At 43.3% G+C, this 72,089-nt stretch overlaps 1 protein-coding gene across 17 annotated transcripts; it reads right to left on the reverse strand.

Moving 5' to 3' along the window:
- Positions 1 to 2,097: 2,097 nt before the first annotated feature.
- Positions 2,098 to 31,748, reverse strand: tle3b (TLE family member 3, transcriptional corepressor b). Of its 17 annotated transcripts, none has more exons than XM_069705651.1 (23): positions 31,270 to 31,748; positions 30,464 to 30,700; positions 29,727 to 29,827; positions 29,424 to 29,487; positions 27,515 to 27,559; positions 21,212 to 21,274; positions 20,619 to 20,693; positions 17,679 to 17,714; positions 16,428 to 16,448; positions 15,037 to 15,242; positions 14,338 to 14,395; positions 11,268 to 11,390; positions 10,431 to 10,481; positions 9,862 to 10,017; positions 8,535 to 8,670; positions 7,975 to 8,147; positions 7,251 to 7,327; positions 6,890 to 7,139; positions 5,706 to 5,953; positions 5,350 to 5,497; positions 5,021 to 5,171; positions 3,337 to 3,413; positions 2,098 to 2,430 (listed from the first exon to the last, which is right to left on the reverse strand). In XM_069705651.1, the coding sequence occupies exons 2-23, from the start codon at positions 30,485 to 30,487 to the stop codon at positions 2,323 to 2,325; spliced, it is 2,391 nt and encodes a 796-aa protein (XP_069561752.1). In that variant the 5' UTR covers positions 30,488 to 30,700; positions 31,270 to 31,748; the 3' UTR covers positions 2,098 to 2,322. The 17 variants fall into 17 exon arrangements, with proteins under 17 accessions (XP_069561752.1, XP_069561751.1, XP_069561746.1 ...); XM_069705650.1 differs by having other exon boundaries at positions 17,679 to 17,717; XM_069705645.1 differs by having other exon boundaries at positions 20,589 to 20,693.
- Between the last annotated feature and the right edge of the window lie 40,341 nt (positions 31,749 to 72,089).

The following is a 72,089-nucleotide window of genomic DNA, read 5'->3' on the forward strand; positions in this document are numbered from 1 at the left end:
CGACACACCAGATCTCGGCGTTGACAGTCTGACCCCGGAGGGAAGAATTCACGGTGCACAACCCTGCAAATGTCAAAGGAAACCAACCCAGTTGCACCATTTGCCTGAAGCCTTCTTCATTGTTGGACAGTGAAGTTCTGCCCCGCATGACATCATCACCATCAGACAGGGTTACACAGGGTCATCTTCAGTTTCTCGAGTCTGGGATTTATGTGAAGGTATCTGGACAAAATATGCCAATGTATGCATTCCTAGCTCAGCAAAAGTACTTTGAAACAACTTCAATTTTTTTTTTGGGGGGGGGGATTATTCTTATTCAGTTAACGGTTTTTCTTTCTGTAAATTAATTTCCCAACATCCTGGTCTAAATGTTGTTACGTAGCTTTCTCCACAGACAGAATATTATAACTGATTGTTATTATTTTTTTTTATTTTTTTTTTTATCCCATAGAAGTAGCCAGAAGTAAATCAAATAATAATAATTAAAAAAAAATCATGGAATCTGCTTATAAAACTTCCACCTGTATTTTTTTTTTCATTTTCAGAAATATATTAATTCACTTGATGAGCGATAATAAGGTAATAAACTGTCCCACAAAAATTCAAGTGTGTAAAAACCAAAAAAAAAAGTAAAAGCCTTCTGCTTTTTTTTTTTTTGATTATTTTTTTTTGGAGAACTTAAAAATTCTATGAAGTGACAACAAATCTCCAGAAAGTCACTGGTCTTTGTCAGGAAATAACCTGCAGTCTAGAAACCACAACACAAGATAGCCAACGTAGCTGTTGTTAAAACACCAGGTCGGGATGGTTCCAGCTTTAAAAAAAAAAACAAAAAACAAATTGAACATTTTTGTGATGTGCTTCTCACATCGTGTATGTCAGCACGCAGCATCAGATGAAACATCAGTCAGGTCCAACACCAGGACATTCTAGAAAAACAGTTTTATTGATTTATTAACAACTGTACATTTCTTTTCAGTGCTGACAGCATTTGCTACATACTTTGGTGTGATTCCGAAGGACTGGTGCGTTTCGCCCCCTTTTTCCATTTTCTCGTAGGGAAACGCCGAGAGGAGCGCAGTGTACGAACCAGAATTATTCACCGTCGCCTCAAAAGACGTGATTTGAGCATTTCCGTTTACATTTAAGCGTCATTCCCGCCTTCCTCACGAGCTCTTTCAGGCACTGAACACTAGTGTGAAGATCTGAGCAGTGAATCGGGTCAAATGTCTGTCCGCCTCCCGTCAAACATATTCCAGGAACATCGATAAGATACAAAGGGCAGAGCGATTCCAACAGCACAGATTGGACTGTTTGAGTCTGTAGCCAACAAATCAATGGAGCAATTCAACATCCATATTACGTCAAAAGCACTTTGTTATTCAGTTCGTGCCCGTTGCAGTGCTTCTGCTGCCAACTGAGGTCCAAGGATTCGGCTAAACTGAAACGTTCCCGATCTCCTGTAATCTAACAAGGTAAAACAAACAGGGAGAAAGATAGCACAGACAGACCAGTACACTTAGTACACTTTTAAAAAGGTTGTTTTTATATATAGGAATTAAATTTACATCCATTTCTTTTCCTGAACCGTGGCATCCCCGCTCGATCCCACAGCGGTCCGAACCAGCCGAGGCTCCGTGTTACAGATCAGACCACGTTCTCATGGTCCGGTAAGAGCACTGTGACAAAAGGCCATTTTTAAAATTTCCACAAATTGTCCCGAGTCTCGTGCTCCTCTGTTTTTTGAGTTTTGAAAAGATCAGCTCGCAGAATGTGCTTTAGGAAAATCAAAGAGTAAAATTGTTAAAAAGTTCTAATCTACGTTCTGATCTCCCACTCGAATATCATGGTCGTAAGAGAGAGTGGGCCAAAAAAAAAAAAAAAAAAAAGAATCATCACAAGTACACCCAGGACATGAAAATATATATATTTTTATAATATATATAAAATGTCTTATTTAATCCGATATGTACACTTTGCACAAGACGCCGCCTGGGGAACGAGTTCCTCAGAAATGAAGCGCCGCTTCACCGGGTTACACCCAAATACCCCCCCTCCCCCCCCCCCAAAAAAAGAGGTCACAAAAATGATGCAACCAAAAAAAAAAATAAACCCTCCACAACAAAAGGACAAAAAAAAAAAAAAATCCTTTCCAGTACAAGCATCCTGAGGCCGTCAGCGCCTCTTGATTTCCACGAAGAAAAAAAAAAGTTAGAGAAAAGTGTAACTCTCCTCGACCTGTCGTAGTCCACAGATGGTTGTTCGGGGAGAAGCAGTCCGAGTCTCAGTAGAAGTGCTGAAGCCGAGCGGGAGCCTCTCCTCTTAGTAGATGACCTCGTACACGGTGGCCTTCTTGTCACCGGATCCTGTCACGATGTATTTGTCGTCTGCCGAGATGTCGCAGCTCAGGACGGAGGACGACTCCTTGGACTGCGGGAGCAAACATGAAGACAGGTCACCACTGAATGTCCCCTTCAGGTTAGAACGAGTTGGTTTGTCATTAAACTGAACAGTTTCTGCCGCGTTAAAACGGAGGTAAAGAGCGTCTGTAACTCAGGGTTATTACTTCATAAATCACGTCTCACATCTTTAACAGCCTCAGCAGTGGAGCGGTTGATGTTGTTGTGAGCATGAAACTGGAGCTCAGACTGTAAACTGAGCATGCTAAGAAAAATAAACATTCAAATAAATGTTAGAAAACCTAACGATTCGGGTAAATATTTTCTCCATTTTTTTTTTTTTTGGGGGGGGGGGGGTGTTTTCAGCCTTTGTTTGTTTCAAACCCCAAAAGATATTCTGTTTACGATCGTAGAAAAACAAAGAAACGGGAGGCTGCAACTGGAGAATGCATGACATTTACAAACTTCAATAAGGTTAAAAAATTATTATTCCTGTTGTGCCATTCAGCCCTGTTTGAGAATGTGTTGTTGGATGACTAAAAAACAAAAACAAAATGTTTCCATGACGATGCTTTTATCTTTACACATCTCCCTGGTCTGATCGACCTGCAGAGTCAGGAGTTTCGTCGCAGCTCAGTCAAATCAAAACACCGGTAATCTGCATCTCGCAAAACAGGAGTTAGTGTCTCCTTCCTGCCTGCAGCTGCTTAGTTCACATGATTACACCTGAGCGAGCTCCGAAAAGCCAGGAAATGGAAGTGAGATCATTGTGTCGCATATAATTATGACGGTGTTGTATTAGACTCGGGAGAATAATGACAAACACAAGTGTATTTTATTATATAAAAGGAAAGCATCTCATGCTCAGGTTATGCAAATGGAAAAAGTTGTTTGGCTCCTTCCAGTGTGATTGTGTGTTTGTGCGTCTCCTGGTTACCTGGAATATGCTGGCGCCGTAAGGAGTCCTCCATGCGTTCAGCAGGTTGTCCTTCCCTGTGCTCACAAACCATTTACCTGCAAACACAGAAAACACGTCCGACCTCACAACGTGCGACTCCGCAACAACCTCGTCGACGGCCGTTAAGGCCCGATGGAGGAGAATACCATTACATCAACAATCCTAAAATGCACATAACGAAGGAGCCTCACACCACTTCGTCTCAGATAATTATTCAAATCACCCTCTGATTAATTACCCAACTGACTAGTCGGCTAATGATTTAATTAGTGACAGCAAGAGCTCTGAAGCAGCGAGCGCCATTTGAATGAAGCCGTTCTGTGGTGGCGGAGATACGAGACACTGCTGTGGGGGATCTTCCGAGGCCAAATGAATACTGACATTTCTGGTGGTGGTGGTGGTGGTGGGGTGGGGTGGTGGGTGGGTGGGGGGGGGTGAGGCGATTGTAAAAGCTCATTTGTCTCAGCCTTTAACTTGAGACCAGCTGCTCCTACAGGCACCACGATCTCAACTAAACAGCTCTGACAAATCTCACAGCTCCCTTGTTAATGCACGCCGCCTTTACTATGTGAACAGGAGACTGATTCAGTCTGTGCTTTAAATACTTACTGCGAGTCTTACAAATAAGCTGCACTCGTTAGTTCAGATAAAAATGTTCCAGAGCAAAAATAGCATTCTGAATCATTTCTGCAGCCTTAGAAATGGTCGTTTCCTCGTCTGTTAGCGGAGTGCATTTTAGCCATCGCGGCCCACCGGCAGCAGAAGCTGCCAAACACTGACGCTACAGCGAGACTGCAGAAATCTGGCCATCAGACAGCGAGCGTGGATGTGATTTCTAGCCTGAGTCCCTGTCAGGACCAGAGTAAAAGAACCGGGAAAAAAAAATCCATGTTCAGCACATTTAGCAGCAGAGCAGTCGTCAGGAGTCCAAATTGTCCCGACAGAAACCCACAAACCTACAAAACTACAGACGAGCCACAGACCGACTCTAAAAACTCCGCATTTTATTTATATAACTGCTCAGTTGTGCCAATTTTCTTGCTCCTTTATCATATCTGCTGTTTCAAAGCTGCTTTCAGGTTTTTAATTCCAGTGAATGATACTAAAAAATGTGGAGGTAAATAAATATATGAAGACCATATACATATATATACATATATATGAACACCAGACTTTATCTCCTTATTGATAAGCATGTTTAAGAAAGTGGCTACAAAAACCATTAGAATAACTTTACATACTGTTAATCTAATTAATGGTTACATTAAGACTGAGAAAGTCTTTTTTAATAAACTGTCTCTGTGGCATCTTTCATCCTCCTCTCTGTCTTCCTCCTTCAGCTGCTAATATGCTCTACAGCTACTGATGGTAGAAGCTGAGTAGGGGCCGGTCCGCCTCAGTCTCAAAGTCTACTAAAATGCAACTTGGATATAATAAATCGTAATAAATCATCCTCCGACGACCATAAATAAAAACATCAAATTTAATGGCAGAGTTGCTGCAGGCCAGCCTACCGGACGGCGGTATCCCTAACAAGGCAAAGACAGAACATTTTATCCACTGAAAATGAAACTTTGTCATCCCCCTCTCTTGCTATGGAGACGTGTCTTCATTGTCCGTAGGTCTGTTTGAGTTTACACATTAAAGTGAGCCCGTAACTCACCACAGTAGGCGAACTTGAGCGAGAGCACGCAGCTCTCGTGCAGGTGCAGCTGGTACTTGTCCGGCTTGGTGTGGTGAAGCACCTCCACGTTACTGCTCTCCATCCCCACAGCCAGCCATTCACCGGTGGGACAGTAGCCCAACGAGAAGATCTGCAACACGAAGGCAACGACCGTTTTACAACCGCGAGTCACCCGAAGGACGCCCGAGGGCGTTCATCTGTGTGACACTAACTCATGAAGCACGATCATTAAGTCATAAAAAAGTAGCTGCTGCATCTGGAGTGAAAGAGATGAATGGAGGGATTCGCTTTCTGCTTTCTCTCTTGACCTGTGAGGTAAAGTCGTGTTGCTGGAGCTGCCGTCCCTCCCTCAGATCCCAAGAGCGGACAGTGTTGTCGAGCCCTCCGGTCCACAGCTTGGTCCCGTCGTGGGAGATGTCGATGCAGCTGGCTCCGTCTGTGTGGCCCTGGAACTGCCTGGATCGACACAACACACCAAACTTCTGGTGAGCAACAGAAGAGGAAAAAGCCTCCCACCTCCGGCTATAAGGCTTGTTGTGTTGGTTTAAAAAAAAAAAAAAAAAAAAAGTGCTTTGTATTAACGAATGCTTTTAGAAAACATCCGTCAGTGCGCCTAAAGTTCCCCATACTGTTAAAAGCGCATCCCCGGGGCCGAAGCACTGACCTGACGAGGGTCTGGTTATGGAGGTCCCACACGGCGATGTTTCCATCGGAGCAGCAGGAGAAGCAGACCTTGGCATCGGGGCTGATGGCCAGAGCGTAGCAGGCTGGAGCGGAGGAAGTGAGCTCGGCTTTGATGCGGGGCGTCTGTGAGGCCAGGTCCCAGATGGTCAGCGTGCTGGCCTCGCCACCCACTATTAGGGTGCGGCCATCAGGCAGCAGCTTGCAGGAGCGGATGTAATTGTCCCTGTTCTGGAGTGGAAACAAAGGCGGGGTCTGGTCACAGTCTTGATGACTGGATGTAATTTGTGTGTAATTGTTTGTAAACATGAAACATCGACGCGAACGGGACGATTGGAGCATCAGAAGAAACTCGGTTGGAATTCTGTCGAGTGACAAAGATCATCAATGTGCTTCAGTGTCTTCATTTTAAGACCTTCTCTACTTAAACCCCAAGAGGAGCTTTCCTTTGACAAGTGAAGTTTTTCGACCGAGACCGAGTCTCATATTACAGTGAAGATGTGGGTGTCAGCTTTAACAAGAGCTGCAGAGAGAGAGAGAGAGAGCAGCGAGGGGCTGCAGCTGCTGGCCAGGCTCCAAGAGAGCAGGAAGACAGAGATCAATAGCACTGTGGAAGCTCTTGGTCGAATTAAAACAGCACCCTGATGTCTTTATAAGACCCAATTGCACTCTGGACGCACCTTAAGGGTGTTGGAGGCCGTATGAGCCATGAGCATGAAGCCACAGTATCAAAATGAGAAACGGGAGGCAGTTGCGAGGAAGTAATGAGCTGGGTAATGGCAGACAGGGTTGGCCAATCAGAACATCATTACTCAGCGGGCTTCTTTTTTTTTTTTTCTCCCTCTCTGAGGATTATTTCAGCACAGCAGTGAGACACTTTGCTGAATTATTCACATCTCTGTCTGTTGGGATCTGAGGGAAAGCTACAATGGGATGTGGAGTCAGGCTACATTTGATGCTCAAGAAAAACTGCTAATGAAGGAGACCAATCACGGAGACCTCGTGAAACACGGGTACATATGTCTCTGCTCTGCTTGGAAGCCTTGAAACATTTACAGTAATGAAACACCTGTAAATCACCCGAGCGGAAACATTTCACGTTTTTCCTCTTCTGATGATTTGTAACAAACAACAACAACAACAACAACAACAGCAGCAGCTAGTTACCAGGCAGTCCAGTTGGGACACTGGGCTCTTGCTGCCTGGTTGGCTGATGTCCCAGATTTTGACACAACCCTTGCCACCGGTGTAGACGTGACGTGTGGGGTTGCTGATGGTGACGGCGCACACCACCTCCCCGTGGCTCAGAGTGTTGATCTGGCGAGCGTGGCGCGGGATGCCCGGGCCTATCAGTGCATCTGGAGGGAAGGGCACGGGCTGCATCTGACCATCTGCACTTACGTGAAAAGAATAAGCTCTGCAGAGGACAGAGGGAGGGGAAACACGGTCAGCCCCGAGCCGAGAAGTCGATGCGATCTGTTGTTAGTTAAAACACAAACACTCATTGAATCGAAACACGAATACGCACGGTTTTCCTCCAGAAATGGAAGTGAGGCTGGCTGGCAGACCGGGAGCTCTCATGTGAGGGTGAGGGTCAAACCCCGCCTGCGTGAGCAGAAAGACGCAACAGTTAACAAACAACCCACAAAGATAAATTAGACTAAGCTAATATTCAAATTGCAGCCTAGGCCCGTCTTTAGGTGCTTTACGCCTGGAGGAACCCTCGTACCGTCGTTTCCAGGCAAATCCCTTGAAAGGCACAGATTGAGCTTCATTGCATACAGAGAAGCTTTACACAAGTCTACAACATCCCACTTGCTAATGCTAATGAAAGCCTGGGAGATTTTCAAACATGGAGATGCATTTTGGGGGCCAGCCTTTTTTTTTTTTTTTTTTTTCTCTTAAAGCCTTTAGAATGCTAACTAACTAACATCAAAGTAAAGGAGCAGGGTTGTTTTTGTACTTTCTCATTATGAGCACACAACAAGCTGCAGCCAGCCAAGCAGAAATATTCAGACCGAGTTATGGAAATACACGATGAATGCTTAAGTTTCCCCGTCATCTCGCAAACAGACTTCATCACCTACAGCGGCGGAGGATAATTCATACAGAGGCTGGTGAGGGCTCGTTGTATCAAACTGGTGGATGTGGAATAATTAATGGGTTTAAGTGTAGGATATCATTAATCATTCACATGTGGGATGACTCCCCGTTTTGACTGATAAATTCTGTATAGAAGCTGGAATAGTTACAATTGGTGAGCGTCCATAGGCGGCAGCAGCTGCAGCGCTCATCTGTGGTGAAATGAGACCTGGATAGACGCCCGGGCTGGTCAGGGATCCGTTCATCTCATGATGGCCCATCATGGCGAACGGGCTGGCATAAGATCCCGCAATGGACAGAGGTGTACGCAGGGCTGGGGCAGCTGAAGGAGAGACAATACTTCTTTACTTCATTTAGTCATGACAACCAGAGCAGGGCTGCAGTTATTTTTTTTTATTAGAAAGTACACTAATTAAGCTTGTGGTGACACTGTTTCGTTAACTATTATTTCCATAGCAAAAATGAACTTTCAATCTCAAGATTAATTATTGTTAATGTCTTGATTAATTAGCCGTTCCATTAAATTTCATACGATAGTATAAAATGCACATCACAATTTCTGAAAGCCCAAATTGATGTCTTCAGCATGTTTATTCTGTCAAAAACCTACAAATATTTATCATCACGTGACACAGAAAAGTAGCACCAGAGAATGTTTGCTATTTTTACTTGGACTTGAACAAATAAAAGAATAGCTGCTGGTTATTACCTAATGCCTCCATGCCGGGTGGTTTGCCCATCGTTAGAGGTCGTAGTCCCGGAGTGGTGCTGGTTCCTGGTGTCGGCGCCTCGTTCCTCGGTGTGGGAGTGTTGGACTTCAGGCTCGGTGTGGACGACTTGTCATTCTAAAACAGAGACACTCTTTAACCTCGGGCTGCTTTGCATCCTCTTAGTGAAAGTACCAAGTTCAATTACACACACACACACACACACACACACACGAAACAGTGTCTAAACCAGAGTTCAAATCCCCAAGTGAGTCAAAAAATACCCCCACCGGCAGGGAAATCCAGAGTGACAATCTGAGTGGACGACTCGAGGTAATCCAATCTAACACTGACACTTCATTATAGCCGTGTGTTCGTGTGTGTGTGTGTGTGTGTGTGTGTGTGTGTGTGTGTGTGTGTGTGTGTGTGTGTGTGTGTGTGTGTGTGTTCGTGTGTGTGTTCGTGTTTGTGTGTTTGTTCGTGTGTGTGTGTCTGTTCGTGTGTGTGCGTGTGTGTGCGTTCGTGTGTGTGTCTGTTTGTGTGTGTGTGTGTGTGTGTGTGTGTGTGTGTGTGTGTGTGTGTGTGTGTGTGTGTGTGTGTGTGTGTGTGTGTGTGTGTGTGTGTGTGTGTGTGTGTGTGTGTTCGTGTGGAGGGCCATAAACCTTTGCTTAGAAGTCAGGCTTGTTAGGAGTGGCTAGACAGGCAAGATGGTGGCCCAAACACTTCTCTCATAATTAATCCATCTCCTGACTTCACAGATCGAGTTAAGAGAGGTGGAGGTTTAGCCTAGTGACACACACTAATGAGGGACGGAGAGAAGCTGGGTGTCATTATAGGTGGAGGGAAATGATGTGGATTATACATCCATCCTAATCCTAAGTGAAATGGTTTATGTAAAACTAACATTGCAGCCTAGTTAGTGAGCGCTTCAGTATTAAGAGAAAAAGGGGCGACGGAAAGGGAAAAGATTAGATGAAGTAAAAAAAAAAAAAAAGATGAGACAGCAGTTCCCTGGCTGCCGTGTCTCTGGGTTATTTACAGCCTCAGGCAGAGGGAGAAATGACCATTTATTGGGTAAGCCATTAAGAAGATTGAGAGGACTGAGCCATAGGGTTTGATTTCCTGAGAGTGCATCCACCCTCTGCCCCCTCAAGCCTCACATAGCAGCTAACTGCTAAGCCTGCGTATTAGTCTTTCACACAGACACCCACTTCACTTGACAAACGCCCTTTAGTCTGTCAGTTCAGGCTTCACCCCCCCCCTCCCCGTCACTGTAACCTCCTTATTTCATCCTCTCTCCAGCCTTGCAGTGCGTCCCCACACACTCACATGGGCGTGGTCCTTTGCTTTGGAGGACGGCGTGCTGCCCGAGGAGGCGACGGAGGCGGGGCTGTTGGGGGCAGCATCCTTCTTCAGGCCTCGTGATTTATCCAGGCCGTTTTCTGGAGGAGAGTGAGCGGGGCTGACTCGAGGGGTGGCCGGATCCTACAGAGTTAAACGAGACAGACAGACAGACAGCAAGACTGAGCAAACAGACCCGAGGAAAGCCACTGGCATGTACATGTAGGTCAAACAAACTGGAGCCTCATGAGCAAACACAGATAAATATACTCATGCATGCCCGTACTCTCCCTCACACACATGCACGCACTTTTCATTCACCTGTCACACCCTTTTCTCTTTGTATTCTTTGTCTTACTTTCTGCATGAATGGCGAAGGAGATACAGAAAGTAAACACACACTCGCAGCACACACAACCAATATTATGACAGCCTTTTTGGCAACATCGTGAAAGGTGTTGAGGCTTCAACAGACAAAAGAGGGCTGTGTTTAGTTTCTGTGCGGCCGTCACACTGAAGAATGTGGCCGAGCAGCTCAGTTTTAAACTCAGTCTTACCTCATTAGAAACATCAACCACCAAGTCGTCACTCTTGTCTCCGTCACTGTCCTGAAATAAAGGAGGAACAGGTTTAGTTTACCACTGACAGAGGTGACATTATAGTCAACATAAACCAGTACAGTCCAGGTTTTTGACCATATCACACCACATGTATGGACTACAATTAAATCAACTGTGGGAACTGGTTATCATTTGCTCCATGTAAATAGCAACTGGAACTATGTAAGCATGTATTTTACAGGTCCATTAATTCTTAATGATTACAATTTATTGAATGTTTCTTGCAAAGAAATGTGTAACTTTGCATTTACAAATAAAATAGAGACTTATTTTGGCTAGTTGTTGATATACATTTCCCCGATAGCTATATTTTGTATTTACTGTATTGTAGTCTCATTTGGATCCTAGATAAACTGCATGCATTTCTGCATATTCAGTTGATGTACTGTGCACTGATTAAAAAAATTCAAGGATAAATTATCTTTGCATTTAATGGGAATTGATTAACTGGAGTGTCGCAGGTGAGCACTGTCTCTATTTCACCTAAAATGTGGGGACAACTTTCCCGGACACTGGACACAAAACTGTGGTGGGTACAAAGTGAACCGAAAGATTTTAAACCGGTTGTTAATCATTTCCGGACACATTTGGGTTGGTTACATTAACTGGTGTTCTGCAGAGTAACATTTTTCAAGAGTGGCCTGATCTAGTCAACACTGAGTTAATCAAAGTTCAAATTAAGCTCAGGTCCACACCAACAGCAAGAGTAGGAGGGCCGTAAACTGATAAATGTGAACGCTAGAAATAAAGAGACCCATAACCGCAAACACTTACATATCTGCTCATGCTGTCTTTGTCATCCACTTTGCGTTTCTTGGAGTCGAGGCTGTAGTCTGAAGAGCCGCGGTGCTTCTCGCTCGCTGCCCGCAGGCTGTCTGACGGTGACACAGAGTTATTCTGCCAAAAACAACATGCAGACAGTCCACATCATTCTCCAGTTCCCCCCAGAGTCTGCTATACATTTGACTCTTAGCATCCTCCATCTGTCAATCAATATATTGTACGATATACAGAACCATGTAGGGCTATGCTTCAACTCCTATGATTATTACTTCCATTTGCATCGTGTCGAATTGTGGCTTCAGCAAATATAATGTAAACATTGAGTTCAAGTTGCTCCATCGTCACCCATCTTGACATGACATGAAACAACAAACCTTATGTAACTCTTGCAAATAAAAAAGAATTGTCTGTTGGGTCGGGTGAATGATGTAAAGTAAACTCTGTTCTGACAGAATATGCCCTTCAGTCAAGTGAGTATTTTGGGGATTAAATGCAGCTTGTGACAAACCTTCAGAAACTAGAAGAGCCAGAAACTACCAAATGATGCATTTACATCCAGACATGACTCTGGAGCCTTTTCCTTTTGTCAGAACAGTGACAATATTGACTGTAAAGCTCAATGCACAATGCTCCTGGACTGATTTGGGATAGAACGGGCAGAAGAGGATTCTGGGACAGGCTTAGCCCTGCTGCTGCAGCCAAAGCAACGGAGCAAGGAGGAAACAGACGAGGCAGCTGAGCAAACCCACAAAACCCCACTGGAAGACAAACGCACTAACTGGCAAACACAGGGATTTATAAAGCAGACTGAGTAGAGGTGGAAAGAAAATGTGAAACACACACACACACACACACACACACACACACACACACACACACACACACACACACACACACACACACACACACACACACACACACACACACACGCATGCACCCACATATGTAATCCTCTTGTAGATCTCAGTATGGCCTGGTCAGAGACACGCTTTGAACAAGATTAACTATTAAACCAAAAACGGGTTGGATTCCTGACACTTTCTGTCTGTGACTCGCAAGTAAACGCAAATAAAAACAAAAGTCACAAGAATCTCACAATAATTAACTAAAACCCATGTTAATGAATGCTGCTCGTTTGTGTGCGTGTGTGTTTGTGTGCTGTGGCAGGTCAGTGACCAAACAGTAGAAAAAGTCAGACGGCAAAGTTCATGAAAATCAACCACATAAAAAAAAAGAAAAAAAAAGAGGAAGGAAAGAAAGAAAGAGGCCATTGAGGGAACCTGGACATGAGAGCAATGTGAAGAGACAAAGAGAGTGTTGCCAGCAGAGAAAAGAGCCATGAAAGAGGCAGAGTGAGAAAATGAGGGGAAAAAAGAAGAAGAAAGACAAGAGAGCAAAACAGGAAAGGAACTTGGCAAGCAATGAGAGCGTAGCAGTGTGGCAATGAGTTCTCCCCACTAGTGGGAATGCCCTGACAGGCTGGCACTCTCTCAGAAGCTGCAAACGGGGCTTTTGTACTCTGGGCACTGGTGTGGTGGGGTGGCACTGCCAAACAGGCTGAAGAAGGGGAGGGGGGGGACACACACACACACACACACACACTATCAGGAAACTCAAAAAAAAAATCCCAGAAAGACATAGTGAAAGAGGAAGGAGTAAGATGTCTGACATTTTGGCTGCCAGCGATGGGAGAGAAAGAAGAGCAGTATAGAAAAGGGATGACACTAAAAAAAAGACCTCCTGAGCAGAGACTGGAGACTCACTAGAAAAAAACACTGTGGTTGAGCAGTTAATGGCACACACTTACACCACCCCCTTCACAAAGTGCCCCTTCCTTGGCCACCACACAAAGAGTCCGCTTTTTCCTGACTTGTTTTAGCTAGCCCTGCAGCTTTCTGCCTCCTCCTCACGTCAAAATATGGAAATTTGTTCAGTGTCCCTGTTGTGGAAAATAGTTTTAGTCTGGCTTGGATTGAAGATGCTGTGTGACAGACAAAAATCTCCTACAGTATTACAGCCTGTCTGTGTATCCGAGTCTGACTCCTTTCAAGGATTGCTTAGTCTCAATAACCCCCGCAGCACTTGCCTTCAAGTCTGGTATCCGATGCCCTGAGACAACAGGACAGGAAGACTCTGTCTGTGTGTGTGTGTGTGTGTGTGTGTGTGTGTGTGTGTGTGTGTGTGTGTGTGTGTGTGTGTGTGTGTGTGTGTGTGTGTGTGTGTGTGTGTGTGTGTGTGTGTGTGTGTGTGTGTGTGTGTGTGTGTGTGTGTGTGTGTGTGTGTGTGTGTGTGTGTGTTGCACTATAAAAGAGAGGGAGAGGAGGGTGGCTGGCAGATCAGGTAAGGTGGTATTGGCAGCCACTTGTCACCACATGAGAAGGGGGGAAGAGTTTTGGTTCCTTCAGACATGAGTGGGTCCATTCAGGATGGCCAGTCAATGGGAACTCAATCTGGCCGAGCAGATCCAACAGAGCGTTCCGCTCCAGCTAACTGAGAGCTTTAAGCCAGTCCAATAAACAAGGACTTTAACATGAGAAGGAAGGGGAAGATAGGGACAGTGAGGGACAGACGGGGAGAGAAAACAGTGATGGAAAGGAGTAAATGACTGAGATAAGAGGACAGAGCATAAAATTAAAGTATATGCAAAAGGAAAAGGGGAAATGTAGATAAAAGGGGATGAAAAGGAGTCAGGTGCTGGACACATGCAACAGTAAATCCTCTAAAGTGGTTAAGGGGGGAAGAGAAGGAAAGTCAAAGTCGCTTTTAATTGTGCTGAAATTAAAGGAGGTAGCAGACTGCTAATCCTCATCCAGTGATTGGAGTCAATTTCCACCTTGATTTCATGGCACTGGCTTATTCGGTCAGACGTCACTATTTGATTTCGGTCAGCTTATACTCCCCCAGAGTACAAAAATGTGTGTGTTCTTACACAGAGAGCATGAATTCCTATTGAACAGTGGGTTTAGCTCTATGTAAAGTACACCTAATCACCAAACACTGAGCTAGAGACCGACAAAGTCAAGAGACACACAGGAGACGGAGAGCTGGAGAGTCAACGTACCGTGCTCGACTCGCGTTCTTTCAGAGGAATGACCAGAGGCGAGTGAAAAGATGAGGGTCCAGGAGGGAGAAAAGCAAAACACAAATTAGTATGGGTGTCACCGCTCAGCACTACAATCAAACTGCGGTAATAAAATTACTATTATGCTAAAGCATGCTCTCATGTCAGCAACTCGCAGAATTGTATTTGGTTCCACTTACTTACAAGGTACAATTTAGAGAGACCATTTATAGCTTTATTAATGCTTAATAAATCATTTATTGATGCTTTATAAAGCAGTTATTACACACTACTTAGGACATTGAGGTAATACAGTTCTATTAAGATCAACATCAAGATCAAGATTTATATTAGATCAACATTACCAGCCGCATCGCTGATAAATGGCTCATTTGCCAACAAACATGAAAACAGGTTTATTCTGTACACCAAGCAGTCGTGTTCAAACTTCTACCAACTCTCTCTCCTCTTTTCTAATGTTAGTATAAACTACTTTCATGTCAAAATACATCACGAGAACATTATACTAGCACTTCTACAAATATTTTCTCACACAGTGGTTCTGTACATTTAAAAATGTGCGTTGACGCGTTGCTACGGTGAATATATTTGGCCGGTATAACGTCTTCTTGGCAGGCACAATTACCCCTTCAGCGGTATTAAGCTGCAGGCAGTGTGTGTGGCGGGCTGTGCTCCTCACCTCGGTGCTCCAGGTCGTGGTGGTTCTTCTCATCCTTTACAGGCAGGTGGGCCTGGCTGCCAAGAGCGCCCAGAGCCAGCAGGCCGGAGCCAGCGCCTGTCACAGGGGGGATGCCGGGCGGCTGCAGGCCTGAAGGGTGAGGGGGCAGCTGGACCGGGGGGCCGTGGGCAGCGTGAGAGAGGTGCTGAGCCTGAAGCTGCTGCTGCTGTAAACAAACGCAGAGAGACAGGAGACAAGACAGAGGACAAGTGGGTCGGCTGGGAAGTGAATCCATGAATGACCGCACTGTACTTGTGCAGTAGAGCTGGCTCAAACAACATTTAGTTCAAGGCCAAACCGTTTATGCATAATAGCAGACTGACAGTCACTGCCAACATGCTGATCCAGCTCATTCACTGTCTGATGGAATAAAAACAGACTGTTCATGGCTGTAGATGTTCAGTAAACATATCATCTGGTTCAGAGTGTTGGATCAATCTGTGTAATAGATTAATTCCCAAAACATTGCTGTATATATTACATTAGGTCTTTGGCGTTTAGCTATGCGTTATTATAGACTATGTGTGGCATCATGAGGCGGCAATTTCTTGTTGTTGACTCCTCATATTATGTCCAGACCATTAAAAGAACCTTTTAAATACAATTGTACTAAGACGGCAAATAAATAATTTTCAACATCTGAATAAACAATTAATTGTTTACCCTGTAAAATGACAGCAAATAGTGAAAAATGTCAAACACTACAGTACAGAACCCAAAATTCGGTGATAAGTTTGTTCATTCAGCAGTTTGAAATTCAAGCATTTTCTAGTCACAATGATATGAAACAAACAATCAAATCAACACATATGCTGCAAACACACAATATTTGACATTTTATTCTTAATAAATTGTTTTAACCATCGATAATCTAAACTGATGGTTAATTGAAACGATTTCAGCTCTGTGCAAAGATCTGCACATGGATGAGCTACAATGTTATGGCTCTGAGAAGACCCCCTCCATGTTTATCCCACTGCCTGCTTCTACTTTTTATATTTTGCTGTGCACTTATTACAACACTGTTACACTTTATCGCCGCTGCTTCACAAATGTCTGATTGTTTCTTACTGACTATACGTGACCTTTATCTGACTACTATGTTCGACTCCACGACACGTCACCGCTGGTCGTCAGAGATGATACCCAACGTTTCTGCTCGCTTTCAAAACGCGCTTCAATCATAGTTGGGACAGTTTAAAAAAAAAAATCTAAAAAAAAAATCAATAGGCCTACACTCAAAAACCTCAAAACCTTTCAACACTCTGGAAAACCAAGCAAGCATGCCCTCCTCCAGCAAAATGCTGTTAAGCACAGACACAGTGCAGAACACACACACACATACACAAACCTCCCAAGAGGCCACGACTGTCTGTGAGAGAGGCAGCCAGAGAGGAGAGAGTAGATAGACAGGAGTTAAATAGCCACTCAGGCAAGAGGGAAGCAAGTGCTTTAAAACAAGGTTAAATAACACTTAGCACATCCATCAACTGCCTCTCCAAAAAGAAAAAAAAAAACATGATTGCTATTCTGCTTGCTAGATAGAACTTCAATAACCTCATCCATACATTCATTACATAAAATGGAGAAAGTGGACGAGGGTATATCTAGTGGCTTACCACATATAAAGGTTTATTTAGCAGCTGGCCATTATTCAGTCAGCTCATTACGCCGAGCTGGACCTGAAATCGCACAATGGATGAGGGGCGGCATTGTTAATCGATATTGTGCTGGTGTGCCGAGCAGCCTATTTGTTGTGAAAGAGGAAAAGCGGGCAAGAGGAGAGAAAGGGGCAGCCAGAACAAGAAAGGGAGGGAGAGGCAGAATCAGAAAATAACGAGAGAATGAAAGCGAGAGTGAGCGAGGGATTGGGGCAGGGACGTCCCTATTGAGTGTGCCTAATGAGGAAAAGCGTGCAGGGATCATTATCAAGAAGCCTCATTAGCAAGCTATGGCTGAGGAGAGGAGAGACGAGGGAAGGGAGTCGTGAGGGGTGGAGAGAGAGAAAAGAGGGGGAAAAATTCAGAAAATAAATTGCTTCCAATTCAATGTTCATGGATAAAGAGCTGGCTTCCTTTCACACTTATCTTTTTTCATTATGTGTAAATGCCGCAGCAGCTCAGGCAACTTCCACAGGAAACAGGCAATTAAAGTTAACTAGGCGAAGCTGGCTCCCTGCAGAACGGTACTGTCAGGTGGAACAAGCATCAACAGCACCAGCACAAACCAGCTGGCAGACTGGCTTAATAAGTCTGGCAATGATCGCCGCATTACCCACTTATTCTGTGCTTTACAACAGCCTCTGTAGCTCATCATATTTTCTTCAGTCGTCGCCACAAAGATAAGAATGCAACGTACATTAAAAGGAGAATGAAACAGTATTGCAGTAGGACAAGAGACATTGGGAGCATTGTTCAGGTTAGTCGTCAGTTCTGTCAAATCAGTGGCACCCGAGTCGGGCGGACAAAGGACAAGATGCCCAAAATATCCAAACACACTCAAGCTGTGCGTTGTCTCCAAAAGGCATAATCTCCCCTCACAAAAAAACAGACATTAAGACGGCAAGCAGGCAATTCGAAACACTTCTCCTCTGAACACTGACCATGAAGGCTGGGTAGACACTATGAGGCGGCTGCTGCTGCTGGGTCACAGGAGAGAGGAAGAGGAGAAATTCAGCCAGAAATGATAACAAACAACAACAAGAGGGCTGCACCTGATAGTTACGTTCATCAATTTATCTGCAGATTGTTTTTGTTTTTTTCATTGATCAGTTCATCTTTGGGTCTGTAAAGAAAGTCACTGTGATACTAATGTATTTTTATATAACATACAAAAATAAATAATGGGATAAAAACCATGATCGGTCGATGGATCTTAATTCTGAAAAAAAAAAAAAAACCTTATGCAATAACTGCTTGTAGCAAAATGTGTGGATGTTGATAAGTCTAACCATGAGTCACTCTTACTCTAAGAAATAAATATGCATATTCAAATAAGACATGTAAAGAAGCGAATGAACCAGTGACATCAAAAGAACCAGTGACATCAAAAGCAAAACCAGGCGGTGTAAAAGTTTATGTTGTGTGCCACAGATTAGCATTTACATGAAACGTGATAAACAGCACACCATCTGTAACCGACTCCTTAACTGTTATCCAGCTATAATCTTGCCCTACGTTGAAATCATGGAAATGAGGGTAGGCGCATGGAAATGAGACGCCACCTCTGACACTTGTCAAATCAGACTCAATCATATGCCGCCTCTGGCCAAAACTTATGCAAAACAGTGGAGACCAGTTTGTGTTTTTGCCTCAGCTTTTTAGTCCCCTGAACACAGCTCAGCCCACTTCGGTCGAAAGAAACTCATGATTTTGTTTAATATCATGGAAGCAATAACTTAAAATTTACAAAAGGCATCACAATGTCAAACACTAGTTTACTGTGGAAATAAATGTGTTGCATTTGGCCTCAGGCACCTCCAGCTGGGAGGAGAGGGTGGTTCTGTGTTTGGGGGACATTAATATACTGTGAATATGCATACACTGTACATACTGCATCACATACTGACACTCAGAGCTCCAGGTGGTCCCCGCAGGGCAAACATCTATCTTTAGTGTTTGTGTGTCTCCACTCAAATCGAATGTGTGATCTTACTGCTGTAGAAATCTGTCTGATGTTGTCGGGAGTATCTGAGACTTTCATGACGACACCACGGCAGCACCACCTCAGCCACACTGAGGGGACATGGAGACTGATCACCTGACATGTCCTCGTCTTAGTGTGTGTGCAGTCTGGCCCTGCCCATCCTTAATGAAGGCAGGGTCAGTCGTGTTGTGGACAGTTTCCCTGTAGGAAATAGGGAGTAATTACCTATAAAACTGTGGGTTGTGCTCCCTGCTCATTTAATTTAATCGAATTTCGATATCCGCCTCTCACTGGACTTGACCTCCTGCCGCTGGGACGAACTAACCGCTGACTAACCTCTTCTACAGAGGGCTAATCAAAAGGGTCACTTATCCAGGTCCCAGCTGGCTATTAAAAAGCAGCTAGGCTTATAGTTTTTAAATATAAGCAGATGGAAGACCAAATCACTACAATGTCTATTTGTCCAGGCTGGACTTTGTGTGTTTAGGGTTGTGGAAACAATTAATAGACCAATTATTGGTTTTTGAAGTGCACTCCTTCCTCCATTAAAGTCTGGATTGCTGCAGATGCTTTTAAATTAATCTTTTGATGAAAATAAAACTCTTAGTATTGAAAGGGTAAAAGAGTACAGCTTAGAGCCAATATTTGTTCAAAACAATAAGAACCTAGTAAGAAATAATACTAGGGATATCCTGGCCGCATGCACACATTGTTATTCAAATCTGAGCAGATGAGTGACAAAAAGCTGTTTACAAACAGGCTGTGAGTTGTAAATCAGGGGATTTCTGATTGCAACAATATCTCCTGCCTGGCAAAAAGACGTACAGTCAACAAACGTCTAACAAAATGGAGGCAAATCCACCATTCCTGGCAGTTACATGTAAATAAAATCCAATATGAACACAAACGGATTCAATTTGGCTGAGGGAACGATATTGGAAAGTATTTGTTCCTGTCTGGTTTTACTTATCAACAAAGCACAATACATACCACTAAAAAGAGCTAATTTAGGCTAGTGAAATGACGTGACTTGATGCTAGCAGCTGCAGTAACTTCAGGGAATAATGTGCAAACACTTCAAGTTGGAACAGCAGGAGATTTCCCTTTCCTTGAATGCAGGCTAAATCTTTTATCCACTACACCTACCAAACGTTCAGTATCTGCTAAATTCGTACTGCTGTAATCTCTGTTGCAATCACAAGGATTGTCCTGACCTGACCACTCTAATTCCTCCTACTATTGGGTCAGAGGTAGGGGTAAGCCTGTTGGCTGGAACCTTTTATCTAATTAAAGTGCAGCCAAAGTGAAATCTGAGAAACACCATGATCTGATCTCAGTCTGGACTGTATTGCTATATATCAGATGTTCTTTGACTCTGCCTGAGAAGAGATAATCTGAGCAGAGCAGCAGTTAGGAACTGCGCTCTGCCCTGCTGTCGGGTCACGGTTAACCAACAATCAGAGAAACTACAGCAGTAAACATCACATTGACAAGCACATTGCAAACATTGTTAACTTAATAAAACCATAATAGACCTCTGGAGACGGGGACAACTCTGCACGAGGGAGGAGGACGTTGGCATTACCAGTTTGTATTCAGTCTGAACATTCAAATGCCACAGACAGGAAAGAGAAAATGGTTGGAGATTAATGCGATAAGCTACTTTTATCCCCTTTTCACCCCTATTTTTCTCCTGAATCTATTGCCCTTTCCCAGGTTATTCTTGACATGCAACACTTCAGCTGAAGCGCAGAAAGGTGAAATAAACCCGTGAGCGTAATGTAACACGCTTGCCGGTCCTCCTCTGTGCATGCAGTTTTGCCCCTGGCCTCAGGTCAAATGAAGGAAGAAGAGGGGGTATACACACAGTCAGAGGCAGATTGGGAAGTCCACGTACCCCGATGATAGCATTCAGCTCAGTCATCGTCACCTGCTTGGCACGCTCAACAGCCTGAGCTACCTGCTGTTGATGCTGCAGGACACAAACACAAAGATTAGATTCCTGATGGAGAAGAATTCATTAAAAAAAAAAAAAAAAAAAAACAACCTCGTCCGATGATTCACCTACATAAGTTTACAAATGGACCTTTCAGCGGAGAGGAAAAATACTTTATAATGCACAATAGGCCTTCCTACAGTCTTACTATAGTATGCATCTGCGGGACAGTACATGATAGAGAATCTTGAATAAAGAACTGATGTGTGATTAAAATAATGCACTAGCTTTCATAAAATCTCAGATTAAAATATATTATTTGGTGGGTTATGCTCCTTAAATTGTCACTCCGATAACCTTTTCATTATTGAAATGATAAAATCTGTATTGCTAAATCCACTGCATTCATGCCTTGCACTTTATTAGATGCCTTATCACTCCAAGGTCTCTGCACAATAGCCACTTTCACAATGTCCTGTATACATACAGGACATTGTGAAAGGAATGGTTCTCATTGTCATCTTTAAAACGCTGTTAGCTGGGTTGACACTTACCTCTTGTGACAAGAAGGGCATGATCTGAGCCAGAATTGCATTGAGGCGTTTGGCAATTTCAGTCTGTAGGAGAAGAGAAAGCAAACATGAGAATGACAATCTTTCAGTATACTGCAGAAGAATTGAGCAGTTAAATTACCTATAAAACAACACTAATGTGTGCAGCATCCATCAGGGCAGGCAGTGTATTTCTTAACTAAACAGGGACCGCCTTAGAACAAATTTACTTCCCCTTCTCTCCTGCCTCCATTAGACTCGGGCCTTATTTCATTAGGAGGCTGAAATATGCTAATACCATCTGGCTGGAGAGAGCCTAATGAGGTCCATACTTCATAATTACTGCCCATACAGAGGGGGGTGGGGCACGCTGAAGCAGACAGGTTAACTCTGGCCCTATCTGTCAGAGGCATCTTTGGTATCGACCGCAGAATATTAGCTGGCAGAGTAAGACGATACTGCAGCGCTCGGTGTACGTAGAGCACTTTACAGCGCTGCATTTGGACAAATGGATACGGGGCACTGCCCGCCTACCGCACTTGAAGGTCCCAAGACATTTTGCCCAAGCCTATTTCTTTTTTTTTTTTTCTTTTTTTTTAAATCTGCACTTTCCACAGAGAGAGAGAGTGGGGAGGGGGGGGGGGGCGAGGAAGACGAGGAGAGGAAGAAGAGGAACACAAAAGTAGAAAGCATAATAAAGAAAAAAAAATGGGTGGGGTATGTGTGGGGGTGATGAATGGTGAAGTGAAACCCTCTGATTTGACACTAAGGTAATGTGGTTTGACTGAACCGGGGAGGTGAACTAATTGATTGTGAGAGATTAGGGGTGGAGGCCCAGCAGGTGTGTGTGGGTTGAAGAGGTCCTTCCCGCCGTTTTATACGCTGCTGCATTCCACTCATTTTCTTCCTTAACCTTGTTTGACTGTGAAAGGGGGAGGGAGGAAAGAGGGGGAGAAAGAAAGGGGGAGAGGGGGGACAGGAGGTGCCAGTAGCTTTCTGCACAACCTCTATGTCACTCTTTTCATTTTGGAGGGGGGGGGAGACAGGAAAAGAAGGAACGAAGAGGAGGGGATGGACCTTTGCTGGCCTGTCAGGAATTATCTCACAACCCCCGTCTGACCTCAGACGCGCTGTGCTTTCTCCCCTCCCTCCCTCTCCTCCTCCAAATGCTTCTTCACACCCCTTCATGCTAATCTCCACTACTCTCCTCTGTGCCCTCCCTCCTTCCTCTTCCTCTCTCATCTTCCCCCTCTTCTGTTGCTGGGGCAACGCTATCTGGCACGGCTGATCGTTATGTAAATTGGGCTGGGGCTCTGACCAGAACAGCCTGTAAAATCATATTAGGCGCAGCACAGAGGCAGGTCATTAAATTGAATTTTCGGCCTGTCGATCTGATCGGCACGGGAAATTAATGAGGGATAACTGGGAGTGGGGAAGTGGGGAGGGGGGCTACACGGGGGAGGAGGGGGAGGGAGGGCTGACATAGAGAGGCGGGGAGAAAGAGAAGGAGGGAGCTCTTTGGAGACTCATAAACCATCATCATTAGCGGGGGCTGGATACAATGACACATAGTAGGCTAAGAGTGTTTCAGTATCACACCACTTCTCTGGAAATGGCTGCAATGGGAGCAACATGGGGATTGTAGAAACAGCGGTATGCTGATACACTCAGCTAGTAGAGCAACTACATTACAAACCCTCACTCACACAGAAAGGCATCCATTTGTTCACAGCAAATCACCACTTCAGGGCCGCCATTTGAAGCCCAAAACATTCATGGAATTCAGGTGCACTCTGCCTTTTTTGTTGAATTGTTCAGTGTGCTGTGCTATAAACACAGGTTTCTCTCAACGATTCATTCTGAAAGGAAAGCGGGAGCACCTGGTGCTTTGACAGCTGACATCACGCTGAGCTGTTTTTTTTGTTCCTGAACCCGTGACTTCCAATAAAATTTACGGCCCAACTTGAAATATTGCTTTGGCGCGAGGAGACAAAACAATGGGACAGACTTCCTTTACATCCATTTTTCTTTTTCTTTTTGCTGCTTATTTTTTGCAAAATCAGGGCAAAGCTGACTCACAGCCAACCCGAGAGACTTACTGTAAACTCATTAACTGTGCCGCTGTCATTATCAGCTACAACTTGTCCTTCCTTTTCAAATTTAGTCACTCCACTCTGTTCAGACAGAGTTCACATATGTTAAGGAGGGCAAATGGGCACACGGCATATTTGCACAACTTTTTGACAGCCATTTTGAAGGGGAAAAACACTGATAACACATCCAATGACTCGCAGCGCTCATAACGACTCCCACTTTACTTTGGAGGCACTATTTTCCACAGTGCTTTTAGTGGCAGAGGCAGGCACTGGAAAGAGTTTATTGTCACTTAAAGCCACTGAAAACAGAAGCCTTTGAGCCAGCAGAAGCTTTTCACTGCAGCTCCACAATTACAGGTACTCAGGGTTGTCTAGTAGCATCAGAGCTTGGAGAGGCTCTCTCTCCATTGCATCCCTCTGTCAATGGTGCGTTGAAAGCCATTTGGCTGTTTGTCGCTCCAGGCATTAGCCCCCGAGTGGAGAGCAGAGTCTCTGACGAGGATTCAATTGGCGAGGAAAACAAGTGGCATATGATGGGGGAGGGGGGGGGCAGAGATGGCTGTTTGGGAATTATCTTCTCAGCCAGAGCAGAGGAAGAAAGAGGCACTTAGAGGTATCTTGTTCATTACAAATGCATGAAGAATGTTTTGCATGTGCATGTCATTCTATTTTGAGCTCATAAACACAAAAAGGAAGCAGCATCCTTTTCTGCAGGGGGGGCCCATGGAAATGAGCGGTTTTCCAACAGATTACATCTGATTTCGTTAAGAGTTCAAATCATCATGTAGACGATATCTTTTTCATACTTATTTGAATTATGCAGGTGACATCTATAGACATACACACAAAAGTTTCATCATCAGCTGGTTGACTACACAGATACACCGAACCTTCATTGTGTAACACCGCTCTACCAGCTCCTCCTAGCCTGCCTATCAAAATAAAGCATGTCTCACAGCCTCCAGTAACCTCGTCAACCTCCCATGAGAGACTGTGTGTGTTCTCGTAGTCAGTTTGTTTTGGCTTTGAGACAGATCGGCCATCATCACCTTGGCAAACAATTCCAGGAATCCTGTATAAATTATTCATTTGCACAAGCTCTCTTTCTCCCTCCCTCTGCTCCTCCTTTCACCCTCTTCCTCCAGGAAACGGACATGACTCTCCTTGATAAAGCACTCTCTCTGTTTCCCCCAATCATTCAACAAGTGAGGAAATGGATACGTACAGCAGATTCACAAAATGGCGACCTAAGGTGCCACAAGGTTAAGCAGTCAAATATAATAGCAAGGCACAGGACTTTGTGCTGCTTTCAATTTACCAAAGAGAGAACAGAAATCAAAATGTTGGCAAGTGTACAAGAGACATAAACAGGGACCACAACAGCGAAAACAAAGCAACCCCCACCACAAAGTCAGCAGGGCACGTTGCTGAGGCCGCCTAATGAGCTGCGCTAATTAAAATCACTTATTGACAGCAAGCGAGGGTGATTACCTCCACCCTGCACTCTTTGCCATCATAAGAGACACTGTCAAAACAAATTACCCCCCGGCAGTCACACAGATCCCTTTCATAGCAACCGATCAGATCAGCAGCCGGAGGGAAAACTGTGTGGCTGCTAGAACTTGGATGACGGTGTGTTTGTGTGTAAAGACACAACTGGTGTTACCATGTAGGGATGATGTGACTATCTATTTATTGAAATGCACGCGTGTGTGTGTGTGTGTGTGTGTGTGTGTGTGTGTGTGTGTGTGTGTGTGTGCGTGCGTGCGTGCGTGCGTGCGTGCGTGTTTGTAGCTTTTCAATCCAGCTTTGGCGTGATAACAACACAAAGTGAGTTGATCGCGTCTTTTTCACACCGCAATAAATCTGCAACACAAGCCTACATCCAATAATCCAGCCTCCCTCCCTCCGTACCAATAACAGGGACTGCTAAGGGCCGTCTGTTTACCTCTCGCTGATGTCATCACAAACCCTCATTCACCAGGGATGGGTAAAGGGAGAGCGAGGAAGGGAGGTGGCAGGAGTCATGCATTATTCAGAGAGCCTCGTCGACTCCACCGGGCTTATTGATAAACAAAGGAGATGCACAGGAGAGGACAAGTCGATTAACCCATTTACCCTGAAGCCTCACTCCTTTCCTGCCACCCCCTCCTTTTGTTTTGTTTTACCCACTTGTTTTGTCCACCACCACCAGCATCCACCCACAACAACTAGCTCCACCCCCACCCTGCATCGCTTCAATCTCCTTCCTTGCTGGTGATAAGTGCCTGACAGAAGATGAAGAACGTGGAGGGGGTGGGCAGGCTTAGCTCATTGATAAACAGAAAACACACCTAGTTAGCGCGCGCGCACACACACACACACACACACACACAATCATGTGCCTACCAAAAAAAAAAAAAAAAAAAACGTCTACGCCTGATGAATTGCGCAGTGCGCTGCTGTTCCAACTGGGCTACCCTCCCACTGATGCCATTAACCTTCTGGATCTGAGGGCCATGAAGCCTCCACCCGCCCCACCTCTCTCCATCTCTCTTTCTCCCTCTCTGACAGACTCCCACTCTCATACATCATATCACACAGCTAATGACACAAGGGCCATCATTCACATCACATAGTTGGGGTGGCGGGGCAGACAGGTGGGGGTGGGAGAGAGGGAGCAGTGAAAAGACATGAGGGCACGAGAAGGAGGCGGAGAAGGAGAATGGAGGAGGCAGAGGCGACAGGGAAACACAAGGCGAGTCCGAATCAGAGAAAATGGAAACGTAAGTGTCGAAAGATAAAAGAGGGACATCTGGAGATCATGTCAATCTTTCTTTTGAAGTGCAAAGAATAAAACATTATGCGGATTGGGTTTCACACGGCTGACTAAAAGGCCTGAGGTCACACCTTCAGTTAAATCAAGTTGTTATGTAGAGTTGTTTACAGGTGTAATTTGACTTTTAGAGAGGGGTGATTTTGGATTTAGGGCTGTGTGTGGGAACACCTCCTGTCGACACCAGCAAACATCCAATCACACCAAAAGTTATCAAACTGATTACAGCCAACCAGACGGCGTGCAAACCCCTGAATCTGTGCACACTCTTCAGATGACATGCTCAAAATACCTCCAGACATCTTACAGGTATGTGACAAACGATACAGGTTGTTGTGCGATACTGAATTTTGAATTCAGTTTTTTAAAAACCGACCTTCAAATAACAACTTTTTTCATTATCAGATAATATAAGTAGGATCCGTAGTGCCATGAGAGCTACTTTTGTTTAACCAACAGTCCAAAAGTCTGGTATTTTTCCAATTTTTCTTGATATACCTATAGTTTTCTTCTCAAGATTTTTTTTTCAAAACCATACTTAACTGAGAACACCGACTGGATGGTCAACATGCCTTTAACAGCAGACAAAATACATAACAAGGTCATTGAATAAAGCACTTATTTTCATCCAGATGAAGGTCAAAGCTCTGCTGGGGCTCCTGACCTTTTCGTGTCCTGCACAAGGAACCTTCAGCAGAATTTAAGTTAATGTTAAAGTTAATTCAGTATTTTGGTTTCCACAAACACCAGTCCAACCTACCTCCAGACCAAAAGAACAACTGGAGGCAAAACAAAGGAGCCTGATGTGAAACGTGGCCACTCTTTCTGAGGCTAGGAAGACATGTATCTACCCCCCTCCACCTTCCCATCAAGCCTCCAGTCTACTGAAATGGCTCTTTGGGTGGTGCAGAAGGAACTGTCCATTATTTTGTTCCCTGTGGAAGTCGACTCCATTGCAGCATGATGCCCAGTGCTGGGTGGCAGCTGAACTAATGAGCTTTTAGCCCGACTGGCACTGGGGAGGCAGACACAGAATAGAGCAGGCATGAAGCACACACACACACACACACACACACACACACACACACACGCACACGCACACACACACACACACACACACACACACACATCCTCTCAGACTGTCTGCCAAATACTTCAGTTTAATCTTATCAAACCATCCCCATCAGGCAGCGTGCCCTTACTGTTGTCAGCGTTTTCACTGCAGGATGCCAGTATGTGTATGTCTCCTAAAGGCATTTAAGGATGAGGGTAGACACTAAGGTCAGGTATGCATGTATGTGTGTGTGTGTGTGTTTATGTTCCTTAATCACTCTGGGACAAAAGAACCATCAGTGTTTTGGCTGTACACAGAATATCTCTGATATGGCTACATACCTGTTTGTGCATCTCGATGTTGAGCCCATAGGACATCTCATAGTACTGTAAAATAAAGGAGGAGACAGAACATTTGAAAAATTGTTGGCTGTGAAAAACTGTGGTTGACTGATATGATTATTTTTTATCAGTCCTCGAAAGCACCCAAACAATAGAAGAGAAGCTGTTGCAGATGAAAGGTAAACCATAAAAGACACACCGACATTAACCAGAGGTTGACAACTTCGTGAACTTTTTGTAGCTGCAGCAGGCAGACTGGCTCTTGTTTACTTCGACAGGGCTCTGCCTGTCTTTGAGCACAAACACCGTCTGCGGCTTCAAAAAATAAGAACAAAGCCGATACTATTATTGAATACAACATTATCTGCCGTTGATTGCCAAAAGCGTGTGAGCCCACCAACAGATACAAACTAAAGCCGAGTAGTTTGTCTGCCTTGTTTATCAAACACGCAGCAAACAGCTTCCATTTATTATAGGTACTCCCACCACCTTCTGGTTCCACACAGGGAAAATAATATTTTACAAACGTACTGCTGCGTTTGGTTAGAGTCATTCTTTTCATGTAAAAACAAGATAAGTGTGCACATACACAAGCTAAGTGTGAGGTCTAAGTTACATCACTTGTCAGATCAAGATTGTTCTTTTTCCATGCACACAATGAGGATTTGTCTGCGTTAGCAAGAACCTTTGAGTTGGGTTGTCTTTACAGAGGCACAGATTTCTTTGTCTCTATTTGATCATCGGGGAGCTCTGAACCGAGTGTAGTATGATTTAATTGCTGTATTGAAACTGTTTTACATTTTACCCTTATTTAACCCAGCACTTTGATAGAAATCAGCCACTTATCTCAATTCTCAAGAGTACTTTCCATAAAAAGGTGAAAGCTCTGGTACACAGTACAAATAGCACAAAGCAAAATGTAGACTACACTAACATTTTCAGTGAGTAGTACAGCTGGACAATCATTTAATATCACTGGTTTTAGATGTTTAATAGGACTGTTTTGTGATGAGAGCTGGAACTAAAATGATTGTCATCATCATCAAATCTGCTTTTTGTTTTGCTGACAACAAAATCTCAGAAAATCCAGATGAAGCATCTTCAAATTGCCAGGTTTTGACCAAAAAAAGCCCTAAATCTGGATTTATTTTTTTTTAAATATAAAAGCACATGTGTGGAAGCACATTTAAGATGCTGTAAACAGCAAATGTTTTGAATCTTGAATGTAAAGGGGAATTAAATTATTAATCCATTACCGAAAACAGATGCTAACTCCAACTGTTTTTCCTTTTTACATGCGCAGAGTTTTTGTCTGATGAAGTGGAACATATGTTACATTACATTTCCCATATTACACTGGATCCAAGATAAAGTATTCTTGTTAATATTGTGAGATTTAATAGACAATGGCAAGCAGTAAGTAGTCTATTATCTTCACGGTCAGAGAAAAACACACAAAGTCTCCCCATATTTGAGAAACCTCTGGTTGTGACCCCCCACGGTTCACTTCAGGAGAGTTATGAAGTTAAAAAGAAAAAAAAAAAAAAAAAGAACACAGGAAACCGTCTGATTCATGCACAAAGCCAGCAGACCAGTCATTAACCCCCAGTGGGTCACGTTGGGTGTGTTAGGGAGGAGTGGTGGTGGGACATAAAGAGGACCCCAGAGCCGCAGAGGGGAGTCGTCACACCCCACAATCAATAGCTGGACATTTGACCCCTGCTAGAGTTTCAACTGCCCCTCCACTCACCCGGCACCTTCTTATCCAATGAAAACACAGGCATGAGTCAACAATCTAACATGGCCTCCACAAAACACCAGGGCCGCACCACCTGTGACTGCTCACCTGAGGCAAAAGGGCGGATACGGCATTAAATCAGATTCACAGTTTTACAATTGTTCCTCTTACCATGACGTAGTGACGCTGCATCTCTGTCTTTTCATTGGCCAGTTTATCGTACTCCACTTTAAGGCTAAAGAGAGAGATGAGGGAAACACAATGACGTTTCACTTGTAATGAGAATCGAGAAGGATTCAAGAGCAAATACCTTGATCGCAGGGCACACAACAAAAACAACATTTAAACATGTATTCGGTGTGCTACATTAGTATTTTGCTGCATGAAGCTACGGTAATGGAACAAAACAGTAGAAGCTTCCACTTCCTATTGTTTCCAGGAAGCCAATGCTGTTTACAGTAGGCTCATCATTACCTGTGATACTGGGCCTGCAGAAACTGAAATTCGTCTTTGATCCTATCGCAGGACTCTGCCACTGTGAACTTGAACCCAGGCTGCCCTGGCTGGTGAGGTGCCTGGAAAAATGTGAGGTTGGAGATACCACAGGTGTAAATAACATCATCACACATCCCATCTCTCTCTTGCCGCAGCAACCTCCTCCTCCGTTCTCTTGATAAACTGTTTATTTGTATTTTTTTTTCCCTCTTCATGGTTTGTCTTCTCATTTCCCCTGAGCCTTGAACAGCAGAGGAGAGGCTTTCACTCAACAACATGTGCAATGACAGGGGTGGATCACTTAATCCGTCCACAACATAGTGTTACATGGTATGCAGGGATGAGAAGGAGGGATAAAAGAAAAAAAAAAAAAAAACACATACAGTTGTGGGATTTCAGTGCACAATTAACCATTTAGCACAATAAAAATTCAACTACAACTAACTACCCTGAGAAATTAAGTCGGTTTACAGGAGAAGGTGATGATCTACTTTACTGACTTAAAAAAAAAAGAAAAAGAAATCTCCCATCTTGTTGCCCATAAACACCCTCTTCCAGCTTCTCTCCTGTAGGAGTGAAGCGCCTCAGCAGCACCGATGCAGACCATAAATAGTAAGGTGTAGATCAGCAGCTCCACTCTGACGAGCTAATTAGGCTATTTTGAAAGGCGGCGCATTTGCATCAATTTACAAATAGTGACAAAGACAGCTACTTACCGGATGCCGGCCTTGTGGATACATGTCGAGTCCTTTACACAGGGGAATCGGTGTGTTTTCTCTCTTTCTTTCTCTTCGTAATCCCAGTGAAGGTGCGGTAAATCACCGCCACCACCCCCCCCTCCCCCCTCCCCTACGCACGCAGGATGGCGGCGGACAAAGCCCTGTTCTCGGCGGCGAGGCGCACACTCAGACCCCGACCACTGGATGTATCACCTCTTCGGCCTTTCTTTGTACCTAAACAAACAGAAAGCGGGGCACAGCGGAGGAGCTGGGTCACATTCACAGCACCTAAAACAACACGAATTAAAGCTTTGTACTAACTCAACCGGGCTGGTTTTACTATCCGTCACGTTAAAAATGAAAATGAACTGGTTGTTTTTTGTGGGGTTTTTTTAAATTCTCCTTGAGGCAGGTTTTTTTTTGTTTGTTTGTTTGTTTAATACTCAAAACATTTCCCACTTTGTGTCAGAAATCTAAATATGTCGCTTCGATTTGCATTACGGTGAGGGAAAAAAAAAAAAAAAAAAAAAACACGAGCACAATGCGTTTTGATCCCGTGAATCAAATAAATCCCAAAGTTTATAGTTTTGATCACAGCCGCAGCGACATGATGCTCGGCTTTTCTCGTAAATCTAACGACTTGTCTTCCATAAAGGGAAAAGAACACACGCAACGGTTGTTTTGGTGGTCCGGGAAGATCAGAAAACAAGGAGCTGCTGCTTTCAAAGTCGGCTGCCATAAAGCCACACCACCAACAGCACCACCCGTCTCGTTAGCGGCTCTCTTCATGTAGCCGTTTTTACCTTTGTCTCGACTGATTCCTCCCTTTGCACAGGTAAAGAAAAAAAAACAATTTTTTAAAAATTTAAAAAAAAAATAGTATCCACACAGCGTAATATCCTTGATTTGTAACTGTCACCGAAGACTGATAAGAAGAGCGGAAAATGTCCGTCGTCGTTTCTCTTTTTCAGACACTTCTTCTTCTTCTTCGGCCCCGAGAGTCCTTTAAAAAACCCCGGTGATCCCGAGGCGGAGAGCGTTGCTCCGTCCGGTCGGACGCTGGAAACCCCTCGACTGGGACGAGTTGTTGACCGCAGACAACTTCAAAGTAAACCTGTATTAGATCCAGTACCAGTACGCGAATCTTCCAGTAGGTCCGGAGAATCTTATTTGGCGACTAAAAGCGGTTATTCGTGTTTAAAAAAAAAAATGTCGGCCGTTGTGAAACACCCCGCCGGACTGCCGTTGGGTACCCAGTTCCTCCGCCGCGCGCTGTACCACACACAGACTGTGCACTGACACGAGGACCCGACTGCCGAGAGAGGGCCCTGCACTAGCCAATTGGGTTCTCCGGAGGAGTTTAGCACCCAGGACCAATCACAGCGCGTTACCCCCACGTGGGGTGTCCAGCGGACCGATGCGCTGATTGGGCTGCGATCTGTGACCTCACGCGTTCGCCATTTTGGATTTGAAGTGACATTCAGTGCGTTCAACAACTTGTTCAAAACAAAGACAATAATTTATATGTCCGTGCATTACAGCCGGTGCCCGAGTATTTCAGATTGCTGCAGAGTATACAACAGTGACTTTTATCATTTAAAACTATCCGTATACACGCCACAGGTGTAAACAGGAAAATAACTGCACTTGTCCAACACAGTGTGTATAATTTTAATAAAAGCTTCAGGCTGTAAATGTGCTTATTGTTAACAAGTATAAGTGAAGCTAGTGTGACCCTGAACGTGTTTTAAGTTTGAAACAGAAGTATCGCACTTTCTGCACCCAATTGAAGGAGAGGTGGAGATGCCATGAAAAAGAAATACGTCCTGTTATTATGCCAAGAATAATAGGGAGCTCATAGAAATTCATTCAAGAGTCGAAGTGCGCAGAAGCTGTGAATACCGCTTCATCTGCAGCAGAGTGTCCTTTGAGTGACTTGAATTGATCGACCTATTTCTAACGAGACCTCAAGCATCTACAAGCTTTCCTATCAGCAGCACTAGGTAGGCTACAACACGTCTGCGCCTCAGCCTATCACGTGTTGCTCGCTGCGCGCGGCCCCACGTGGGCCGTCTCCCCCCTTACTTCAACGCTCCTCGTCCAATGGTGTCGCAGCTGTCTTCCTGCGCGGCTTGCAATTGGCTCGCTGCTGGAAAAGCTGTCAGTCAGGAGTCCCGGTTGTCAATTAAACCCACGTTGGGTACGGCGCTGACAAATGCCTGTGCTACTCTCCCTCCTGCTTGCGAACAGTGCCTGGAATGGCTGCTTAATTAGCTTCGAATGGCTTTTCCTTTCAGCTCAAACAATCTGTCACTACCATGTGGTAAAAAGAGCCCTGCATAAAACAAAAGCAGGAAAAAAAAAAAAAAAAAAAAAAGCCGGTAGGGGCTAAATATCAGTTTGATTCCCCCCCCCTCCCCTCCCACTTCAACCCCTCCTCCATGAAAACATTTGCTGCAAAACAAAGCTTTTACCTCACTCTAAACATTGGCTCCTTTCACTCATCCGTTTCTGCCCTCATTTTTATTTATTTTTTTCCCAAAAAATGTTTTTTGTTGTTTTTCTGGGTGTACATTTAATACTTTCACATTTAAATGTAAACTATTTTTGCCATTAGACCCGGTTTGGGTAGTCTATTTAAGATTTATGATTTTTTTTTTTTTTACTGATTAATTAGGCTGCTGTTAAATGTTTTGGAAGTAGTTAAATTGTCTTAACAAAAAGTAATATATGCCAAGATCAACATGATTTTTAAGAGAGATAGCATGTAGGGCACCTTAACAGACACCGACAGGGAATTTCAGAGGACACTAAAACCGGTTTGTGAAGAATATGATACAAAAACAACACGTGCATTTCTTTTTTGTTTTAGTGCAACGATCATTTCAACAAAGCCTAAAAAATTTTTTTAATCATATTTAATGTTTTTTTTAGCAGAACAAAGTCCCCAATATCAAGAAGTATAAAAAATGTGAGTGGTAGCTAGCATGCTGTGAGCTTTAGCTGTTGCTTAGCAACAAATGTATCCCTCCTGCAGATGTGGTGACATCAGCTGGGATAATAACTCTTGCACTGGGGGCACGTTGGTGAATGACACACTCACTGGGAGACTTTAAAGAAAGCTATTCACACAAAACTTCTCCTAATGATGAATTATAGCCGTAATCATGGTGCACTGAGTAGGAACAGACTTTAAACAACATGTAAACTCTTTGAACTTCTCGAAATTCAAGCTTCCTGGTGGAACTTCGTCAGTTCTCAATCACAGGCAGCCACTCAGTCACTGATTTGCTTTGTTTTGTTGACACTGACACGTTGACTTGAGCAGAAATTCACAGGTAGAAAGTCGTGGCCTCCCGTTATCGTTAAATGAAAATGAACATTGCTGTCGTGCTGTGCCATCAGTTTTAATAATGACGTATGCAAATTTTAGTATTGGTTGAAAGTGAAGTGCAGCCAGACATTTCACCCACCCTCAGGTCAAATACATAATGCATGTGTAATGTTATACATATTGAAGTTACAGCCTGGACATGTTGGGAGCTCCGTCCTTCCATTACCAGCGTTGAGCCTGCGTTTCTACGACATTATGGGGTGTAGTAATACACGTTTGCATATGAGGCTTCAGTATGGCACAGTCTTGTCAAAAAGGCTGCGTGAAAGTTAATCATATGTTCTGAGCAATATAACATGTTCTCCAGTCTTCAATATGCTTGATATGTTTTAATAAAAAAAAAAGTGTGAAAAGTTCATTATTGAGTTATGGACAAATTCTAATTATCAACTCGTCTTTTTGCAAAAGAACAAAAAAAAAAAAAAATCCGCCGAAGTAATTTCCTCTCTGTCTCTCCATTATTTGACCTTTGACCTCGAACACACGCCGTGTGAGTCCCGGCTGCGTTAAAAAAAAGAAACAAAGGAACGCAGACAAGAACAGATACACGAGTTCAGATTTCAGGAGCAATTTAGCCTCCAACTTTGTATCACCTCTAATATCTTGCTTCAGAGCGTTGCGGCACAGGTTCAGCAGTGGTTCACTTCACCTCACAGCCTCTTCCTGTGTGAAGTTTGTTTGTGTGTATTTCCACCACTTGCTCCAGTTTCCTCCCACATTCCTCTGACATCCCAGCCAGGTGTATTAGTGACTTAATTGCCCGTAGGTATGACTGTGGAGGTGTCTGAACATGGCAACCTGCTCCCTACATACGGCATTCTGCTATCAATTACTGTGACTCTTGACATGATTAAAGGTTCGGTATGTAGGATCCAGCGGGATCGTCGGAACGTAATATTCATACTCGTGTTTATATTTGTGTATTATAATCTAAAACTAAGAGTCGTTGTGTTTTTGTCAGCTTAGAATGAGTCCTTCATATCTACAGAGGGAGCGGGTCGTCCTCCATGAAGCCCGCCGTGTTGCATCGTCTTGTTTCTACGGTAGCCCGGAAGGGACGAACCAAAAACCGGCTCTGGAGAGGGACTTATGTTCTTCACCAGTTTCACTACCATATATTCTCTCTAAATATCACTGCTCCTTTAAATGCCCGCGTGATTACACGTAACGAATGGTGTGAGGCTGGCGATATGCTTGCTTTCCAAACACGTGCGGGTGCGCTCAGCGGCCGCCTCCTGCATCCTGTTATCACCTGTTTGGATCGTTGCTTGTGCACATCCTCAGAAATTAATGCGACGCGTTTACAAGAAAGGGCAGAATGGGGATGTGGCAGCGTCGAGGGTTTAGTAGGCACAAAAGCAGTGTGATCGATGACGGTAAGTTTTGAAGACAAGTTAATAAACCAAGTCCGTAATTCCCCGTATCTGTACGATGTATGACGTGCCTGATTTTGGGCCTGCTACGACGGCGCTGCTCTCACTTTTTCTGCTGTGATCTCAGAAATAAACATGTTTATTGTTTACATCATGCAAATCCAAAAGTTATATTTATATATTTTTTTGTTATCTGGTGTGCCCTCTAGTGGAGTCCTCCAGTAACACGCAAAGTATGCAAGTCGGCAAGTATGTGAACATTTACGTTCATGACGCAGCCGGTTGTCGAAGCAAATTCGTGGGTTAAAAGCAAGTACGTCTCCATCCTTTATGTCTGAAACCACAGTTTTTCGTAGAGTTTGTATGATTAAAGCGCTCAGTGCTACCATCCTCTTCCTCCACTTCAAATATAAGAAGAGCAAATTACAACATATTTTATGATCACTTATAAGTTGTTTGGTTAAAGCACAATTTCTGCCCATTCATGTTCATGTCACTTGAAAATGACAGTTTGTTTCATGTTTAGAATATATCCACTTCTCTGAGCAGATCTTACTGTCACATATAGTACTCACTGTTTATCCAGGTTTCACTTGAATATATCACAATTTTTTTTTACAGACTTTCCCTCAAGCAAAGTGATTGATTAAATTTGCATAGAAACACGTCTTTTTTAATTTAAGAGTAAAAAAATAATATATTTTTTCTATCATAATTGTCCGTAATGCCATGTCCAATCGTCTCATGAGGATTTTTTAATCATCATCATCATCAGACATTGTCTGAGTTCCACTTGTGAAAAACCTACACAAACCAGGATCTTGCAGCAGCCATATCTTATTTATTTTTTCTGAAATTACAGTTCCTATTCTGAAAACCCCATTTCTCTCCTGTGATGATTATCAGACAGATCATACGATCAGATACTACGATTTGCGATTGGATATGTTAACACACAAACCTAAAACAAATATACGATGGGTCGGAATTAGACTGAATGTAATTTAGATCCTCCCCAGTTCAGGTCCTGGGTCAGGTCTTGGTGAGTGGGAACTGAGTGGACCTGTGATGACTTTGCAGTGACCGGCGGAGTTGAAAGCCGTCCAAAATCAACTGCAAGCATATCAACATCATCCTCCATTCATCGTACCTGTACTCAAGTGGGCACGCATTGCTGATTTAAGTAGAACTGCTGGTCGGTCGTGCTGATATTTGTCAGTTTGCTCTGCGCCGAGCATCCTGGGATTGGTATGTGTAGGCGCAGTGTAAGGATGTGGGTTATCTGGGAACTGGCAAACACAGCAGTGGTCTCCGCTGGCCCGAGACTCTGATTCCAGAACCACATACAAACAGACATTATCGTACAGCTTCATCTGACACATTGCGGGCCCTGCAATTGTCACACGCACTCGCACGCAAACACAAACACTCACACAAAGATTCACTTTTCATCCCACTCAATGGAGAGTGGCCTAGATTAGGCAGCAACAAAGGAGTGGGCTTCACCCCTGGGATAAGGGAGGCCGGTCCACCCTTGTAGACCTCTGCACTGTTTATTTGCACTGGAAACCCAGACGCTGTGAAACTCCCACTCTGAGGCACTGCACAAATATTGAGGCTATTTGCAGAGGTGGTTTTAATTCTTTACAGAGCAATGATTGGCTCTTTCCACTCCCATCTCTGCAAGAGCTTCGCCAATGGATTCCTTCAGCCTCCCTCAAACCTCCCACCCCCACCCACCTCACACCAGCCCTAAAATAAATAGAACTGATGTATATTTTGAATGGCTTTAGTGGCCACTAAAGACTCAAATCCCATTTATTCTGCTTATGATATCACATTCTCTGCTCAAACAAATACTCCATACCGAAACCACAGTTTCTATAGCGAAGCGATGCAGGTTTCTGCTTCTGCTGTATACATTGATCTCGATACTTCCTGGGAGGACAAACCGTGTTCACTCGCCTTTTGGAGGCCTGCAGTGTGAAAACAAGGAGGGGCTGTGCAAAGCAATAAAGCTGCTCTCAAGATATTTGCTGTGGTATGTGAAGTTATAAATGAAGAGGGATCGCATACGGCCTCAACGCTGATTAGTGCTTTTCTTCTAGTGAGAGTGGTCTCACCTCTGTGACGCTGTTTATATATCAGCGTCCATCAGATTAATTACTCCGTCCATTCAGCTGCCCCCTCTTTCAACACATCCCAGCCACTTTGCCTCGGAGGAGCGCGAAACTATGGGGCCCATTTCCACAGCGGTCCGGTCGGCGGGACGGTCGCAGCCGTATTGTGAAGCGCCCACTGACTCGGGATTATTGACATGCTTTCACAGCCGAGTTCAGGCCTTGAAAGGAGACATTCCTCGCCACAATGGACCCAGTGTGTGTCACGGGGGCTGCAGACATGAATAGAGCCCCTAAGTGTATCACTGTGACTCGACAGCCTGTAATCAATGCAAACAATATGAAAGGGGCCTTATCAAAAGGGACAAACACAGACATGAGCAGAGTCTAAACAAAAAAGGTGAAGTTTATTTTTTTTGGGGGGGGGGTATTGTCCGCACGTTAGTTTGTCCCGTACATGTCCATGTGTGTGCATACGGGACTGCACACATGCGGACTGCAGTGGTGGAGCATTGTTAGAGCCTAAAACATGCAGTATACCAGCAGAAGCAAAAAAAAAGTCATTCATTAACGGACTAAGCTGAGTTACACAGAAAATGAATTTCAAATACACAAAGCGGATCTTGAAGAATTCCTTGTTTTAAAATCCTATCTGGTGATTTGCTGTAATCCCTCCTTGAAAGTGGGCCCCATCCTCTGCGAAGGAAACCCGTGACGAGTAAGCTTTTAAAAACACAGCTGTCGATCGGTACAATTTGTTGAAGTAATAAAGGTAAACAGGAGTGAAGAGGTGCGGAGAGACACGAGAGTCTTCAAAGTGCCTTGACCAAAGCTTGGATTTATGGAAACACCGCCTCACTCCAGCTCGGAAGATTCGGATTTACTGTCGGACACATTTTAAACAAGTGTAACATCTACAACTAATATTTTCTAAGACAAACTGGAACATGCAGTCATTAATAATTACTTTAAAAGTGCGTATTTTGTATGTTTTTTTTTAATGGTTTGACTGAATTTGAGTTGTTAATTTTTTTGTTTTGTAATTGCAGGTTAGCTGTAGTGTTGTTGTATTCTTTGCACCTGTTGCCCTCAAATGGAATATTAAGCACTTATGTAATCTGAGTGTTTTCTGCCCACGCACGGTCAATCAGAAATTAGTTCACCTTAGTTGATACAGAAAACATGATTGAGCCCCCCCCTTTTTTTTTTTTGTCAGGCCGCTCTGCTGAGCCTTAATGAATTCAGAACGGCTCTGGCTCTGTTGCTGTCTGTGATTAATAAGCTCATTTAGCCAGCCCTCGTTGTGACCGGGTCCACAGGTCAGCCCGGTGTAATGCTCTTTAGTGGGTTGGTGTTATTTTTTGTGATTACCATCCAAGTGGCTGCTGTAAAAAGCAGGTCAACACAGTGACCTTCTCCTGTCCTTCAGCTCGAGAGTGAAACAGAACCTCGTGATGACAGCGAGGACTACTTTGCCATTACCAAGAGAGTGAGTGTGTTTACGTGATCGGGCTTTTGAAGTGTCCAATTTTTGTGTTTGTGTTTGGCATCGCAATTCAATTTCAGAAGCAGAAGATGTGGAGAACCAGATTTGTCTGTTTCGTGTCGATGTCGTACATTGAAAATGATCAAAAGCCTCATAATCAAAACATTTGTGTCTGTGAAAACACTATAAAAAAATAAAGTGAGGGAGTGTTTTACTTGCAGACTATTTACTAAAATATGTTCTACTGTTAAAGATTGCTGAAGGTATTTTTCCATCCATTCTTCACCATTCATTTCCGCACTGTGAAAGTGAATTAGCAGACTTTTGAAACTTGCTTTATCTGTGTAATCTATTACAGTAAATTGTATTACCATTATTTCTAAAATGTTACATGTTGTCCATATCACCGACCATTCGTCAGTAGAGTGTATGAACTTCAGCTCTCGCCCATCTTTCTGTTTGTTCATCATTATGTTGTATCTCATAAACTCATTTGTTGATTCAGTTTTGGTCGTATTCTCAGAAAACCTACCCATCTGAAAAATAATGAACAAATAAATAAAGGTTACAGCAAATTGGAAGTTGTTGATCATTAGCTGAGGTTTGGACTGAGCAACGGGCCTTGTTGTTGCAATGTAAACTTTCTATTAGAGAAGAGGAATAAAGGGATGTACAAAGTATCTGAGAGCAGCCTGACATCGTCGTGACATTTGAAATGTCTCCTCTATGTAATGATCTTTTTTGATCAGTTGCCCGGCAGGCTACTAAAGGACTGAGTTCATTATGGACCAGAGCAAACTGTGGTTTCCAAGGGAACAAGGCCCTACAAGCAGTGCCTTGCTCTCATGTATCCCTCAGAGGGAACTGTGCAGCATTTATGCATGCTTATGGAGGCCATGAAATGCTGTGCACAGCCTCATGTGCTGTTTTTCGTGCGCGTGAGCTCACTCAGCCCTGCGAGATAAATGGAATGAGGTAAATCACCTGGGAGATTGCAGCCAGGCCATTGATTTCATGGGTCATCAGATAACACCGGGGCTTGCTGAGCACATGCCCTTCAGCACTGGGCGAAGGCTATCATTTAGCCAGATCAATAGCTCTAATTACCCCTCTCCACCCACTGCAATAAATTCACAAGTTATCATACAGTCTTCAATGGACTTGAATGAGGAAATGCGGTATCGCTGATGCAATCACACCAAGTAATAGTGCATTTTTAATAGATTCTTTTAGCTTCATATTCAGACTGAAAGCTTATTTCATCCTGAAATGACCTTCATTTAAATTTTGCTTCAACAGCTTTCTACTACTTGATCCATTCAGCGCCTGTTCTATTCATTTGTAGTTAACACTGTATAGTTAGCACAATGTTTGTACAACATTTCAGCAAACCAGAGCCAGTTTACAGAAAATGCAGATGGATGCTGACAAGACTTATAGTTTATATCACCAGGTGGACTTCTTTCTCGCTAAATAAGTCATTAAACATAAAGTATAATTGATAAGACTGATTATAAAGCAAGAGTTCCCTCCACCTGCATCAACTGTTTTCTTGTACCAGGCTGCCAGCTTTACTTCTGCTCTCAAAGGCTTCGACATACCTATTTTTCTCGCAGCCATTTTTTTTTAGAGAAATACTAGACCTTTGAATCACTCATAAAAATGTGAAATGTGCGAGTTGATTCAGAGGTTTGCAATACGCTTGAGATTCTGCCCCTGCTGTGTGTGTTTGTTAGCGTGAGAGTAGGAGCTAGCAGCTAAACACACCTATTAAGAAAGCACTACAGGATGTTTCTAAAGTCTTACCAAAGCGTGGTTTTAATGACGCCGCATGGGTTTCAACTGAGAGAACAGAAAGTTACTGAGATAAACACACGGCTTCAGTTGCAGTCGTGGTTTGTGTTTTCTGAGACACTTCACCGGATTTGAAACAAAGAAGTGCACAAAAGCAAAAAAAAAAAAAAAGGAAGCCTGAGACTTTGTGATGTTTTTTCACCTTCACTCAACACTCCTGCTTGATGCGTCATTAACACGCTGCACGCAGGCAAACAGCATCTTGTGTTAATATCTTCAAGCCGCCCACTTAAAAGTAATGCTGTTGTCAGTGTTATGCCCTCCCCGTGTCCCTCACCTCTAACACGCTGAGTGCTGCCATCCTGCTATCGGGTTTCTCCGCACTCATTGCTCTGCAGTGGACCACTTATCACCGAGGCTGGCTCGCTGCCCTCTGCCCATCACTCTCTGCCTTACGGTGTCTCTCTCGCGCCGACCAACTCTTAGTAACTTTAATGTTGTCCTCTGATGTGTCAAAATTCCTGAGCTAGGCAATTTTACAAAGAACAAAGTGATTTCTGCTAAGCTTAAAGAGTCACTATAATGCTCATTTACAGAATTTATTTTTTAATATTCTGGGACTCCACTGGACTAGCTACGCATTATTCACTGTTCAAATTAATCCGTATCTATTTTATACCCTCCCTTTATGAAACAAGCTGTTTTAGCGCCTGTCTTTTTAAGGCCCCCCCTCCCTCCGCAGAAGCCCACTTTTATCTGATTGGCTAACTTCCAGGAAGCCTGCTGAGTAGCAGCACCCAGTGTCTGGGTTGGCGCTTGATTGGATCAGCCGGTCGTCTCTTGTTAAGATTAAGACAAAAATGATTATTGTTTGAGCGAAAGGTCATCTTTAATAAATAATCAAAAATACTAAATTGTGTCAGTCTAAATCATTACACATCTTACATCCATTAGGAAATATCCCGCCTTTTCCACCCTTTGGCAGAGTGTGTTTTGCTACTGTACAGCAACCTCATGTAAACTTGGTCTATTAACATGAGGAGAAAGCTTATACTATGGCATGTTGAACGTGTTTACAGAGAGCTTTTACTTCCAGGGGATAGATCTAATTGCTGGTATTCTGGCTGTTAAACGGTGATGCCCTCAGGAGATTAACTCGCCTCGTTGCTATGACCACTGTGACCAAACAGCGTTTTAAGCATCATTACACCATCACCATCTTGTTACTTCGTTTATCCACAACAGCTCTTTATGTTTAATGTCGGGACTGTTGACGCTGAGTTTATTTAAAGGGCGCGCTCATCTGATACAGTATTTGAACACTGAAACAGCGGCTGGGTAGTTAGCCAACTCAAACATCCCCAAAATGCCTATTTTGGAAAGGGGCTGTCTATTACTATACAGCTGTTAGCTGTTGGGTCAGAAATAGTTTCAATTCTGTGATCGATTGGTTGTCAAAAAAAAAGAGCAGAATACCAGCACTCAAAGATCAATACATAACAATGTATTGTGGACAAAAAGCGGATGCGTTTCAGCCATAAACCGTTATTGGGACTATCAAATCATACGGAAATGATTGCCTATGTAGATAAGTGAGGAGAAAATGTCCAATCAGCAATGAGAACACGTAACAGCACAATACACCTTGGAATGACCCGCCCCTTTGGACGAAGGGGGAGCTCATAAAATATGATAACAATAATCACAACATCAGTGACTCATATCCGATAATGCAATACCCAAACCTGGACAAACATATAACAGACAAGTTCATATTAGTTAAGAGATTTATATTCCAGGTAAATAGTAAAAAGTGTGATGCAAATTCCCACCAATATAAAAAAATTAGGAATAAAATGTGACGTAGATAATCTGTATCAAAACTGACACCATATTAGGAAAGCTAGAGAATTCATAGTGATAAAGATATAAACTATGGGAGGGGCAAAAAACATTTCAATAAGAATATAATACGAGCTATGTGACCTTATTAAGTAGTACAATCTAAATCTGACAAATCTGGCAAACAACATCGGAAGAACTATATGACCATGTGAATAGAATTTCTTTTTCGTTGCTATGTTGTCAACCAATGTAACTTATGAACAGTATGTTTAACTTGCTATCATTATCCAGCCCTACAAAGGGCCCAGAATGATCATAAGGCTGGAGGGTGGATTTGAAGGCCAGCATAAGTTTGAGTGTGTCCAGGGATCTTAGTAAAGCAAACCACTTCACAGTGTCATCACTCGTCATGTCGACATAAAATCAACATTAACAGCATAAAATCAAAACATGTATAAATAATCCTGGGCTGCTTCTTATTCCAAAGGAGTTGTATTGGTTTTAACTCACACTCGTGTCAGTGTGTGTACGTGTGTATGTGTGTGTGTGTGTCTGTTCATCAAAGGTCTCTCAAACTGTGTTGCCCCCCTATGCTGGCAGGCCATTGCAATGCAGGCACGAATCCAAACACATCCAAACATGCCCAGCAGCTGGCCTCGGGGCCAGTGTAGCTGTTTAGCTCATAATAGTGACTGATTAGAATACCAGTGGCAGGAACTGAACCCAAAGCAGTTGTTGACAAGGGATATTAGGCAAAGTGGGGAGTCCAGCCGTGGGGATTTGATGATGCCACCAGGGAAACATGTGTTGGCCCACACAGTGGTACTCTTTAACACCATAGCATCCAAACAGCTGATAACTCTATCCAGGAGACGAGAGGAGGGTTACGTAGTTTCACCCCGCAGCCAGGCAACAGGATACTGAGACGCAAGTGATTAAGCTCCGTGACAATACAGTAAAGAGTAGACTTATGTCAGCACTCTTCCATGGTAATGTTTTTTTCTTCGTTGTTGCTGTTGTTTTTTTGGCTGGTTTCCCTCTTTCCTCCATAACTCCCACCACAACTACCACGGCACTGTGAAAGTGACTGCTTTGGATGTAAGCGCCAAACCAGAACTACAAATATTATGTTGCTGCTGTAGCTGCTTCTTAATTATCCGATCATGTTGCTCCATGTTACAGCGAGGAAACACTGAAAACCACATCTATTCATTTGTTTTCTTCGTCTTCTGTCACTGCACGTTCAATTGCTCAGAGAAATTACACGCTTCCGCTGATCCTATTAGTATCAAGAAGTGAAAAAAAGCGAGATAACATTTTTTTTTATCATTAATAATAATAATACATCAGTTGAATATTTTGTTTAGTCACACCAACTTTGTGAATTTTTTTAACAAAAATTACCAAACAAAAATTATTTTCAAATGCTTAGACATTTTCCAGACTATACACTTTGCCCATTTCTGGGGGATTTTAAAATAATAAACTGCACAAAGGTCATTTTTACACATTGTTTGCACAGATTAAACCAACAAGATATAACATGTTGTGCTTTAGAGATGCTGGCAGGCAGATCTTTTTACTTTTGGAAAGAGCCAGTCTCGTTGTTTCTCCTTGTTTACAGTCTTCATGCTAAGCTAACCTTATCGCCTGCTGGCTCTACGTACTGTACACGTCTCCCAAAATGTCAGACGACTCCTTTAATACAGCTGTAACCCTGTGGAATTTTCTAATATTAAATCAATATATTCCAACAGACAGAAATGTACAAAATGGACATGAACTCCAAAAAAAATACGTTAACACACAACCAATGTGTAACAGTAAATACATTCTGAAAGAAATAACCAGAATTATTATCGTTTCTATCGACATTAAAAGGAAACACGTCTCATGATCATATGTATAACGGTAGAAGTGTGTTAAACACGTATAAATCATGACAATCTGCAGTCTTGGGTGTCTTGTCATTAAATAGCCTTATTGGGATCCGTTGTTGCGGTAGCCACACGGCTGTCAGCCGGAGAAGTGACGCGGTTCAGACGATGTCTATATAATACGAGGCAGGTTGGTTGGATGGTTTGACACAACAGCAAACTTGGGTGGAGGAACCCGTTGTTCGCCTTCCTGTCTCAAAGCACAAGTCTGGACAGTTTTTTTTTTTTTTTTTTTAAACGCATCCACTGTTTCCATGACAACGAGGATTGAATATCTTTAAAGAAGTACTAGCAGCTTTAATGCACAGCACATTTCAAGTTATCATTTTAACCCAAATCATATTTTTTTTTCCCCCAAACCTGTCTCAGACGGTTCTGTGTAACAAACAGGTAAGAAAAAAAAAAAAATCTTAAACACAAACATTTTCCAGGCAGCAAATAACTGTCAAATACTTGTTACACACACACACTCTTTTTACATCCCTTTCTGTATTTTTAAGTTTTTCCAAACTTGTAAAGTACCGTAGCCATCAGAGCAGAAATACCATCAAAAATAATCCTAAAACTTGAGACACACTCAAGTATTAATGAGGTTTTAGTCTTTAGGGAAATTTAATGTGATTCATTTTGTCATTGACGGAGAGCTATTAGCACCTTCCAACATTCCCCTGGAGATCCACCCTCCACGTTTGATTGTGTTTCACTGCTCTACAAAGTGCCACCTCAGTGTAATGAGTTGTTCATAATTTGTCACCATTCTGCCTCTTTCAACAAAATAACCTTTTGTTCTGCTTTGCTGTCCACTTCACTGCACTCTCCCAGGAAAGGCTTTTAAAGACATTTACTTCAGAGAGGACGAGGTGCATGACGCGCGGAAAAAGAAGTGTGGAAGACGACATGTCTTTTACTTACATTATTCATGCAGAAAAATGCATTTAGCTCTGGTCTTTTCGAAGCTAATATTATGTTAATAAGGAGGATGAGTTGTGCGAGATACAGTGCTCTTCATAAAAGGAAGAATATGCGCCCACAAACATTAAAAAGACTGCTGTTAATGCACTTCACTGCCTTTTCAGTTTAATGGTAATGGTTGGTCTAAGTTGAGCCGAAGTCACAGATGCTCCACCAGGACATTCACACTTTGCTCCTCTGAATAACAATGCTAATGCAGGAGCAGTCTTTCATGCATAACAACTATATTTTCCATGATAAATACATTAATGCACACATACAGGGGCAACGGCACAAAGCAATCGAACAGGCACCTGTAGGTTTGTATATGAAACATATATGACTGTAAAACCTTTGAGTTTTGATACGATGAGGGTGAAGAAGGAGGAGATTTGTTTGTGCTGCCTCAGCATCATCAAACCATAGACCTCAGTGTCAGTCGGCAGACCTCAATGGAACTACTTTCTACCAAAGAAATAGTGCCAGCTGCAAAGTCCTGTGTGTCTATTAGATGAAACTCCCCAAATGGATGCATGGATGGATGGAGGGAAGGAGGGAGGAAGGGAAGAAAGGAAGGATGGATGGATGTGAAGGTCAGATAAACAATGACACCACCTTTAAAATGCACCACCAGCTTGCAGAGATACAGTTAAGTATCCCAAAAAATGTAGTTCAGTCAGGACCACTCTTGTCAAAGAAGGCTTTTACTGCATAAGCAGTAATTTAGATTTGGCGATACGGCTCTGTTCTGGGCGCTCTCTGCCCTTCCACATGCTTAAGTAGAAAGCCAAAGACAAGGACAGCATTTCCCCCCCCCCACCCCCGTTCTCCCATGTATCTGCATGGAAGAATAAGGCAAGGAGAGCGGCAGCAACTCAAATAATCACACTCAGCAAACCTCTCCGCCCTTCCGCAGGCTTACGTGGAAAGTCTAACGGGGAGAGCCCACCTCCATGTCTTTCCATGTGTTTGCACTGACAGAGGGCGGTGTGACGGAGGGAATGGCCTACACAGCATTCATTACTCATTCGTCATCCAGTATGAGCAAACACGGCTTTTGTTGACTCCGAATCCAGGAAAAGGAAAAGTTACTGTAGATCAATACTGATGATTTTATCAGCAAAGTAAAGCAGCAGAGCCAAAAGAAAGGATATAAGCCTGTATTCAATGAATTTTAGTGATGGAAAGTAATGTGAACTCAAATACCACCACAGTACCATTTTCGACTTCTTTATCACTTTAGTGACTCCATGGAGTCGAAGGCAAGGGAGAGCGGGAGCGGAGCCCCCCAAAACGATCATGCAGGCAAACCTCCCTGCCGTTCCACACACATACGTGGAAGGCCTAAGACAAGGAAAGCACCTCTTCGTCCTTCCTCCATGGAATCCAAGGCAGGGAGAGCCGCAGTAAGGAGCAGCAGCGAGACACGCAAATACCCGGAGATCTCCCTGTTCTCCCATGCGCTTACATGGGGGAACCATGTGGATTTGTTTCCTTGACGAGTGCTTAGCCCACAGAAGACAAGCAACAACGATTGGGTGTAATTTCATAAGAGCAAAAGAAGCAGCATTAGCAGGCAAGGATGACGTTCTTTTGGCTACGCAACGGCAACCACTGATGATTGAGCCCCCCCCCCCCCCCCCCCCCCGGAAACCGACAGAAGGCGCCATGACTTCGAATAGATTGAGCGCTCTGGAAGATTTTATGGCTTTCATACTAAAGAATGAAAAGCCATCCATTCATTGCTAAAGCAGAGACCAGACTTGAGCTCTGATCTGCGGTCTTTATCCGAGTTCAACATGTCGTGCAGTGGCTCCACAGATTTGGTGAGAATGAGGAGCCTGGATATGAAAAAGCAGGAATAACACGCACAGCACATTTCAAGTGTCCAAGCAAAGGCAGCAGTTCTCTTTATAGCTAATTTCTACTGCCTCCAGTGCTATTTAAAAAAAAATATTTTAATGACCTCTCTGATGCATATTAATCGGCAGAGAGGCTCGCGTAAAGTTATTATTTAAGGTGATGCCTAGGAGTTCTATGACCTTAAGCAGGCGGAGATGCCTCAATTTGGCTTGAATTGGATAGTCACCAGCACTAAAAACATCTAAAGATGAAGCATGGGAGACAGCCTGCAGTTATTTTTCTTCATTGACGCAAAACATTGAAGAAACTGTCGATACTTTGCTCAATCAATCAATTATAGAGTGCATATTATCGAGTGCATATTATCAAATCACATATCATGAATTCTTGACCTTTTTTCTCAGGATCCTTCAAGCCAATATAAGTTATGCACAAAAACCCTGCAACCAGTCCTTGACAAAACACCGAATAAGATGCTTTTTCCAGTGCCTTCTCCAGCTCAAGGATGAGGACCGAGGACAATAATATATATATATATATATATATATATATTTTTTTTTTTTTTCTTTAACCTCGTACGAGGCAGGTTTTTCTTGTTAAACCTTGTATGTACATTGCAGCTTTGCAAAGAATCAAGTCCCTCCAGAGGTCATGACCAGATCGGAAAAGATGGCTAAATAAGTGTCCAACTCAGCTCTACGAGACGGGTACACTTCGCGTGTTATGTCAAGGAAAAAGCCCATGAAATTGATAGCAGCTGAAGATAGATAGAAACTGAGCAGCTTAAATAAGGCGTCCTGTTTGAGATTTGCCAATGAATACATCGGGATCAGCTGATGTGGGACGGTCTCGGGAACAGTTGTTGAGCTATCAAGAGAGCTGAGCTTGACTTCGCGGCTCACCTGAACTAACGCTATGCTCCATTTACATCACTCCAGCCTTCCACTGAATCTACGAATTGACCGAAGTCATTCTCATAAAGAATTGAATGACCTTTCTATAATCACTGTTTTATGTACTCCATACACACTACTTAAAGCCTCTTTACTCAGGAAGTGCAATTACTCATTCACTTCCCATGTTCAGAAGCAAACAACTGAGGGCAAACCAGTGGTTTGTGAACTGCCATTTTGAAGTCACCAGTCTAGCAGTTCGTCCGTCGCCACGTTGTGTTTTTTAGAGCCAGAAATGATCATATCTGGACTAGCTGAGGAGGAGCGAAGGGTGGATCTGACTGAGGACACAACGCGAGCCCACCTATAACCTGACCGCACTCCAGGCAACGTCCATCACAGCAGGCACACCCGCAAACGTACCTCTCTGTGATGCCGAATATCAAATTAATTATGGAATAATTAAGGACCGCCAGAACACTGATCAGCTGTACGTGAGTCAGTTTTAGGTGTTAACTTTATATTTACGACTTGTTGTTGAAATGTTCATATCCTCAAATGTTACTGTTGTAGCGGTGCTCAACACACAACGATAACAAAGGCTAACGTTATCTTGTTTAGGCTGACTTAACAATAGCTTATGACGTTATTACCACTCTGACAGAATATAACATTGTGCATGCATGTGCGGTTGAATTTCAGTGATACTGGTAGCGCTACGTTGTGGCATCAGTAATGTACACTGACGTGTTACTGTACATAAAGTCAACCGGGTAATAACTGATATATTCCTGAGCACTAATCAGCTTTGCCTAATCATCACATCTTTGTCACAGTCGTCTCTATGAATGTGTTGAGTAGATACACACCGGCTCCTCGCCTACAAACACACAACAGCGTAGCCTTCACATACAGTATGCTCTCAGTGGGCGTATGTTCTGCCACTCTACTGTACTCACTTGTAACTAAATGAATATGCAAAAGAGGACTTTCAGTTAAATCGGGAGCACAGAGCTGTCAAGTAGAAAAGATTGTTGCCAGAGGGGCCTCGCCAAAATTACAATTAAGCTGTCACAGCCAGAGTCAAGAACACCTCTTCAAGCTTTTCTCTCATTAATTGGAATTTGGGGAGTACCTGAGTCTCCTTGGTAGCGAGGTTCAAGTGGTTGTTAGTGAATGACAGAGCAACCACTCGAGCCGTCCCATCTTCCAGGCCCGAGAAGATGAGATTGTTACGAAACGTGATCAACAGTCTCTCGGGGTCACGATGTGGAGCTTTAGCACCTTCACGAGTGTGTACTTTAGTTCATGCTCTTTGTGGCATCACTCGCAAATATGTTTTAGAACCGGACTCAAGTGGCTCTTAAATAACAGACAGTTCTCTCATTCAAAGAGCCACACACACACACACACACACACACACACACACACACACACACACACACACACACACACACACACACACACACACACACACACACACACACACACACACACACACACACACACACACACACACACACACACACACACGGAGCATCACTTCATCCTGGGTCAGGCTGTTTTTAAGTGTTTTTAGCAGCTGATGTCTTTACAATGTATAATAAGATGTACAGATGAGTACTGTGGAAATATACTGAGTCTTAAAAACACTTAATAACAAGACTAAGGGTCTGCCGCAATGCGAGCAGCTCCAGGATGCTATATTTAGGCACAGTGGTGCTTTCAGCTAAATGCTAACAGTGGCATGGTGACATTTAATTTTTGCAATGAAAATGTTCGCATGTTGATGTTTAGTCAAATTGACCATTTTCAGTATATTAATTTAGCACAGCATGCTAATATTTGTGGTAAACTGTCAACCTACTGGTGAAGCCAAAGGAAAAGTGAATGACCACAGTCAGTAATATTCATCATCTGAAGCCCACCAGTGTGTGTACAAAAGTTCAAATCGGTCCATTTTATAGTTGTTGACATATTTCTATCTGGACCGAGACAGATCCTGAATGCCATCCCTAGAGCTACGCCGCCAGCGTATCTAAAAAGACTCAGAGAGCCACATGAAACACATTTACATTTATATAGTGACACACACCGAAGGTCACAGTTCGAGATTAAATAAGGAGGCGGCATTTGGAGAAGAAAGATTTGGCCTCACTGCCAAGCTGTTAGCTAAGACGGCAGTTACAATAGCTGGGGTGAGAGAGGTTACAACTATTCAATCTCTATTAAACCCCATCATCTGCCTTAAAGTCATTTAGATGTGCTCTCAACGATAGCGGTTAATGAGATTAAAGAACTGTGATCAAGCTGTGAGTAGCCAGCTGAAGAGGGCGGATGGAGTTGAAGACCTGCTGTACTGGCTCAGACTGGGATTCTTGTATAGCAGCGATGTCTCCGAACTGTAATGCTCTATTATTGTCAAATGAGAAAATGCGTGTGGACCCCGGATGACAGAATTAGTAATGTATTGTGATTGAGGGATTTATGTGGGAGCTCCATTATATCAGGTTCTCCTTTTAAATATGAGGATTATTGGGTTTTCTTTAAAATGGAATCTAGTACAGTTTAGATTTATTATATGTTTGAAGGTAAAACTAAAAGGTTTTAAAAATGACACTAAAATGTCCTCCTAAAATGGCGACAATTTTCACTCAAGATCGAGATATCACAGAGGGAATTTATCTGCAACAATTTTGGTACTCAATTATATGTCAGTTTTAGACTCTAAAATGATAGTATTTTGGGTCATTTCTTTGTGTTAAATGGTCAGAAACTGCTCTGGATAGTTATGAAGACAAAAGAATCAAGTAACGTAAATTTATTAGGTAATAAATCAACAAATTGATCAGAAAATGAGTTGATAATTAAAATAATTGGCGGTACAGATTGAAGAACAATCCTTTTTTAACTTGCTATGCTGAATCCTTTGCTACATATATAATTGCCTCGGGCATGCTGTAGGATAGATGAAACCTTAAAATTTAAAGGAAGCCTGGAGCAGAAACATACCGGGGACCACAGATATTTATTATGTCAGAGCTCTTGTTGAGCTGCTGTCGAGGGGCCTAAAACTCCTCGTGGCAAAGGCAGCAGTGTGCCTACGCCGATCCATCCCACATCTGCCTGTATTGCAAAAAAAAACAAAAGGCGAAGTGTCTCTGGAGGCACGCCTGTGATACATTTCTAAGTGTCAGTTCCACAACCTTGCTGAGGAAAAAAAATTGTCCCTCTTTGACTACTCCACTGTTCCTCGACTTGTTTTTGCCACACAGAGAAACAACCCAAAGCCCCTCCAGGCACAAGACTTCACACGAGCACCCCAGTTCTTGGCAACTGACACAGGGCTGCTAGTTAAAAATACCTTGCTTCTCTACCGGCATGTAGTGTAAGAACAGCGCGTTGTCCCGGCTGCTGCACCGACGAATATGAAAGGAAAGAGCAAAGTGATGGGAGGAGAGAATGAGTGAATGCATTAACATTCAAAGGAGCTATGAATTTAATCAATAGTAAATGGTATTCTTTGTCTCGGCCTGGTGAGGAAGAGGACGGGGTTGCTCTCTTCACACCCACATGAACTCACAACAGTCCAAAGGTGATGGTATGTCATGCATTTGAACTATGCCTTGATCAATTCAAGATGCGTTCCGATTTCTGATTGATTAAATGTTGATTGCGGTGCCTCCCTGTTTCCAATTAAACCCCATTACACATTCAGCACTCCAGTTTAATTATCTGACATCAGTATTATAACACCTCTCCTTGCTGAGAGCCGGGGCTGTACACATCGACGTGATCTGGGCCTGACACACTCTGAAAGTGATTAAGCAAATCAACATTAATTAATGAAACTAATAAATCACTGAGTGTGATGGCAATTTTCCTGCTTGTCGCTGTTGATGAAGATCTCAAATGCTCTTTCCCTACAGTGCTTAAATAACGTGCTTGCGCCATTAGATTTCTGCACAGCAACCTCACTATGATGCTGCCACGCACCAAACAAACAAAAGCAATTATGATGAAAAGAGAGCTAGAAACAGCACTTGGATTTAGCCCTCTGGCTGATGAGATTAATTTACTGTACTTTAAGACATCACGCTGTGTTCCTCTCATTTTCTTTTATTGAAATAACTTCCTGCATTTCAATTAAACTTCTGGACGATCCCAGCGTTAAAAAAAAAACTCCAAGAGCCTTTCAAACCTGGTTCACAGCCAACGCTGACCATCTGTGCTGCACATTTTGAGCAAAGGTTGAAAAAGCCAAGAGTATCAAGGAGATTTTTCTCATATGCCTAAAGCAGCCAACACATGAAAGGATTGGATGAAGAAGTGCAGGCACAATCTGGATACTATTCAGAAGATGCTTCGAATAAAAGTAGCATCTGACACGGCGAACAAGCCAAGTCTCCCCACTGTCTCAGTTAACCGCAGCCCTGCTTTTCAAAACAGCAATGACAGGCTGGGTTTGAACATAATTGGACAAGGAACTGATTACATTTACAGCTGAGTGACAACACACCAGGAGAGGAAATGAAGTCATGAAAGTTTACCCTGTGCAATTTTGTAAATCATTACTCTGAAACACAACTGCGATCACATTTGCTGGCAGAGCGCTGTGAGGACCAGGCCAAACATCACGTTTGGGAAATAGGAACTTAAATCTGCAATACAAGGAATTCATATTAGCGAGTGCGGCTGGATTTCGTCAAATGATTGTACAGTTTACGAACAATTTATGAGACAGAATTTCCTACGCAGTGATGAGAAAAACAATCTCACCATGGCAGAAATGCTTTAGGCTCGAGGCTCCTGAGAGCTGAAGCAGTGCAGGTTGCTAACCTCCCTTCAGACGCCCTCAACAATACTATAATTTGGTTTCCTCTGAGAGCAACAGTACTTAGCCTTGTTTCCGAGGCTGAGTGAGCAGCTTCCCCGCTGGACATCTTAATGAGATCTGCACAGGTGTCACCATAGTTTCACAGCTGTCTGGAGGCTCCAACATAAAAAGATAATGCACAGAAGAAGAAAAAAACATCAGCACAAATATTGCTCCCGACAACGAACTTAATCCTGCTTGAATTCAAGGAACAACAGAGATTTCAAGATTGAAGATGTTTATTTGGACATGTGACACATGAAGAATTTTGTATGGCTTCCAGCTGCTCCCAAAAGATGTGCAAAAAAACCCCCACACTTTGACACTCGTACACTGTATACAACCACATCTCAATGCTCTCTTATACAACAGAATAAGACTGAAGCTGAACTTGATTGAGTATATATAGTATACAGATGAATATAGGTAGAATTAAACCTGTACACATACATATATACATTGAGCACATGTGGACTCGTATACGTAGCAGGTGAGGACAGTGTTTCGCTGCGAGTTTCCCTTTCAGGTCCCTTGTAACTTGTAATAATAGAGACTGTTTGAGGGAGGAAGCTGTTCTTGCGAGATCTAAGATGCCTGCCGGAGGGGAGTTGGAACGGGTTGTGTGCAGGCTGTGAGGGGTCAGGGATGATTCTACCTGCACGCTTCCTGACCCTCCTCCAGGGACGGTAGGGGAGGGATCTGTCCTTGCAGTCCATTGAAGTCTGTTCTTGTAGCTGCAGATCCAAACCACACAATGATGGCAGAGCAAACAACAGACTCAGTGGCAGCAGCGTAAAATGTCCTGAGGAGATCCTGTGGGAGTTTGAACTTCCTGAGCTGGCGCAGGACACTGTGGAACCGAGGAATTTAAAGGACTTCATAGAGAGCGTTTCCTTGGATGGTGAGAGGGGGCGGCCTCTCATGAAGTCCACTGTCATCTCCACAGTGTTGAGGCTGTTAAGCTCCAGCTTGTTTACGCTGCAACAGTAGACAAGATGATCAACCTCCCCTCCTGTGTGAGGACTCATTGTTGTCCCAGACGAGACACACGATTGTTGTATCATCCGCGAACTTCAGGAGCCCGACAGTGGGCCCTTTCAGCTGCACACATTGGTGTAGAGGGAGAATGGCATTGGAAAGAAGATGCAGCTCTGATGGAGAGGGGGGTAGATGTGGTCCTTCCAAGCCTCACTTGTTGCTGCCTGTCAGTCAGAAAGCTGGTAATCTACTGACAGCTAGAGGCAAGAACAGTTAGCTGGGCAAGTTTCTGGTGGAGGATGTCCAGACCGATTGTATTGAACAGAAACAGAATCTGGGCGTAGGTCCCACAAAAAGTCCAGACGTTGTTTGATGTGACGTAGCCCAAAGTTGACTGTATCTTCAACGAACCTCTGCGCCTTGGATGCAAACTGGAAGAGATTGAGCGGGTGTCCAATGAAGTCTTTCAGGTGAGACAAAGGTCGCCATGATGACAGATGTCAGGGATCTGTGGTTACTGAAACAGGAAAGGTTGGGTCTTTTTGGGATGGGAAGGATGGTGGACTGTTTAAAGCAGGATGGTGTAATGCTTACAGCGTTTAAAATCTAAGTTTAGTGTGTTTGCTAACGCTTACTAATTCGCAGTACACACAAAGAACATTGGCGGCTGATGGGGATGTAATTATTTTTGCCAATATTGAGACAAAGTGGTATTAGATCAGGGGAAGTCAGAGGCAACCCATGGAATTGTTGTTCACATCTTTCAGATTTGACCAAATACTGCTTTCCCCAGAGTCCTGCTGCAACTGAAACGCATTCAAACATAAAAAAAAAAAATACACATAGTTTGATATAAATAGTTTGTATATTTCTTTTCAACTATGTCCTGCTCAAAGTCTCTCATCTTTTCATCTTTTCTCTTAACAGTCTGCAGAAGAGTTGAGAGGTTTTGAATGACTAACACTTCGGTTTGTTTGTTGGACATTTATTCTACACTGGGACACTGGAATGCTGAATTTATTCATCACTCTTAAAAAGAAAATTATCCATTACTCTCGAATATTCTTTAAGAATAATGGTCTGAAACCAATTTCATACTAATTCAAATGACAAGCTATTCAATCTTTGTAAACAGCCGAGGCTTATCTCTAAATGGAGGAGGATGTGGCAGCTATCTGGCATTCATTGGAGAATCATAAGCTTCACTGAGTATTCACCTCAATGCCAGCTTGCTCTCTGGATGTGTCTCATATGAAGGTATTCTTTAAAACTCATTTAAAATTCCTTTAGCACACTGGCATATGTCTGTTGTTGAAACTCAAGGTCAGATGTTGATATTGACTTTAATAAGATCTCTCGTGGTCTGTCATTTTACAATTTCCCACATTCACCTTCAGCTGACATATCAGAGAAAAATATATGAACAGTTCAATGCAATTCTTTTACACTTCAGTCTCAGTGCATCTCCAGTATGTCAAGAACCAGTATCACTACTGTCAATACAGCCATTCCCCTCAGTATCAGTGGTTCCATACAGTTCAAATAAGTAAAACCTCAGAAATTGTACTTTTAATAGTTCCAACTGTCCAGATATTCTACATAAAATAAAACCACACGAGATCCATACAAGGAAGTTTGCCCCTGGGGGAAAGGCGGGTTTTCCTTTTCTTGCTTTTTTTTCCTCACACTACATTTGCAAGAGAATAGGTATTTGAAATGGCCTTAAACATGACAAGTTTGAGCAAAACCGAGCCTGTAGAGCCCGTGAGCTGCACGACCTGGCTGTCTCCGTCTTCTCCGCTGGGATTAACTCACAGTCAGGCATCTTCAGAGTGGAGTTTTTAACTCACTGGCCTGAGCACTAAGTATTGATGTCTGCATGGTTGACTTTATCTCACTGTAGTTTAGTTTTCAGTTTGTTTGTTTGAGTGTATGTTTTGACCAAGTTTAATTTCAGAGCATACGTCCCTATGGACAGAACATCGTCTTTCTATGAAACTGTATGTAGGTGTGTTAGACAGCATAACAGACAAAGCAAGACAGAAAAATAATAATGTTTTGGTTTGAATTATATATTAGCCTGAAGCAAACTTTGCAGTCAGCAGAATTAACAGTAAAAGTCCCTGCAATGTTGACATCCAAAGAGTTGTAACATTTCATACAGTGGATCCTTGGAGGTCTCTCTAGAAACTTGCTTTGTGTCTGCAGAAAACGGGAGGCTCTCATCACTTCCGTGCACAAGTTCAGTTCTTGTCAGCACTGAAAACCGTGAAAAATGGAAGCTGCATGGCGTCTACCTCGGAGGAAATCAAATGAGCGGAGGCTTCCAATTAGGCCAATATCCACGGATCAGATGGAAGTTGACTCGGTTTGTTTTGTTTTTGCCTTGACGGGCACGCTCATCCCTCCTCTCTCTCTACAGAAGAGTGTGTGTCACAGCACTTTTTCCTGATGAGTCCTATGTGATCTGTCGTTCTCTCTGTCATTCACTCTGCCCTCCCCTCCACTCCCCTCCCTTTCCCCCCTCCCTCTCTCTCTGGACTCCTTCCATCACTCGTCCGAGCGAGAGAGTGGCGTGACAGTGATGTGATGGGGCTACACAGACTGTCAAGATGGATTGCTACCCAGGGAGATTTGCAAACACACACACACACACACACACACACACACACACACACACACACACACACACACACACACACACACACACACACACACACACACACACACACACACACACATAGGCACGCACACACATTCACACGCACACACACACACAATGGATGTGTGACACACAAACGCACAGACAGAATCACAGATGCGTGCATTCACCCATATTCACACACACAATCGCACACATGCATGACCATACAATCACAGACTCTGTTGCATACACACACACACACACACACACACACACACACACACACACACACACACACACACACACACACACACACACACACACACACACACACACACACACACACACACACACACACACGGTCCAGTGAACTCCCGGGCCTGTCAGCCGAAGGTCGCTCAATCTGACACAGTGTTCCAGTTGGAAACAGGCCCAGGGAGGCATCATGGCTTCACTGCCTCCACTCCAACATGAAACACACGTACACACACACACCTGAAAAATGTCCTCCATACGACACACACACACACACACACACACACACACACACACACACACACACACACACACACACACACACACACACACACACACACACACACACACACACACACACACACACACACACACACACTAATTCAGACACATTAATTTTTTCACACATTGCATCTCCCCCTATCATCCCCACATGCTTCACTCACATGCAAACATGAGCTTCAGGGCACATTAAAGGCTTCAAATGTCTTATATGTTCCAACAACATGAACACAGTACACATCACTTCCACATGTATGACGGCCACAAGTGACCCTGTAATCTGATATTTCATGTTTGTAGAGGGCCCGTGTAAAACTGTCACAGATCAAATTGCCTTTCTCCATACAAACAAACCTCCATGCCCTTTAAACCACACACACACACACACACACACACACACACACACACACACACACACACACACACACACACACACACACACACACACACACACACACACACACACACACACACACACACACACACACACACACACACACACACACACACACACACACACACACACACACGGAGAGCAGTCAAGGATGATCAGTGTGAATTCCTGCCAAACAGAGCTTCCTCTCCTCCCTGACGTACACACATAAAACCAAACACACGAACGCCGAGGCCTAACCCCACAGGACAGCATGTCAGGCAAAGATCTGAGAACACATTTTCGACTTGGCTGAGCAATCGAGCAGCCCGGGGGTCCACTCGGGCGCTGGTCTCTGCCCACCCTCCGTCTGCCCCTCCTTCTGCATCGCCGATCAACAGCGAGCAGCCGATGAGGTCAGCCAGACAGAGATGAATCTATACTCTGCTGGCACGGCCGCCTGTAACACTCAATTCCTATTTTTCATTCTTCATACGTGGACTGCAACACGGTTACTTTGTGCGACAATCTCATCCAGAGGTTGCGACTTTGACAGCTGATGTTCACTTGATGGATACTTAAGTGATGATGTTTGGCTTTTGGATGACACTGTGCAAAGCTGCAAGCAGTGAAAAGACAGCAGGGTGTAACACAAAAAGTCATGAGCAGGAAGTATTTAAGGGCAGTTTGTGATCCAAATGTAAAACAATGTCTCGTGTTACCAACTTAATCACTTCTAGGCCTAAAGCTGGATTTATAGTTGCCTGGTAGTAAGTTTCAGCATATTTGAGAAGCTCTGCTAGCTAAACTCTGACTGATATGGACTTGTTCAAAAATCTAACAATAGTCCATATAATATATATAAACACATCTGCAGCTACAGCGATACCAAATGGAGACATCCACCATTGTGATTGGTCCGCGGTTTGTGTTTTCGCCGAAAGCACATTTTGCAAACCCTCCGCTCATTTAGGCCTGTCAAAGTTATACAATTGTGATTCCTTGAGCTGACTGCAACCCTTTTGCATAATTGTTTCCATTAATCTGCATAAAAACAGCTGTAGGAATCAGAAATGTCATATTCATCACTATTTTCACATTGTTTTCCAAAGTTTGACTGGTGCTCTTATAATGACGTCTTCTGCTACACCAATGGACAATTAGTGCCATTCTAGTAAAATGTTTATTTTGACAACCGGAACCTGTTATTATAATTTGTTCTGTATATTTCAGTAATAAGCTCTGTACATTTAAGCTGTTATTCATGTCATATCTGAACCTGCACAATTTTTGTTTATAAAGCCTAAAAGGCAGCCAGGGACTTATATAATATAAAATATTAGTGATTGTGAATGTAAAAAAAAAAAGTTGCACTGTGAAACATTAATGCCGAAGGAAGGTGAGAGAAATTGTTCAAAAGAGTAATTTCAGTTTGAACCAGTGACAGTCATATCACTACAGACTGACTGGTTTGAAGGTTTGATTCTGATATAATAACTGTTGAAAATATTTTAGTCAGGCAGGTTATTACCACAGTATCAACCGCAGTCGCATTAATGTAAACAAATGTCCACTCCAGATTGAAAACAAATGAGACAAATGAGGACAGACTCATTTACCAAAAATATAAACATCAAAGTTTTTTCAGCATCTATGGCTGATTAGCACCACATTAGCAGAGGGACTAATTAGGTCTCAAGAGTGTGGACCCTGTTATTAACACACACTTGTCACTGTAGCACCGAGGAGAGCACATTTCCGTGCTGCTGCCAGGGAGCCAGGTGGCCTTTGTTTGTGAGCTGCAGACGTTCTCAACAGCAATCTTTTCTCTGAAGACCTCTCTGCTCCTCCGTGCTCCACTTAGACCTCGAGTCTGAAAGCCACAGGGGAGATGAAACACACACACACACACAGACACAGAGGAAGTGGTGGGGGAGGTCACTCCAGTACAGAGACAGTTTATGGTACAACACAGGCTGCGTCACAGACGAGACCATGTCAAAACACAGACTCAGAATACCTCAGCCACCACCAGCGCTGTGTTTGTGAATGTGCACGCAGATGTGTGCATTAGGACCGTGAGAGAAGGAGTCAGTAGCTCGCACTTCCTTGTCGTTATTTTTAACCAGAACTGTGGTGGTTGAATGGGGAAGTGTGTCTGTCTGGTTCAGTGTCTCTGTAGGCGCACCCATCATTTCTTTCTGTGTCTTTCTGCAGCTATCTCTGAGAGAAAAAGGCACAGAGAGAAGAGAGAGAGAGAGAGAGAGAGAGAGAGAGGGAAATAAACTGTATCCTAAAATAAAATGTATATGCAAAACTAAGCTGCTACCATGTGTTTTGATGCTCAACTGAGCGCTGCGCTGTTTAACAGGGTTTCGTATGAAGTCGAGTGTGTTCCAGTGTGAACGTGTCGAGCAGTAGGCGAAATGAGAGGAAGAGAGAAAGTCTGCTAATGAGCAGTGTGTGTGAGCTCTGTGCTGACAGCAGCTAACCCCACCACTCCCAGACACACTCATACAGGCGCACACACACACACACACACACACACACACACACGCACACACACACACACACGCACACACACACACGCACACACACACACACACACACACACACACACACACACACACACACACACACACACACACACACACACACACACACACACACACACACACACACACACACACTAACAAGCACACATGTCCTGGGAGACAAGTGTGGAGAAAGATGTCCCAGTGTGAGAGTAGTAATTAGACTCCCTTCCATTAACACAAGGGGCTGTGGAGGAGGATGAGCAGCAGGTATGTGGGTGTATGGGTGTGTTTCTGCCAGTGTGTATTTGTGTATGTCTGTGTTTTTCCTGTGTGTACATGTACATAATAATAATGTGCAAATATATTGTTAATAGCGGTGACTGTGTGTGTGGCTGTGACTGTGTGGCAGTGTGCTGCCGAGGCTGTGCAAGAGCGTGCACGGTGACCCTACAGTATAGATGCATCTGTTGCAGGAACTCAGCAGCAGGTGTGAACAGAGTACACAGACCGAGAAGCCGTGTTCAAAGGCAAGTTTGTTTACACATTCAAAGTCAATGAGGCGCAGAAGAGGAAAAGCTCAAACTGAAATATTTCCTCAGTACAAGGCGGGATAGCTGTTGTTTCACAAAAATAAACCAGAATTCTAAATAAATGCTGTGTCTGCACCCCAAGTCTGGCGTAGCACCGCGCCCTAACAATACAAATTAAATTTAAATGGATACATAGAGAATATGAATCATAGGCCTTTTTCAGACAATTTTTGTCATATTCAGATTGTATCCGGGTTGATTTTTGAAAAAAAAAAAAACAAACACATGAAGTGATTTTTTTTTCAAATTGGATCCAAACCACATTTGGAGGTGGTTTGCAAAGTGATCTCAGTCTGATTTCTATAGATGCGTCACACAATGATGATTTTGCCCTGTACGCTGCAGACGGACAGCAGTCGGACCTGCAGCTAGCGCAGCTTTTATAATAAATAACAGATTAAATCTTTAAAAGTCTTAGTTGTGTTTTTCAGGACATAATAATATTGTTTTAATGAACTTGATCTGGATTTTCGGAGCATTCAGACCTCAGCTGTAGTTTATTCAATCGGTCTGTAAAGTTATAATATTACCAACAAAGGGCTGTTAAAGTTATGATTCAGTGTCATCAAAAGCTAAATTAATTATGTTTAATGCAAAATGTCAGCTATTATTTTTTTTTAGCAATCCAAAGGTGTAATTTTCACATTATGTTTCTGTCCCACTTGTTTGGAGCAGTGACCCTCCAGTGTAGTAATGGGTCCATTTGAGCCCGTCCCCCAGACAAACACTGGCTCAACCACCATGGAGTTTATAATGAGGGAACATTCGGTGGAGAGAAATGAGTCAAATCGGTGATGTAAAACACACATAAGTAGATGGGCTAACAATTAGTGTGCGCATAATGTGCACATTATCCTCATTAATAAGTGCAGCTGGCCATAACCACTGGGTGTATCTGTCTATTACTCACAATATGTGATCGCACAGAACATGTGTTATTACGACACGACTACTGTAACCCTACAATCGTGATTCATCCTTGTTTATCTCATTGTTCCAAACAGGGTGTCGGTCTAAGAGGAAATCGAGCTGAACTGATCTCTGATTAGCCCCTTGGGCCCGACTGGATGAGAATACAGAGTGATGCAACATGTAAATGTCACCTGATGGGATTCTTTTTATTCTCCGTTTAATGAGATCCCATTAGCTTAGAGTTTCCCACAGGATTAGGCACCAATAATTTAAGAGATTACTGGTCTCTTGATGAGGTCAGTAGGTTTCTGGGTTGGGCTTCTTGCCAGAGGCAATGCTGATTGCCAGTCTTGCTTTGCAGACACCTGTGAAAAGATCCCACCCAAGTGACTGCATGTGTGTATGCATGTGCATTTGTGTGTGCGTAACCTGAAAAGGTTGGTCGAACACTCGGGAGAGGGCCCGAGAGCAGAGCGTTTCTGAGAGAAAGAGTGAAAGGAAAAGCGAGCGAGTGTGTGAGTGTGCTGTATACAAACCACAGCTTTGCTCCATGCTGTAATTTAGCCTGCCGCCAAAACCGCCGCTGCTCCTGCTGTTACTGCCGAGCGCTGCGGCAGACTTTAGCTTCTCTGGCTGTCTCGCTGGCTGGGGCTGGCTAGCACTTGTAGACAGGGGTTGTGCTAACCCTATGACTGTTTGTTTATCTTGCAGCCAGAACCGACCATTAAAAGTGGGCCCTCAGTCAAATGCACAAAAACAGACGCTTGTCATGTTCGAGGGCTGTAATTGTAGCTCTCGCGTGATGTTTTTATTTTCCCTCTGACCTCGCTGGATAAACTCAAGAAGCCACTTAACATCGGGCTCGGCTTGCCAGAGCCCAGAGAGAGAATTAAGCAACATGCAGTCAAAAGGAGACACTTTTTTTTTTTCCACCTCCGCTTTTAATTCATAGCTGGAAGCACTTGATGTCGCTTTATGCTTTAACCTCAACTTCAGACCATATAAAAGACCGGGTACCTGTTGCGCAATTATAACATCACTGGCACTGGGATCAACTGCACTGCAAACTTGTTGAATGCTACCACACAAGCTGTAAATGCTTTGTTTACAACGGGAAACAGGCGTCTTTAAATTAGCCTCCTGCAGATTGCTACGTGCATAAAGCAGTTCAGACCCACAAAGGCATGGATTTGGACAAAACATAGCTTTTACTTGAACATCGTCCCACGAAGAGTGCTGTCTCACTTCCTTGAAATGCTGACAGAAAAGAGCTCAGAGGTTCCAAACTTCACTTGTGGTTGTCATCAATTAAGATGGAAACACAGGGTACTCCGGAGACACAATCTCCCAGTCTGTAACTCTCCCTCTTATCCCCCCTCTCTTTATCTGTGTCTATGTCTGCTTAGTGTCATTATGAAATGTGCAATTATAGTCACACAAAAGCAGCAGCCTTCTATGCCATTTCAGCTATCGGCTTTAGCAGGAAGAGAATGAAAACAGGGCAGAGAAACATCAGAGTGAAAAGAAAGACAAAGCAATTCACGAGAAGAAAGGCAGGGAGAGAGGAAATCGGCTTGGTAACCATTTTCCATGTGACAAGCGTAATTGACAATTTTGAGCCAGACCAGCGGCGTCTCATCTGGTGAGGCAGAGGAATTTAGAGAGATTAAAGGTTAAGACAGGCTAATTACTTCAATAAGACATCCAGACATGTTCAGTGTTGTTGTTACATCAACCTACAATCTAGCAGTGCAGATAATTAATTTAAAACTGCGGTTCACGGAAGAATCAGGCAGAAGAGAAGGAAAGGCTCCTCAGACTTAACTTGTTGACAGCTAAATACCAGCATGCACCATCACATCACTTCTGAAGTCAGAGCCTGAGGGATGAGCTAGTGGTGTAATGGTTCACCAGAATCCATAATTTGAGATGTATCTTGCTTTTAGGGACACGCTTCTTTATGTAAAACAAGTGAAATGCGATTACAGTTTGGTCATATATTTTGAAAAATGTAAATATGTCATAAATGCTCCATATTCATTGCAAAAGACTGAAAAATGTCAGTTAGGAAAATTATACTGACATTAGCATGGTAAGGCATGGTCACTGTGCCAACATGCTCATGTTAAGATATAATGTTTACATTGTTCACCTTCATATTAGCATACTAACTGAAAGTACAGCTGAGGCCAATGATATTGCCATTAGTTTTGCAGGCACTTGGTTATAAATGAAATAGTTTAAAAAAATGTTTTACTTGATGATGACCCTTTATGAAAAGTCACAGTTAATGCTGAGGGGAACATGAATGGCTGTGCCATAGTTCATGCCAATCCATCCAATAGCGATTGAGATATATCACCCAAAAAAACAAAAACATTCAACCTCGTGGTGGCACCAGAGCAAAGGTCAGGGAATAACCAAAGCGACCATGAATGTCTGTACAAAAGCTCAAAGTAATTAATTAGATAGTTGTTAAGATAATTCAGTGTGGACCAACAAAGAAACCCACTGACAGGTCAATACTGACACCCAGAGTCACGCTGCCCATGTGGGTTAAAAGTCCATTAACAAGAATGCAGCATTTTTTATAATTAACTTTAATCAACCATCAGAGACCGCTGTGCCTCGTTGGGGTTTTTGTCAAAATATTCAAAACATCAACATGAAAACAAGTAAACAAGTCAGCGATGGCCGTGACCTCGCATCACTTTTGACTCCTTCTCTTTGACCGAGCATCATCGTTCAGTCACCGGATGCATTCCTACGTTGCCATTTGGTGACAGGTCGGCGGGCAGATGGACCAGAGACAGATGGACAGACAGACAGGGAGTGGTGCCCCAGCAATGCCACAGTGGCATAAACGATGAGCTGTCAAAGCCCAAGAGTAAATTGCTGTGGAGTAAATATACGCTCTAGCGTGGTGTAGGCCTCGCCAGGTCATTGTGGTGGGTGTATTGTGTGTATGGAGGAAGCCGCAGTGGTGAAGCGAGTCTGTGTGTGTGTGTGTGTGTTTGTATATTTCTAAAGATGTGTGTCGTGTCAATGAAAAAGTGAGAGGGATCCACATCTGTTAATAGTCTGAGCTCCGCTTTGAAATATTCTCAGTGTTTGTTGTTCTGGAAGTGACGGGGAAACACAGGATTTGTTACGTTTTCTTCGTGGACTCTGGTTTTCGCTGTGTCTTGTTTGTGGCGCGCTCCACTCATCGGCGAGCCAAGAGACCAGAGTAAAGAACAGGAAAGGCCGCCTTTGCCCTTTTGTGGCACCAAATAAGTGACGGCCCTTGTTGGTGTCCCACACTAACCACATCTGGAGCAGTCCTCCTCAAACCTCCACCCTCTGCTTTGCTGGATTAGATCTCCTGACCATCCCACCCAGTGACTGAACACTGAGGCTTGGGGAGCTGGCAAAGGCGAGGTGGTTGTCTGAATGAGACCGCAGGCCGACTTGGCTGACTACTCCAGCCTCCTCGGTAGACCTTTGCTAAGACTTCATTACAGAGTTGGGAGCAAAGGGCAGGACCACACTGTGTGCATGTGAACGTGTGTGTTTATGTGTATGTATGTGTATCTGCGGCCATTTTTGCGTACATATGTCTGTTTGTGTATAAGTGGTGTGTGTCGGGATTTCTCTCTCATGCACATGCATCTCTGCCTTAACATTACGTGTTTTAATGAGAACATGTGTATCTCTGTATATGGTTTGTGCACGCCTCCCACACTTAAAGGCAAATTAAGAAGAAAAAAAAAAAAAAAAAAAAAAAGAAAGTCCCAAGCTCGTCGGGTCCCCACAACTAAGAGACTTCACCCAGACAGACCCCAGGTTTCAAAAATAGAAGAGTTATCTTTAAATAACCACCAGCAGGAGATCGTCCTGTGTCTTTTACGGACCAGAAAAAGACTCAACTCTTCAGGCTTGAGTGAGTGGCAGCTTCTGGGTTGTGCTGTAGTTCAAGGAAAATTTATGATGCATCACCCGACTGCTTCCCTCTCTATAGAAAAACAAGAGCGCACGCAGAAGACGTCTGGGCTCCACCAGCGGGCCCCTTGGGCCAAACGTTGACTTAGATGACACCAAGGCGAGACCTGATGTAAAAAGTCTGTATGAATATAATGATGAAATAATACATTATTCACATGTAAGATACAAATACATGTGCATACATACATGTAAAACGGATGTAAATAACAGTCAATGGCTAGTAACTTGTCAAGAATGACCTCCAAATGTGGGGTGAGTGTGTTTTGGTTAGCGCGCGCGCGCGTGTGTGTGTGTGTGTGTGTGTGTGTGTGTGTGTGTGTGTGTGTGTGTGTGTGTGTGTGTGTGTGTGTGTGTGTGTGCGCGCGCGCGTGTGTGTATGTGTATGTAGTCTCCCATGTGCTCTGGATGTCACAGTGCTGTCACTCAGTGTAAATGAGTTTGCTGTGGGGCTCTAGTGGGTAAGGGAAGTTACAGAAGCCTGTCCAAGCCCCCCCCCCCCAACACCACACACACACACACACACACACACACACACACACACACACACACACACACACACACACACACACACACACACACACACACACAATATTTCTCTCTTTTCTCTGTCTATGTCTGAGGTGGAAGGTAACTAAGTAAAGTGCAGATTCATATTTTACAAACAAACAATGACATTAAATATGACGGATTATTATAAAGTACATGAAACCACCCGACAGAATATAAAACAGATATAAATAGCTCAAAACTCTGCAACATTGCAATGTTACTTACATGTTAATGAATCAGGAAAAACAGTCTAGAAGTACCAATTATGATCTTCCAAATGATCTTTAATTATGATCTTTCAGCTTTTTTTTTCTCTTTTACAACAGCCCTACTTTTCCATCTATGAATTTCGACTTAATATCAGTCACTTTGTTTTCATCTTTTTTACTTCTCTTCCCTCTTTATCAATTTTTCCACCTGCCTTCCTCCTCCCTCCTCCTTTCTCTATCCTCTCCATGTCCATTTCCCACAACCCATCTCTGCACTGAGCCCTCTCCATCACTTTCATCCTCAGGACCGGAATCACTTTATCTCTCCTTTCTCTCATCCCTCCGCCACCCCTGTCTTTTATTCTCGTCCTTACTCAGGGGAGTAGTAATGGGATGATGGGTAGGTGGGCTTCATCAGGAGTTTTGCCATGCAGCAGAGGCCTCTCTCCCCTCCCACCACCTCCAGCAGCCATCCATCTCCATGAGCACAAACTGACTGGGGAGCCTCAGTCAGCCTCAGCGTTTTCTATAGGCCCGACATTCATCCTGCTTTAAACTCAATGCACATACAAAAATGCACACCGAACACAATCCGACCATTAAGAGGTAAGAAGGAAAACGCCTAGTGAGGAGACACATTCAAGAAATTAGCTTTTTTGATACGGTGAAAAATGAGTCAAAGAAAAAAAAATGTTTTGACACAAATGCACACAATGGTACAAACGCAATGACCTCGTGTCAGCTAAATCATATAAAATGCTTTCGTAACCTTACTTGCTTCACCTAACGAGACACCCACACTTGAACTAGAATGATCTACTTCTCCTCTCTCTCAATGTCACTCTCTCTATCTCCCTCAATCCCTCTCCCTAGAAAAACCTAGAAACAATTTGTCCTTGCAAAGCCTGTCTAATAGCGGTCAGAAATCAATGTCTAAAAAGTAAAGGCCTCTTGCCTCTGAAAGCCTTCAGCCCAGATCCTCTACCAAGGCTCTAAATCACTAGATTATTGGTTTTATGAGCGTGACCCATGTGAAAATAATTGCTAATGTTCCAAGAGTAACCAGTGGAAAGGTGGGTAATGGGGCAATTTATAAATTCTGATTGTAATACATGGAAAGCATCCAGGCCATCTCCTCACTGTTGTTTTATGGCTGCTCATAAAAGCAGGCCAAGCAGCACAACAGCTGCAGCGACCACAGCGATTACGATCGATACCGCCGTCGTAGTGTTGTTGCTTTTGTTGCCGTTCCTTGTTGTTTGAGCAGAGGGAAGATTTTTGGATGAAGAGCAGCGACTTAAACTGTGATATTATATTATTATCTGTCTGTCATAATGATGTATGTATGGAATTACTTTGTCTCTAAAACCACCAAACCCAGAGGTTTCCCTCAGAGATGTCACCCATATGGTTTAGCATGAGCTCACATTAGAGGTGCACTTATCCACTGATCTAAAGCCTGAATGGATCAGCACTGATCATGAGGTCTGTCATAATTAATTAAAGGAGAAATATGCTTCGTTTGTTTATATGTTTGTTTAAGGCAAGTTGCTCCAGCTGCAATTCATGCTCCTGGTTTGCGTCTTCGCCATAGCAACGGTTGCTTGGGCTCATGGGTATTGTAGCATTTTGAGTGGACTACCAATGCTAACCTGACATAAAATATGTAACTTTAAACTGAAGTTAAATCGCATTTTTTTTGTATTTCCTGAAATGTCCTTTGAGAAAAAAATCCAAAGCCAAAAGAAAGACATTTATATTTCTATATAAAAAAAAAATGTTTAAATGAGCCATTGAAGCATTAATTGGTTGGTATATTTGCTCTCCGTGTATAATGGAGAAATTTTTGTAAAAAAACGTGTTGACATTATTTTGGACTGCAAAATAGGAAAACTAAATGATTTCAGTACTTAAAATGTTTATAACTGAAGACAAAACGATAATATCAGGTCACTTGCACACTGCTAAGCCAAGAGCCCCTGAGGTTATTAAAGTATAATAAAAGCGTAAAAGCATTTTTTGATCCTGCAGCTCTTCCGTTCTTACTGCTCTTTAACGTTTTTTTATTACCACCTGTGCCTTTCACCTGTTTGATCTGCGGTGAAGTCCAGCTCCTGAGCTCGGTGTGCGTCCAGCACCGACACCGCCTGCTGCGTGGCTCCACAGCACACAGAGACAAGAGAAGGACGGAGCAGGGAGTAAATGGAGGTCTCTGGCCTCGAGCCTAATGACACCCCGCTCCTTTCTTCTTTCAAGCCTCACCACAGCTCTGGTCAGCTCTCCTTCGGTCCAGTCAGGACACCACAAATAGCCCATTCCCTCTCTCCGTGGCTCCCATAACCATACAGGCGTGCAGGGGAGTCCGGTAATTTTCCACTACAGTTGATGTGTGTGTGTGTGTGTGTGTGTGTGTGTGTGTGTGTGTGTGTGTGTGTGTGTGTGTGTGTGTGTGTGTGTGTGTGTGTGTGTGTGTGTGTGTGTGTGTGTGTGTGTGTGTGTCTGTGGAACGTGTGTTTGTGTGTGTGCTTTACCTCATAAGAAGTCATGAGTATATATTTACCTTATTAACATTGGTCCATATGTGTTGTGCATCTCTGTAAATAAAGATTTGTGCTGCACATAATTACATTCAAATGTGATTATAAATGCAAAGCAGATTTAAAGAGTGTGTGTGCTACAAATGCAATAGAGGCACACAATATTGATTTACTACTGAGTGTGTGTGAATGCTTGAGAAGTGGAAGCACAGACGGTTAATCCCCCGTCACCTCGTGGTATCTGCTAGCATACTTGCTCTTTCAATTCACACGTGTGCACGCACACACGCACACACACACACACACACACACACACACACGGGTAATGGTAAGTTGCGTAAACTGTCTTTGTGTGGTAACACTGTATGTCACACACTCCACCCTAAACAGACAAAATGAAACTCTGCGTAGTTTAACACACACAATGTGTTATCCCCGCTACATTTATAAGCCTTTTAAAAACCTGAAGTTTGAACACACAACTTCCTCTATATTGGAAACACACACTGAATGGAGTCGGAAAAAAAAGAGAGAAGTCAAAACAGGCCGCAGATGCATTTTGTTCGAGTGTGGTTAATAAAAAAGAACTGCAGTAACGGTTTGAGGCAGCATCTAATTCAGTCCACATTTAGTTAGAGGGAAGCCACAATGCTTGTGGGTGGTCCAGGGCCTTCGCGTTCTGCCATTTTGTCTTCTGATGTCACATGTTTGGATTTAAGGCTCAATTTGCACTCCCTTCTCTCCATGCTGCAGCAGCTAAATGTGCTCAGAAGTAAATGATAAGTGAAAGGCATCCACAAGCAGCGAGGGGAAGTCCAAATGTAAGGAATACTTTCAAGAATTTAAAACAGATGATCCGACTCGCTTTAGGGCCTCCGTATAGATATAAAAAGCGGTGAGATTGTTATTCAGTTTTTACAAGACAAATAACACAAACAGAGAAATGAGAAGGCAAGAGCCTACAGCTTGTTCAGTGCATTGACATAAATAAAAAAAAAAAGTAATTTGATCCACCCCTGAGAAATTCAATAAGGCACAGAGATCTCAATCTAAAATCTCTCCGGCTCACTATTCCATCAAATGCATCAATGTGATTTCATATCTCCAAACCTAAACCTCTGCGAGCTCTTGATGAAGAGTAATCCATCTTGATCATGAAACAATATGATGAACAATCCCTCTAATGTATTGATGTTGACAACATAGCCATGAGATTGTCACTGTGGGTTTGAGGGCGAGCAGCGCGGCAAAAACAACATGCTACCAATGCATACTATGAAGCGTAATTTGCAAAATGACGGAAACCAATACATCTAAATCTTGTAGGTGTGTACTTCATGTGAGCACAAGCGCGCACAAACACACACACACCTCCCCTGCTTTATTTTACACATTTGAAATATAATGTGTCATCTTGCACGTTGATGCACATTTACACACCCACAGATGTGTGTGCGTGAGCGCTCACATACACAGTTTCCATCCCACTTTTGTTCTTCGTCTCTGCTGCAGTGTATTATAGGTCACAGTTATGCAATTGTGTAGGGGTAGCCTATTTTCTCCAGACCTCTCTCTCTCTTTTCTGTCTTCCTCTCCGTCTGTTTGTCTCAGTCTATCTCTCGGTTCAAATGCCCCAGTTTAGGTCCCAAAAAAAACGTTTAGAAGTCACTTTAACTTTGAAGAAACTTTACTGTCAATATTTGCTTGATTTCTATGAACTTCTATTCCATTCAATTTCTTTAGGTTTTGTTTTAACCGTCAGATACAAACAAGCAATCTGAATATGTCAACCACAGAGTGCATATAAAAGTGGATGTAGTGCTCGGGTCTAAAGAACGAGGCCAGTGCAGAAGTGCAATAACACCGAGGGCCTCCAGGGGTTTGGCTCCTAAAAGGCTCTTGTTCCATAGACTCCCATTCAGATTCTCTCATTAAATACAAACTCAATAAAAACATATCCAGGAGTCAGTTTGGTGTCATTTGTTGACATGTTTAGGGGCGTGTCCCCGTTAGAATAGTTTTACTGTTTTAATGATTGTTTTGACTTGTCAATACAGTCGATTCAGACCCTGAAAAATACAAAATGAGGAACTGCTTGCTAAAAAAAAAAAAAGAAACACATCATCATAACATATCTGTTTGTTGATGGTCCATTATATTGTGATTAGTGCATGACTGATGATAGTTTTTGTCTATTTTGCCTGCTGCCGTGTAGTTGTCAGTTGCTTCTATCCATGTCAAGCCAGAAAAGAAGAGCACGTCTGCTATCTGCACACATCATTGACCACATGCAGACACATCTCCACACACATGCACATACAAACACGCACACGATCGACATATCAGATATGAAAGATGTAAGTAGTGTGTGAATCGATCTGTATGCTTCTCTCACCGCTTGTGTGTGTGTGTGTGTGTGTGTGTGTGTGCGGGTATGCGTGTGTGTGTGTGTGTGTGTGTGTGTGCGGGTATGCTTGTGCGTGTGTGGAGGTGTCCTGACACTTTGCAACAGGACATGTTATGGCACTTAGCAGTAAGAAGATAAGGCAAAACTCATCTGCTTCCATCCGGACTTATCAGCTAGATTACCAGACAACTGACGGCGTTGCACATGCAAAGATAAAAGATTACAGAGGAGTTCTGTTTGAGTCAAAGGATGGAAAACATGCATATGGCACATGCTTGAGGAACATGTGTCCAAATCTTGAGAAATAACAAGAGGGAAGAAATGTGTTTCATTTTCTGGTTGTTTTTGGTGAAGTCATGCAATTTAAAGAAAGAATGTTTGCTTTGGAAAATAAAATATCACACAAAACAGATATATCCACATATAAATGTGAACGTATCGGCTTACTGTGCAGTTATTTGTGGTTGTCAGGATGTTCTTGTACTCGGTTGTCAAGACATTCCAACATAATAAGAGCACACAAATTAACAGAAAAATTGCGGATGTTCCTGTGCAGGTTTTGCTCATTAAGTTTGTGTGGGAGACGTCTGTTTGGAAGGATAAACAACATTCTACTTTTTTTTTTTCCCCCATTTGCAACTAGTTCCACTTACGCTCATCTGATTTAGTCGGGCTGGTACGGGGAGTAAATTTGCATCCTGCGTCTTTTATTGAGAAGAAAGAGAAAAAGAATCATGGTGAACAACGTCTCCCCAGTTGCCATGACAACCCACCATAGCCAATAACCCGTGGAAAAAAAAAAAAAAAAAAAAATGGTGTGCAGCCGTCATACAC

This window comes from Brachyistius frenatus, unplaced genomic scaffold, assembly GCF_029030835.1.
Source record: "Brachyistius frenatus isolate BFR_SWC_R1_liver_20210118 unplaced genomic scaffold, ASM2903083v1 Contig_58, whole genome shotgun sequence".
Taxonomy (NCBI): Eukaryota; Metazoa; Chordata; class Actinopteri; family Embiotocidae; genus Brachyistius; species Brachyistius frenatus.

Coding starts and splice junctions, on each gene's coding strand:
- tle3b (XM_069705644.1), bottom strand. CDS start 30,487: ATGTATCCACAAGGCCGGCATCCG. Junction 29,828..30,463: donor ATCCACAAGGCCGGCATCCG/GTAAGTAGCTGT, acceptor ACATTTTTCCAG/GCACCTCACCAGCCAGGGCA. Junction 5,498..5,705: donor CATAACCAGACCCTCGTCAG/GTCAGTGCTTCG, acceptor GTGTCGATCCAG/GCAGTTCCAGGGCCACACAG.